Source organism: Aethina tumida, chromosome 2, assembly GCF_024364675.1.
Source record: "Aethina tumida isolate Nest 87 chromosome 2, icAetTumi1.1, whole genome shotgun sequence".
In the NCBI taxonomy this organism is placed as follows: Eukaryota; Metazoa; Arthropoda; class Insecta; order Coleoptera; family Nitidulidae; genus Aethina; species Aethina tumida.
Genome location: NC_065436.1, coordinates 18,029,492 through 18,088,251, shown reverse-complemented (window position 1 = coordinate 18,088,251; position 58,760 = coordinate 18,029,492). Strand labels below are relative to the sequence as shown.

Below are 58,760 nucleotides of genomic sequence, written 5' to 3'. Positions count from 1 at the left end.
CAGTCCTATCAGCATATTATCTAAAGATTTTAAGACAATAGGATTCTTTCCATTCACCATTATCAAATTTCAAATGAAATTGATCAAAAATAAAATTTTCATATATAATTTTTTGAATACAAAACTGGTCATTACTTTAGCAACATTTAAATGTTATACATTATAATGTAAACTATTTAATTTAATGCGATCTGTTAAAATACTGTCGATATTGAAAAAAATTAATGTATATTACAGGGATGGTCCTTGATAATCTGAGCCATTTTTCAAAATTTCAAATTTTTCGTGAGCCGCAACTAAATACATATTTAAAAGGTGTACAAAAAAGATATTAAAAAAATTGTTTCCAGAAATTATATTTATTAAAAACGTTTAAATAAATATACAAAATATGTGTATTGAATTTAAATATTAGAAATTAAACCCATTTATTTCACTTCTCTTGATAATTCTGGAATGAAAAGGGAACTTGGGTACATTTATCGGAAGCCACAAATAATCCTTCAAAGAGCCGCAGTTTGGCCACCTCTGATATATTGTATACTATAAAATGAATATATTCGAGCCTAGCATGTTTTACAATTGAGAAAAAAGTTTGTTAAAATTAGATAAAAAATACAAATTTTATGAGTGTCCCGTTTTCGAATGGGCCACACTGTATAGTGTATCTTTAGTAAATAGAATTTCAATAGAATAACAGAGTGTCTATGACTAGAATAATTTCAACAAGTATAATTATCTTTAGGTAGACTTTCTTGACAATTATATTAATCAGTTATTTATTCTTTTCTTTGCGCTAAAAAAATTTCGTTGGTGCCAGTCCGGCAGAATTCGGGTATTTTTTAATTTTTTTAATAATATTTATAAATCATAAATATTAGCAATCTCTTCTTTCTCAATTATTCATTATATTGACCAACCCACAATGACTAACCTATGGTGACAACATAATAACAGAAAAACAATAAGCATTATATATACTGGCATCCAATTCAGGAAGTACAGCTCACAATTTTAATATATTTTACGAGTTACTACAATTTTGGTCACCATTATATAACAGATGGGCTGAAAAGTATCCACCTTGACCACCAAAATGCGTTGCTATCGCGAAAAAGATTATGATGCCTTATAGCCCATTCATATTTAGGCAGACATGTTAAATTTCAGCGCGATACAGCCCTGAAATCGCTGCGAAACGGCCTCACATGAAGCCAGAAAAAAATTGTTTTTGCAAGACAAGATTTAAGGCTTCAATTGCTTTCCTATCCAGCTTCGTTAGATTTAGCTCCATCGGACTATTATCTTTTCCCAAACCTCAAAAGATGGCTCATCAATAAAAAATGTAGCTCGCGGAGGAGTATTTTACAGACCTTCCGGAAAATTATTTTTTTAATTTTCGGACAGTATCAGAAAGTTGAAAAATCGCTGAAATAAGTGTATCGATCTGAAAGGACGCCCTCGAAGGCAACTATATTTGTATGCCACACTGTATACTGTACAGTGATCTTTAGAATTTCAAAAAAAATAACGTTTCTATGACTAGAATAATTTCAACAAGTATAATTATCTTTAGATAAGTTTTCTTGACATTCATATTAACCAGTTATCAATTTTTTTTGAAATTTTTCGATCTCACTAAAAATTTTTCGTGGTGCCAGTGTGGCAGAATTTGGGTGTTCTTTAATTTTTTTTAATAATGTTTATTCATATACTTTAGCAATCTCCTCTTTCTCAATTATTCATTATATTGACCAACACACAGTAACTAACCCATATTAATAAAATAATAACAGAAAAAACAAGCATTATATATACTGGTATCCAATTCAAGTACTACAGCTCATAATTTTAATATATTTTACGAGTTCCTACAGTTTTGGCCACTATTATATATATGCACAAACTTTATTTAATTTTGTTTATTGGTTCTCCAACCCAAATTGTCTAACCTACAGTGAGAAAATAATAACAGAAAAAATAATAAACATTATATATACTGGCATCCCATTCAAGTAGTACAGCACATAATTTTAATATATTTTAATGAATTGCTACAATTTTGGCCACTATTGTAAATACATGACCTTTTTTTAGTTTATTTATTGGTTCTCAAAACAATTGATTGTTGAGGCAGTTGAATAACATAGATTACAATTTTTATAATATGTATTTATTATAATACAATTACATTAAAAGAGAACAATTACTTTAATATAAGCTTTATTTAGAAATCATCACAAAATATTAAGATTATATTTTCTATGACTAAAGGTTCTTGAAGATTATCTTCATCTTGCGTCAAACACAACCACTGTTAAGAATAGTTAAGGAAACTTGTTTCAAATGTAGAATTAATCTAATATTAAATATATTTTAAATTAAAAATACTCTGATCAACGTAACAAACCTGTAGACTCCGATGTCAAATAATCAAAACAAACAAATTAAAAAGGATACATCTCTTGGTACGTTTCTTGTACATGATACGATATCCACATTCTCTGCATCTGATGGGATCTCTTGGTCTTATTTCGTTTTCGTTGTGGCATTCTAAAAGAAAGCTGCACATGTAAACAAAATTGGAATAAATATTATGAAGACGTACCACCACAAATGTAAACCATAGGTGCTTTAGTTGCTGCACTATCTTTGCTTGAAGGCTCTGACATTTTCTAGTTTTGAAGCAACTTTGTTAAAATTAAATAAGGTCTCAAAACGGAGAAAAATAATTACTGTTTGTAAAATATCGCGCAATTTCAATTTGAGGTTAGGAGTTGTACCAACCGCCCATTGTTGCCAACTATCAGTAATCATTGGTTACATAAATTAATTTTACATTATACTAGTTTCATTTCCTCTTCTATTTTAAACTCGGGCAATTATGTAATTAATTTTCAAAACCTACACTGATACTAGTTAGTGTAATGCTTTTACATTAAACGTTGAACGATTTTTTATGTAAATTTATGTACGATGAATCCTTACATATCTAACATTATTCATCTTATAAAATTATTATTTCAAATTGTACCGTGGTTAATAATGTTCAATTACGCAACATTAAAACAGCTTATTTGGGACATGATCAACATATAATGGGAGAACATAGCATGTATATTGGAGTTTAGCCTCAAGTTCCATATTTGTGACTGTACATATTCAAATAGATGAATCGTCCTAGTCCTGGCTGGAAAGTTTTGTCGTCCTTTGCCACCCTCTCTCTCAATAAGTCCATTTTATGTAAAGTGAACTCTAAAAAAAGCAGTCCATTAAATCATTGAATAGATTAATGTTGAACCTTCTATCTGTAGAAAAGTATTTTGGATTCAGTTATTATTGGCTAAACGGAAACTGAAACGTTTCTAAGAAGAGAATGGAGAAGGATGTGGAAGGTTTGATATTAAAAATGCATAATTTTTAGTACATTTTTAAACAATATAATATCAACATGCATTTTTAAAATATCTCACGAACATAGATTATCCTGTACATTGTGTTTGATTAAAAAATAATATTCTCTTACTAATAAGTTGAAATTATCAACTGGGTTAGTACTATTAAAAATGCCTACAGTTTGTTTAAACTTAATTCTATAAAATAATAATTTAGAAATTGACTACTTAGACTTGATATGTAAAATAAATAAATTTGATAACCCGTAAATTAATTAAAACAAGGCTATAAAATTAATAAATTGACCTAACACAATGACGCAATTTATACTCAAGCTAAAATTAATCTATCGCCAATACTGATCGCGATCATTGCTTTTAGAAAGTGGAATCGCCCGTGCTTTCCTCTATCGTCATGTACATGCCTTCTTCCTGATAAGTGGAGTCATGTTTAGCCAGAATACGCAGCAGCGGTCTCAGTTTTAGCCACCACTCGTCCTTCGGGATACGCCGCCTGAAATAAATCCCATATTTTAGATAATTCAGAATTAATTAGAGGAAATAAACTTACTCGAAGTTGGTTTGCTCTTTAAGCACCGACAGTGGAGTCATTGTATACATTCGTTTTTGGACGCCTAAAAGGCAGGCAGTATTGGGCGACTCGCAGCGCACATTTCCAGCTTCATCCTTATTGTTTTTCATCTGGCATACCATCCACTCAACAGCTTTGGATGCCATCTTGGTCCCCAAGTTACGATCGAAGGGTGTGGGAGCGCCTCCCTGTTGCATGTGTCCAAGCACATTCTGTCTAGCGCTGAACAAACCTTTGCCCTCCTCTGAGTAGAGACGATAGATGAAATCAGTGCTGTAATTCTCATTAGCCTTCTCATTACGAAGGATGAGACCTCTTTGCACGCCCTCAGACATCTTGGTCGCCATGTGGTACACATCTTGTTGAAGGTCTTTGATGGTGAACTTCTCCTCAAAGATGTAGGCGGCGTCTGCGCCTCCAGCCAAACCTAAAACAATAAGAGTTTTCAAAACTGTCACAAACATAACATTAAATTATCTTACCTGCCATTGTAGCCAAATAGCCGCAATAGCCACCCATAGTTTCGATGATAAAGACACGTCTTTTGGTTCCCTGAGCCGATTGACGAATACGGTCACAGATTTCAGTGATCTCGTTAAGGGCAGTGTCACAGCCGAGCGAGAATTCCGTACCGGGTATGTTGTTACTGATAGTCGAGGGAATAATAAGGATTGGGATTTTCAACGAGTCATACTGATTTCTCGCCTCTACCATTTCAATACCTGCTTGGTAGGCTTCGAAACCGCCAATAATAAGTAAACCTTGAATGTTGTACTCCTTGAGCTTGGCAGCCACCTCATTCATGCGCTTGCCTGGCAAGGTACGCTTGGTTCCAAGGTACGCTCCACCCACTGCTACCCAACCAGTTACATCACCCCATTCTAAACAAATATTAATCCAATTAGTTGTTTATTAAAGAATTATTAAAGAGTAAACCAAGATTATTGTCTAAAACTTACTGAGGGGACGAACGTTGCCAGCCAGAAGACCTTCCAATCCGTCGTGAATACCCATAACGGTGTCACCACGGTAGATGCAGTTCCTGACAAAGGAACGAACGGCGGCGTTCATGCCGCAGGCGGGAGCTCCAATATGTACCACACCAAACGTATAGCCCTCCTACAAAGTTAGCAAACCATGATTATACAGTAGAGAATTAAAAATAAGAAGCTAGAAACATCTACATGCCCTCCACTTCATAGCCCTACAAGACATCTGTATTTTTCAATCAACAGTTGTCAAGTGGAGATTTGTATAATATTTGGCGAATATCCAGATCACTCTATACAGCTATTTTTAAATGAAAATGGTAATAAATGTAAGGATTTGGTACAAAAATTTACTAATTCTATCACTACAAATAGCCACTCACATTTAACTATCCTACAAACTAAAAAAAGTCAAAAGTAAGCAAAGGTGTATATAAAAGTTTCTGAAAGGTGCTGGAAGAAACATGTATTTTGCTGGCAAAACTTTAATCAAATCCCACATTAGAATATACGCTATCGCTAATATGTAGAGAAACAAATTAAAACACATAATCATTTTATTAAAAGAACAATTCTTTTTAATTTAAATTAATTTTATAGTTAATAAGTCTAAATTTTTCGTACCTCAATTTACATACGGATATCTTTATTTACATAGTTTTTATACAACATTTTATTTCAGACAGAGTTCATAAGTAAAGCAACCAAACCCGATATTCAATACAATTGATATTATAATTTATTTATGTACCCGACATCGCTCCTTAAAGCTAAAAATGTCTAGAAGTGTCCATTTAACGATACAAATTAAACAACAAATTGTAGAAAAGTTCCGAAGTGGTGAAAAACAGAGTAAAATTGCAGTAGACTTAAATTTAAACAAATCGATCAATTCAAGGTCTATATATTTTTCAAATATTAATAAATAACTAACTAAACCCACTAATAAACAATTATATTGATGTATTGTTTTTATCAAACATACTGCAAAACTGACAATAATATGGATATTTAAACGTACACTTTTTTTCAAGGCAAATGAAAATTTCTAAAGTTATTCTACATATGAGCACGATAGTGTATATCTACTTAATATGAACATAAAATACAGGATATTCGCCGTAACCGACAGAAAAACTGATTCTGAGTTTTCCGTCAGTGTTAAGAGCAACGACACTACATCGAGTACATCTATCATGTGGCAAAAGCAAAGACAAGAAAGGTGCATATACATTTATACTAGTTTACCGTACGGATATCTCTTACCTTGGGCCGCTCTTCTACCTATAAGAAACAATAAGATGAAAATTTGTTAGTAGGGTTAAATAATTTCAATTGTTACTCATTCGACATTCGAGATATGAAATAATACAGAAAAAGCCTTGCAATAATTATGTTAATAAAATTGTTCTTGTTTAATGGTAAAAAATATTTAGATGAGATGAAGTCAGCGATATGGCAAACGCATTTACCAATAAGAAACAATTTACTTAACAGCTAAATAAAAAAGAAGAGAAAATGATATCGCATTTAGAGATCTTGCAAGAACATTCCTGTAATATATAATCTAAACTTAAATACCTGGGAAACCTGATTCGCCTGTCCCTTTGCATTAAAATAAGAATTTTCATAATTAACAAAAAACATATATGTAACAGATTTGACAATTATATAGATATACAATAACATTGTAAATTAAATACCTCTGTGTTATTGGGTTATTCTTAAAATTCTGATATCAATACTATTGAAATATAATAAATGCACTCACTTTGGCATCCTTTGGTGGCTTCAAACGAGTCAACAGTTTATAGGTGAGCAGATTCCTTTCGAATGATTTGCCACGCAAGTCTACGGCTTCGTCCCATTGCTTCTTGCTCATGGCCTAATTATTAACACAAATTGTATAATTCAAGTCACAACATTTTTTACAATGAAAATAATAAAATAGAAGAATTATAGGTACCTCAGCAACGGCCTTTGTTCGTTTGACGCATTCCATAAGTGGAAGCCTAACCGCCTGGTTTCCCTCCAAAGTAACGACGCACGGTTCCGTGTTCTCATCAGCTTCCATCAAGGCCATAACAGCCTCAGCTCCCATACGGCATCCCTAATTAACAAAATCACATGTAAGTACTTATTACAAGGAGAAATTGAATGTTAAACTCACCAGAATACGATCAAAAGCGGAAGGATTGCCACCACGTTGGACGTGACCCAGCACAGTCACTCTGGTGTCTTGCTTCAAGTTGTCAACGATCACCTTTTTAATTTGCTCGGCAGTGATGGGTTGACCATTACGATCAATTGCTCCCTCGGACACGATAATGATGTTTAACCGTTGACCAACTTTACGTTCCTGTAAACCATAGCAGTTTAGTTAGTATTATTAGATAGTAAATTGAGTGTCATTGTTTTAATTAATTTTGTGACTAGTTGATATAATTTCATGGAGTAAAATTACACTGGCAAACCACACACAATTTTTTTTGTTACACAATAAACTTCAATAATACTCCATGATAGATAATAAGCTTATTTGGTTAGACATGCACAAGCTTATCTAAGCACACAAAGCCAAACACCAGAAGATCATAAAAATATTATTAAAAAGACATATATTTGCATATATTCGTTTTAAAATCAGTAATATTTACATGTATACCAATCAGAAACTATTTTCCTATTTTATTAATTACGTAACGTGCAAAGAATTTTGTCGAAAATATTCGTATAATTTTTAATAGATGATTACCAAATAGTAAAGTATGTTGTAACAATTATTACACTGTTGTAACAATCACTGATAATTTCAGGATGGCGCCTTCCATTGCTCTAAAAGCCATACTGTACCTGGGCCAACTTCTGGCACATCTTCTCTCCCCAATTCTCCTTCACCGGGTTCTCCGGTATGAACACGAAATCGGCTTCGCTCGATAGAGCTGCCGCCAGTGCCAAGTAACTGTAAAAAGACGGACAGAGTAGTAAAGAGAAGCGAGAGCTTGTGTAAACCGGTTTCTGAAAGAACCTAATTCTAGTCTGACGCATTTTAAAATTCACACATAATTGCAACTAAACAAAATTATAATTAATTTTAATTGTCACCCAGGATTGTGGAACAAAGATTTTTACACTGTTAAAAGCTTTATAGAAGGACAAATTAACATTCTCGTAATTAACATATTCCATTTTTTTATCTTTAAATGATGTGAATAATTTTATTAATAGAAATTACCATATATGGTATTTACCAAGATAATATTAGAGTTAGTTATTTTGAGTAGGACTAAAACAGCATGCGCAAACGAGCCTAAGTTAGTGGTTGTAACATGCAGGGAAACGTCTACCAAAAGAAGCATGCATTAGGGGCTACGGGAGGGGTTGTTAATCGTAAAAAAATCACCATCGGGGGCGAGGTCGGGTACCTGTTCAAGTTTCTCGCAGAGGCGCTTTTGCCAATTATCGGGCGGGGGACATTCCGGTACAAATACGTAGTCGGCTTCGGATGTGAGGGCGGCTACCACCGCAAGGTACCTATAACACCGGCGCGCCGACTCTTTCATTCGGGTTCACGGTACTATTATGTGCAGACATTTCAACAGTATTTTGTCATGCTTATTGCGTTTAACTTTACAAAAATAATATTTCTGTTTATTTATATACGATGTCTGAGATAAATTTATAAGCCGGCAATAAACTTAACAAACTGATGGTCTACCGTAAATGTCATTAATACGAAAACATTATAAATTATGATATTTACCCACAGTTGCGACCCATAACTTCCATAATAAATGTGCGTTGATGGGAGTACGCTGTACTGATAATGGCATCAATAGCTTCTATAATACTGGAAAAATGACAAAAACGTTTAGACATTTCCTCAAGTGACTAAGTACTCTTAGTCTTACCGATGAAGAGCACTATCTGTACCGATGGTCATGTCAGTACCGCAGAAATCGTTGTCAATTGACCCCACCATGCCAGCAATTTGCAGGGTTTTATATTTCTGACGTTCTTCTGTGGTAATTTCGTTCTTCGACAACAATTCATCCAGTAAAGAGCCCCATTCTTGTCTGAAGAGGTCGGCACCCGTAAGACTACCATCACCACCAATTACCACCAAGTTGGTGATGCCGCGTTTCACCAGATTTTTAGCTGCGCGTAAACGTCCCTGACGCTCTCTGTAAGAAATGTATTTTGCAGATGAACAGACTACTTATTTAACTAACTGACTTGAAATTTTTATAGAATTAATTACTTGACTTGAAATACTTTTTTAATTTATTTTGAACAAAATACAATATCCTGGATATTTTTAATTTTTAAATTCTAAATATAATTACAAATCAAATAGCTATATCACATCCTATACCTACAGTCTGAATTAATTTTTTTCCAATGTTTTCAAATGTCTGTAAAGCCATTGATTTTGATCACAATTATTTCCTATACACAAAATATATACTAACGGATATTTTAATGTCTTAACAGTTATTTTTATAGAAATATGGCTAAAAATATAGTACTATGTATAATCCCTTATTATAAATATGTTATCATTAACCATTTGACATTATTTTCCGTTTTTATTTTACTTTTTTGACTATACACATAATATTTTTATTGTATGTTATATTCACATGTCTATTTGTACCTTATAAACGTGGATTTTCTGGTGATGTGATACACATACATAGATAGATTTATTATCAGTTTGTAATGTATACCACAAGTGTTTCTCAACAATATTTTGTGTATAAACAAAACCACTTATCAAGTAAGTACATTACTCATTCATAGATATTAATTTCCTCCTCACATCTATAAAATCTTCAAATAAAATTATCACAAATATTTTGGTCACTCACCTGAAATCTTGACAACGAGCAGATCCAATAACTGTGCCTCCCAAGTGGATAATGGAACTAACAGATGCCCAATTTGCCTCAACAATGAAGCCCTCTCCATCAACCATACCTTAACAATGAAAACAACAATAATGAGTTTGCTGTCACACGGCAATAAACCACTTGAAAATCAATTATACCTTGATATCCCTCCTTGATGAAATACACTTTACATCCCAGATATATGCCCATACGAACAACAGCCCTTACAGCTGCATTCATGCCCTGCAGATATGTTCAAATTGTGGTAACATGTACAAAAAAATCATAAATAGTCAGTACCTGAGAATCGCCACCGCTGGTGAAGACGGCGAGGCCTTTGCCCTTGTAGGCCCCGCGTTCCACGAATTTTTCACCGCTTTTCTCAGTCATTTTGGGCCTGAAAATTAAGGTAAATTTCACATCGTTCCGCCGTCAAACGTCCCAGTGACAACTGGTGAACGTATTTACACCGACTTACCACCGATAATAATTTTTCAAATGTTTTACACTGGTTTTTACTCGAAAACTTAGGACAGCGGTCGGCGAAGATTCAAAATACAAGTGGATTTGGTGCTCAAGGTGACCCCTGTCCCTACCTTTGGTGGAGGGACGTTCTGATTGGATGCGGCGGGAGGGCACCGGAGCTCCACCCACCGAAACTCATGAGGTGTCGGTAGATTCGAACTACGAACGTCCGAGTTCGAAGTATTGGGACTACAGTGCATGTTACAGAACCGTAATAACCTGTTTTTTTATTCTGTTGAATAATCTCCTGAAGGAGAAGGTTATTTCTACAAATAATAATTAATAAAGTGTTTATCAATACAAAAGAATTTACTTTTCATAAATTAGTTCAAGTCTTAGCATGTAAACTTGTTATTACAATTGATTATGGGACTGGGTGAAATTCTGACCTGGTATAATCACATTCTTAGCATATTAGTAATTATTAATTACATATTATTACATTATATTACATTCATGGATTACGTACACCCAACACTGTCTTGAGACTATTACCAAGTAATATTGCAATATATTAATATTTTTACACAAATAACATTTTCAGAGTTAACACAGAGGTTTACACCATTTTGAGAAAAATTTTGCAATTGAAAATATTTCCAGAAAATGAAATATTTAAGTCATAAAATATTAAATGATTAATATCCTTACAAGAATTTGTTTGCTAGAAAAAGTATTAATTATTAAAACATTCAACAGTATATACAACAATATTAAACCTCAGTGGTACCTCTAAAATTACCCATTATTTTATACTTTCCAAACACCAAATTATACTACTTCATTTTAAAGAGTAATTTGACTGTTAATGACACTAAGACAGTGTTGCCTAATTATTATTAATACCAAATTACAGTGTATGTGTCATAGGCCAAGTTAAATTATTATTTATTTTTTATCATTAAGTTGATGTAATATAAAAAATTAATATGTAAGTTTGTATTAAAAGAAGACAATGAAAAACAAAATACTCTTTTATTTCTCTCATACACCACAGTACCAAAGATAGTACTCATGCCATGTGGCAATGTGTACGCAAACAGGTTTATTTATATCTCTGTGTCCACAATTCAAATCTGTTTCGATAAAATAAGCAAGCTGGTCACTGTTTTATGATTTTATTGACCTTACACAATGATTTTTAAACGATTATTTTCACACAAATGTGCAAAACCTTTTTCACAAGTACCGTCCTTAAAGTCGTACCCATTAATTGGGCACACGTATTTGTTTTTACCAGGGGGTAGGTAAATTACTTTTTTTTAAATAGCTCCTTCACCGCATATTTTAGGCCCTTATAAAACAGAACGACTTACTGAGACAGTGTTGGATATTAGTAAAAAACTGGGCCCCATATTTAAATTAAACCTGGGGGGTATGACTTTAGTGATAACAACTAATGCAGATGACACACAGTTAATGTATAGAAATGAAGGGGTCAGACCTCATAGACCACCATTCCCTGCCTTGGCTCACTGTAGAAAAAAGGAATTCAATAGTTGTGGTAATGAATTGGTTACTTTGTAACAATATTAATGGTTTAAGAAACCTGGTGTATTTTAGGAGTGGTACCTGGAAATGGAGAGGAGTGGTACAAATTCAGAACAGGTGTTGTGAGCTTGTTGAAGCCTGGCGTCGTTTCAAGGTATACTCAGAGGCATGAAATAGTTGCAAAGAATTTTATAAAATATTTAGACATGCAAAAAGATTCCAGCAATGTTGTTGAAGATCTATTTGAACACTTACAGAGATTTACAATTGAAGGTAGTCAATACAAATAAATTATTAATCATAACTTATTTTTTTCAATGTTTTAGCTATATCTGTTGTATGTCCAGGAGTCCAATTTAAATGTATACATAATGAGAACTTACAATTCTCTGATATAATGAATGCCAGCAAAAATTTCATGGATGGTTTATACTCCACTTTGATGGGCCCTCCAATATGGAAGATCATTAAAACTGATGGCTATAAGAAATTGGAATCCTCACATAAAGTCATTTATAATGTAATGAAAGACCACTTAAATAACTTAAAGATTAAGTATGAACAAGATGCAGCACTAGTTGAAGAAGAGAACCCATTCATGTATGCCCTCTTCCAAAATGATAATATGTCATGGGACGACAAAATAATGCTATCCATGGAAGTATTTTTTGGAGGTATTGATACTACTGCAACTACCATAGCTTTGACTTTGCATTATCTAGCGGAAAATGAACGAACTCAGAGTATTGCGCGAAACGATACTAAATCTGAAGATCTTAGGTACTTGAGGGCTTGTGTTAAAGAAACCTTAAGGTTATCGCCGACCGCGGGTGCCAACAGTCGGTTTTTGATACGTGATACCGAAATCGGAGGATATCTGATACCTAAAAATGTAAGGTATTGTAATGCAATTTGCATTAGAAACCTGTCCAATATTTTTATGTGTAAATACTTCATTTCTTCTATTACATATGCGGATATAATATTAGCGAAGCGAATTTTATATTTGATGTAGTTTCAGACAGAGTATTTTATTAAAGTCTTTCTTTTCAGACATTGGTTTCAGCATTTAGTTCTGTGACTTGTTGTGACGAAAAATACTTCAAAAACGCTAAAGAATTCAAGCCGGAAAGATGGCTTCGGGAAAAGAAAGAAAATTACCACAAGTTTGCGTCTTTACCCTTTGGTTATGGACCAAGGATGTGTCCAGGAAAGCGACTCGCTGAAAATGAGATGGTATTGTTAATAAAGGAGGTAAATACCACGTTTCTAATAATAAAGAGACATGAATGATATTTATAATTACATTATTTCCAGATTTTGTTGAATTATAAGTTGGAACTACCGAATGAATCTACAGATATTGGGATGATATACCGTATGAATCGTGTACCAGATCAGCCTGTAAACATAAAATTCGTACCATTATCATAATTATTTATTTTTTATTTTGTTAAAACTTGAATAAGTTAAGTTTATTTTCCATATATTTTATCTTGTAGATCATATATCATATTTTTAACACTCTTGTTATCTGATTTTAATAAAATGTGATTAAGAAAAAAACTCGAAATTAAATACAAATTACTAAATATTTATTATTTCATTGTACAACAATACATATGTTTGTCTCCATTTACATGTTGTATATACAAGTTGTATGAATAGTTTGATTGATATAGTTGTTCAAATATTTGTACAGTAAAATTTGATTATTAAAGCTTATACAACAATATTATGTTCAGGTCACAGATTCTATAAGAAGCGAACAATAAATATTTGACGTTAAAAATAGAACAATAAACACAATTAATAAATTTAAAATTGTAGCTTCCTATAAAATTCTGTGATTACGTCATGTCAATTTTGAATTACTATTGTCGATGCTTTAACTTTTATACATTTAAATAAGGCATACTTTTCTGATATAAAAAGTAATAGTACGTTTCAAAACATTACTGTACACAAAAATTTGTAATGATATAATTTTATCTAATAAAAATCATAAAATTGGGTCTGCATTAATGTAACGTAATATTAAATCTGGCCAATATACATAAAATATATAGTGGTTACTGCAAAAAAGCAATATTAATAATCTATTAAATTTAAAAATATATCACACACAACATATTAATAAATTACTAATTTTCCAGTGCAGTACATTACATTATTGCAGACCATTCTTTAGACGACAAGTACAATTTTCTAAATCTTATTATCTAGCAAGAAGTTACTTCTTGTTTTTTGCACATCCGGAATGTTTGGAAAAAACTAGACCTCATTTAACATAGCGGTAATCAAACATATTCAGGGAATATAATAATATGTAGTAATTGAAGTAAAATATTTAGTCGGTAACGCTTCTTAATCTATATTTACACAAATAATTAAAAATATAGTGAAGTTATAAAAGAATATTGCATATCTGATATGGTTTTTATAAAAAAATACTTTAAAAATAAAATATGTACAGGATGTATACATAACAATTAAAAATTACTAATTAGGTGAATTTTAAGTCTCGAGGTCCGTTTCTTCCTTGAAACAGGGAAACTCATTTAAACATAAACTAACGTAATATAAAACAGGCGCAGTTCATAACATTTGCCAATACATAAAATATATAAATGAGGTAAAAAAGTGGTCGCCACCTTCACGACACAATGCACTATTATATTTTCATCTTAAAAAACGAGACTCTTAAAATATTTCCAATTAAAAAACTAAACAAATAGCAACAGAATAAAGGTGTGAGCAAAATTTACGCACTGGTTGACAAGCGTTCTGGAAGCGCATATCTTTTTCACACACCTACAAAATCACAGAACGTAAAAAAAAACAAACTATGTAAACTTTGCCGCTGGAAACTAAAATCTCGTCTTCATTCCATTCGACTGGTCATCATAGTTAGACGGTTTGGTGCAATCGTAGCAGTGGAAGAAGCATGAGTTCGTCGTCTAGTCGGCAGAAGTAAATTCCAATTTAACCACTAACAAACAAAAATGTAGTTTTATAAAAAAAATCAAAAAACTACAATTCTGGACCCTCATGACAATCAATTTTTGGAGTTCAACTAAGTAAATGATTTGGCTTGTTTCATTTAGTTACAAAACTATGAAGGAAGTTTTCCTTTATTCACTATTAATTGATTTCTGTATGTTCTCCCAGGATGTATTTGTTATCTAACAGTGAATGTCACACGGAAAGACACAGGCAGTCGAATTTGTAACGTCAATATACCCGCGACAAACTTCCGCCGACTTGGCGGCGAACACTTGAACCAGACCCACCGACGTTCATCGTTTGGGGATGAAGGGCGGGGCGGCGCCCCCTTTCACTAGAGCCACGAGGGACGAGTCATTGAGTCGTAGGGCGGCTGACGCATTCCTAGTGCTGCATGATAACCGGGTGGAGGCGGGTAGGCACCCGCGGATGGTCCCAACAGGCCCTGATGCAGATAGTGCTGGTAAATGGGTGACGATGAGTCCATGAGCTGGGCGGCGGCCGCGGCCGCTGTCGGTGGCATGAACGGACCTCCAAGAGGTGGGTAACCAGGCGGCCGTACCTGCGGTGCGCCTAAGAACGGGTATCCGCTTCCTTGTGATGCTGACGACTAAAAAAAAACGGATATTATATTTTCAACCAACGATTCCTCAGTTGTAACAAATTCTAGGTACTGTACTTACTGTGTGGTGCGCCCTTGTTTGCTTATCATTAGCTTCGGGTGTCGATCGATGATGCGCCGCCGCTGCTGCAGCCATGTAGTAGTTCGACTGGGTTCGACTAAATTCATCTAAGAAATTCGAATAAGGCGGATCCTTGTCGGGCGGAGCAGCATAGAGACCAGCGGCGGCCCCCATGCCAAGGCCGGCTGCTGCGGCCGTTGGACCAAAGTTGAAAGCACTGCCTGGTACCACACTAGAAGACTTAAGAGCTATGGCTCCTGGTTCTGAGGCGCTACTCTTCAGACCGGCGTACGACTGGAAGCCCTGCTGTTGACTAAGATGGTGATTTGGATTCGGAGCAGCCACCGGATTTTGTTGCGCAGTCGCTGCCTGCTGCTCACTCACTGTAGGAGTTGCTAAATAAATAAGTTGGTCATTAAAATCAAATCAAATGAACAACCAAAATATCAATAGACACTCACCAGTTTTTCGATATTTTGGCTTTTTGACCTTCTTGGATTGTTGGGCCTGTTGCTGCGCTGCCGGTACGGATTGCGCCAAATTCTGCGCTTTAGAATCATCGACTACACCGACTTGCTGTTGTTGAGCCGCAGCTGCTGCACTCATGATTGCGTTTTGCAGATCGTTTATTTGGCGACTGTACATGGAGGAAGATGTTGACGACGGTTGCATCGCCTGGTGGTGATGGTGGTACTGCGATTGCATTGCGTTTATGTTTGCCTGTGAGAACATGGGTAAGCCAGCCGTTGGTCCTGGGGCATTCGAAGGCATCGGTTTGTTGAACATGTGCGACGAGCTCAGCCCTAATAATATTAAACATTAAACGATATTCAAATGACAAACTCTGCAGTAACTTACCTTTGTCTGCATAATATGGTGATGTCGTGGATTGTAGACCGGAGAGCATCCTTTCATCGCCACCGTACCTGTCCACTATGTGAGACAGATTGGCAATGTTACCACCAATAGTAGGTGGCGCATTGTAAGTTGGCTTGGGTATAGACACTTCAGCAGGTGGCGGCTTATAGGCACTGGGCACTGAGTCCTGTTGTGACAGTGGGAGGCGATTTAATGAAGGGGACGACTCGCTGCCAGGGCGGGAAGGAGCTTGCAACGCGGGTGCGTTCGAGTAATTGACTTGTGATGGAGAATGAGAAACGATGCCACCGCTTCCGCTTGATTCCAGACCTTTGAAGGCCATCTGGGACAACATACTAGCGTTGGCATACCGCAACATGTCGTTAGCCTGTGATGTCTGACTGGGTTGTGTTGTTTGGTGGGCCGACGTAGCTATAGCTGGTCGTGTGTACTCCGGCGGCCTGCTGTACTGTTGCTGAAGGCTGCGCGTAAAATTCACCTCCGGCCCCGTGTAACCCATATTAGTATACTTCGACAAGTCCATTTTCCTCTCAAGTTCCTGTTGCGACGCCATCGGTCCCACGCTTCTGGTCGCTGACGGTATGTTAAGAGGATAGTTGGCAGTTTCGCTGCCGAACCCGTAAGAGTTGTTCGGTGGAGTGCTGCTCACGTACTGTGATTGTTGCGTACTCTGTTGTTGAGACTGTTGGCTCGTCGCTTGTGAAACCATAGCCACTTGCTTTGCGAAGCTATCCATTTGAGACTTTGGGAAAGTGGGTAACTGGTCACCGCCACCAGCCGAGGATTGCAGTGCCAGAGGCTTAGGTTCGGGTATGTTCTGGTGCACATACTTAAGGGTTTCTTTTTCTTGCGGTTGGACACAATTGTTTGGACTTCGAACCGTACCGATTGAGATCTGTTCACCTAATTGTAAATTCCTGTTTATCAGTTCCTCCTGATTGTTTGAGTTGTATCTCAACTTTTGTTCAGCCTCCGTGTACCTCTTCTTTACCGGGAACATTGTCGACTGAATTGTCTTTTCGGGCTGTTTGATTTGTTCCTCCTGTTGTTGCCGTTGTGGATGGAAACCGTCGATGGGCGACTGTACGTTCTGGTTTTGCACCGTTGGGGACTGCACGTTGGCAATTTGGAGATTGGGGGAGTGCATACTGGGCGAATGTACAACGTTCGGAGAGTGAACGACGTTTGGTGAGTGCACTTGTGGTGAATGTTGGGGATGGGAAGCAGGCGAAGACAAATTACTCGCGGGCGAATTGGGGCCATAAGTGGGGGCCGTTTTGGCTTGATATTGATCAGTCAGCGGCTTATTTGTGTCGTAGTAACCTGCGGGGGAGTTGGGTGCGGGGTTTGCAGTGGAATAATTGGGGGCGTGGGCGTTGTAATACGGCGGATTCGTGTACGAGTAAGGAACGCCGGGTGCAGTATTTTGTCCGGTATTCGGTGAGTAAACGTGTTCCGACGAATAATGCGCGTAAGGGCTCTGTGGATTGTCGCAACGTGGGCTACACGATTTATCCGGGCTGCTTTTAGTGGAAACTGTGTCTTGGTAGAAGCCAACGCGCATCTGTCCATTGAATGGTGGGTACGCAGCTGACTTAGGTGAAGCATCAGCTCGTGGTGACGCCATCACTGGAGAAGCCCCTGATGGAGACCTAAAACATCAATTAATATCAATACATAATGGCATCAATTGATTAAGATAACATACCTGTGCATCGGCGAGGGATAAGGAGCGGGATAAGCAAGCCTCTCATCGATGCCCACACGTGGTGAATCCATATCCTGACTAAACGACGACCTTTCGCTGACGCTGCTGCCAGTGCTGATACGTCGTTGTCGCGGCATACCGCCACTGTCTAGACCAGGTGATGGATCTGGGGCTGGCACTTTCTGAACACCTCCAAGAGCTGGTTTCTCTTCGTTTTCTTTGCCGTCGGGTTTTAAGTCCGCTCCGCCGGTTGTTGTCTTCTTCGCGGTCGCCGCCACTGCAGTAGTGGTTGGGGCAGGCATTTTCGGTGCCCCGAATGCTTTGAACCAAGCACTTAGGTTAGGTGTTGCTCCTCCTAAAAACATTTTTAATATAATTTTTAATATTATAAAATAAAAAATTATGATCTACCTATTGCATCGTCAACAGGATCTTCCTTAGGTTCCACAGTCTCCTTAACCTCCTTCTTCTCTTTGTCTTCGATTGTGTTCGAATCCTGTAGTACCGGTGTGACTGTTTCCGCCTTCTTCGGTTCCACTGTCTTTTCCTCCTCCTTTTTCTGGTCATCAACGAAACGGTGTTTGCCAAAATTATCCAGCACTGAGCCTAGGCTCAGCTTGGGCGCGTTCGTATCAGTTTTAACGATCAAGGAGTTCTTCGTGTCCTTAATTTTGGACAGAGGCCCAAGTGGATACAGATCGTCCGTTTTATTTACACTGGGCACGTTGGCAATTAAGTTGCCTTTGCTCTTGCCGGGTTGTAATCTATCGATGGTACGCTGCACTTCTCGTCTCTTCCCAAAAAGTTTACTGGGGTCACGGAACGGACGTTTTTTCGTATCCTTAGAAGGTGGGGCCCCACCTTCCTTTTTCAATGCGCCTGGGACGATTGGTTTGTCCGGCCTCTTTTTCGTAGGGTCCTCCGTGATAATTTTATTATTCAACGCGTCAAAGTCGTCGAGGCCCGTATACGACGGCGAATTGCTGGCGGAACTGAATTCAGAAAATTTCGGCGTGTCGTCCAGCCATTTGTTGATGTCCTTCAGAGTCTGTTCTGTAGCTAAAGTTAAAGCTTCGATCTCGATGGATTTCGCGGTGCTGTTTAGAGTGTTGGGCGGCTGCGACGCCACTGCTGGAGAATTCAAGGGGGGATGACCTGACGACGGATTCTTCTTTTTGTTAGACTTTTTTCCATCTGAAATTACACTGTCCATCGTGCTATTATTACCGTCGTCCAGCTCCAGAGTTTTGTTGTCTTTTTTAGTGGGTTTTCCACTCTTTTCCTTCCCCTTCAACTTCGGTTTGTCGTCTTTCTTAGCTTTATCCTTGCCCTTATAGTCCTTTGTTTCGTCATCATCGACAAATTCGTACTCACTACTTTTCAGCTTGTTTGATATTTCACTCTTAGCTTTTAATTTTTCAATTGTTTCCCTGAGTTTATTATGTTTATCCTTTGGTTTTGGTGAAAAGGGTGGAGGCGAAGGTGAGGAAAGACGATCTTTTTTGAACTTTTTGTCGGAATGTTTCATCGGCTTTTCGTCGTCAAACAGCTCCTTTATTTTGTCCCGCTTTTGCTTCGCTGTGAGCAATAAAAAAGGATTAAATTTATATTCTACTATTAGCAAAATAAATACTTACCATTAAACTTTGGCATTTCGTCATCGCTGTAATCTGGGGGCAATCGCGTTTTATTCTCCTTTGCCTTGTCTTTCCTGGGGGGTGAAAAGTCGAATTTGGTGGAGTCAGGGCTGGATGGAGGCCATGAAGGTGGCGGACTACTGATATCACTTGGAGGAGGGGGGCTCATGGAAAAACTTCTGTCCCTCCGTCGAGGACTCTGACTGCGGTTTCGAGGCGGACTTGTGGCTGGTTTTTTAGACTTTTTTGGCGACTTATCCTTTTCCTTTTTTCCTTTAGAGGTGGGCTTGTTCTCCTTAGGTGGTTTGCCCTTTTCGGACTTAGAGTCTTTAGTGTTTTTCCGATCCGGGGAGCTACTGGTACCCTTCGAGTCTTTGGAACTTTTTTGTTTTTCCTTCGAATGTTTTTCCGTCCTTTTAGTCTCAACTTTTTGTTTTTTGTTTGATTTTTTGGAGGGCTTTTTTTTACTTTCCGTTTTCTTGCCCTTCGGAGACTTGTAGTCATCAATATCATCCAGAGATTCTAGAGACACACTCTTGTGGCTCAGTGAACTTTCAGATACCGACCGCTGTTTCTTTTTGTTGTCTTTGGTATTGGTCTTCTTGGTTTTGTTACTACTTTTCTTACTGTTTTTTTCGGTCTTCTTCTTAGGTGGCGTTTGTTCCTCCTCGGGTTCAGAAGGACACGAATCACTATGCTTACTCACTACACTATCACTGGAAAGCGATCGCTTTCGCTTCTTTTTGTTCGCAGGACCGGTAACCACCGGTTTGGGTTTAGTGTTTTTCGCGTCACCGTCACTGTCCACTTTTTTCTTTTTGTTCGTCTTTGTGTCCTTACCGGGCGCGAGATATTCGACGGCAATCTCCTCATCCGATGACGTTATTTCGTCCAGAAATTTGTCAGTCGCCGCTTCGAAGACTCGCAGCAAATTATCAACCATTCCCGTGTAATCTAAAAAAATGTAAGATCAAGTATTAAGTAAAATATCAAATAAACCAGTCGGGAATGGCAAAATACAGGCATAATTTATGCTTTTAAAAACCAAATTTAGTTTCACATACAAAATATGTGACAAAATTACAAATTTTCAAACAAAGTGGTACTTTTCTAGTTTCATAAATGACATTATTGTCTTGAAATTTATCAGAAATATTTTTATATGTTGACTAAATATAATTTAATAGGATACGTCAGTTTCAATAGATATTTTTGAATCAATCAGATATTAAAATGCTGTTGTGGCACTTTAGTTCAGTTGTTCTGGTCTAGAAGCACTAATAATCAAAAACAATCAATTTGTGGGCACAGTGTACATGTTTAACATGGGTATTTTAAGTTTCATACACTATAAAGTTACAGTATTCTATTTTGTGGTCATTTAACTTTTATTTGAAATTAATGAGTTAAACACAAGATATTTCAGAAAAGGATTGAATTTAAAATTTACCCAAATATATTTCAACAGGAATATTACTTTAAATGCACTTATTAATCTGATTTGGTTGACCAAAGAAATAAAAAAATACAAATATGGCACAGTCTTAATAGTAGGATTTTTATTTACTTTCAGAGGGAATAAAGACACTGAGTACTCTAAAGGAAAGGGATATAATAATTAAAATGAAAAATGAAGGTCTAAATATTGTTGACGTCATAGTATTTTGTTAAAGATATCATTTAAGTTGAAATTATTTAAATTTAGGTACAAAATGAATAATTGTAGAAATAATACAATGTAATATTACATTAAAATATTTTGATTGAAGATTACTTAGTGAGCATTTAAGAAACTTTAAGTGTAGTATTAATTAACTTATTACAAAATATATATTACCATTTTCTGTGCCATTATAGAGCCTACAATTGTTTACTATCAACTGAAAATCAGACTTAAATTGAGAATATGTTCGATAACGGTTAGCATCTAGCCGTTCTTCCATGGTTTCTAGATCCATGGGTTTTTTAATGATTGAGTAATAATTTGGAGCGATGTCCTCGTCGACCGGATACGCAAATGGCCACGCATCCCGATGGTTCTTCACGTGATCCAAAATCTTGTGCATGCCTATTTGCAGATCCTCGTCGGTTTGTCGAAACCTGTAAAGCACAAATTTATACCACATTATGACCAATAGCGGAAAAAATCGATGCTTCTTACACCTGCGACGTCTTCATTTTTTTTTTGGTCGGATGCGTGACGGGTTGGATGACGATCTGACCGGTGGCGGCCGACAGCGAGTTGTTCGTCTGTCGGCCGACCGTGGCCGGCTTCGGCGCCGTTTTCACCGGCATACCTTCGTCCTCCCGTTCACTCTTGCGACTACGTTTCGACGATTTCGTCGCCACCGTGTCTAAAACCCAAACAATACGGAAAATTAATAATTCGCCACACCACTTGCCTCTGTAAAATATTCGAATTTGACACGTTTTTACACGAAAAATGGTCGTTCGTAACACGAACCTTTGCTACTGGTGGAGCCTGCCGAATTACGTCGTTGCCTGGCTGCGGACTTCTTAGTTTTCGCCGCGGCGCCGGCCATCTCATAACGGCCCTCTGCTGACGACGACAGCGGTGCGTCCTGTTCGCCGTGCCGCTCCTGCTTCAGACGGGCCCGTCTCTCGTACGCCTCGTTCCTCCGCTTCCTTTCTAAGTCGCGCTTTCTTTTCTTCTCTTCCTCTTCAGCGACCGCACGCTTGTCACAGCGTGGCTCTTTTCCAGCAGGGGCACTGGTGGCTCCCTTCGCCTCCTTATAGTCGCCCTCGTTTTCCTTAAAAATAAAAAGAACAATAATAAATGTATTTATATTTATTTAGTAGTTGAAGTTACCTTTCGTAAGCGACTGGAAGTCCTTCGTGGTTGATTCTCAAGTAGACGTTTCCTTGCCAAACGCTCCTTTTCCTTGAAAAGTCGCGGTAATTCCGGTAGGAAGTTTTCACTGAGTGTGTGGTGGAGTTGGCGTTCCGCTTTAGAAGTAGACTTCTTAAACTTCTTCGTCAGTTGAAACCAGTCGTCCTCGGTGAAACAGATTACCTGCCACACTGACTTCTTCTTGTTGTTTTTGGTTTTGAAGTCTTCACGGTATAGACGCGTCCCGTAGAAGTACCAATATGCAGAATCGTTGCTGAAAAATAGCAGGTGTCAAAATTTTCTATAATTTTGTTTTAATATGACGTTCTTTATAACAGAAAACCTTCCTATTTTCCACAAAGTAACTTTCTAAATCTGTATACCAAAACTTTCTTCAAAAATTTGCCTTATTTTCTGAAATCTTAACCCTTTGTCTTCTTAATATTAAGCAATATTCTACAAAGAGAACATCTTGAACCTCTTTGCCAGATTTAACTATGAAAAACATTGAAACCAGCGAAAACTGGGAAGCAGCATGAATCACCTGTCGTAGCCAAGCGGCACGACGCGCAAACTGTCCGCCTCCAAGTTCCTCAGTTGATCGAGAACATCTTCGGCGTCGAGCCGGAAGTCGCAGAGGCACTGCAGTATGTCGACCTTGGTGCGCAGCGGCAACAACTGGAAGTCCACGTCCGTGTTGAACGGATTGTACACGTCGTGTTCCTGGCACTTTTGGCGGAACAGCCGCCTCAGGAACATCTGATAGTTGAACGTGGAGATTTCATTGTTGGGCAGGCAGCCGCTCAACAGTCGGACAATCAGCTCCTGCAGCCACGATGTCTCCTCGGTGCCATCGGTCAGCAGGGCCTCTTCCAAGTCCTGCAACAGGCGCCTCGTTCGCTTTTAGGCGCCCGGCCTTCACACCTACCGACGTACGCAGTGCCTCTCTCACACATTTTTATTATATCACTTCCTCAAGCTGTGTAAATGTAACGAACAGTTTTTTTATTTAATTAATTAACATTAAAAGCACTTCAGATAAGAAATATTAGAGAAATACTTCGTATAAATGACAAATTATATTGATTTCCCGTTATATTGTACATATTCCTTTCACATTTTTACATTATGTAGTTTGGTTATTATAATTAAAATTATTTAAAATGGGAATTAATTTTATTTTTTTAATAACTTAGTAATAAGTTTATGCAGAACTGAAAAAGGTAGTGTTTTCGTTTCCGATTTAGCCGGAAGTCTTATCAATTTTTTATATTCAATAGAACACCCTGTATATTTTTGGATTTTTAAATTCTGTATATAACTCTAAATCAAATGACTATACCACATCATATATCTAAACTCAATAGTTTTTGAGTTATTAATTTTTTTCCAAAAATTTTGACACAATGATAGTCTATGAAAAATGTCTATAAAAAGACCAATTTTGACGCTGTAAAGTTTATTCTTGGTATTCATGTTAACCAAGAACCATCCTATAAGGAGCCATTATTAGTATTCCAAAATTGTATACAGCGTGTTCGTTATTTACGTTTAATTTTGGGCACCTTAAAATATCAAGAACTCTATTTTCAATGGAACATGTATGTTTTAACATAATTGAATATTAAAGAACCTTTCATACTCATGTATACTCATACCCTATACATAAAATGAATAACAAATTTAACGGGATTTTACTAAAAATGAATTGTATTGTTATGATATATAAAACCATGGTTTACTACAATCAGAACACAGAAAAAAGAGTCATTTTAAATTTTTGGTAAAATTATTGTTAATATTTTTTAATATTTCCTTCAATGTTAAAAGATACATGGCGTTTCATGGAAAATAACAAAGTTATTTGTATTTGTGTAGTTTTTGATGTTTTAAGATGCACAAAAATAAAGATAAATGAACATCCTATATAAAATTTGGGAGTACTAACAGTGACACCTTATAGAGTGGTCTTTGCTGGACGTGTATGCCATGAATAAACTTTCCACCATCAAAATTGGTGGCTTTACAGACATTTTAATTAGACTAGTAGTCCAAGTTATAATTCCTATAAACATTTCAAATCATATGTCAGTTCCCCATAGACTTTTAATGAATAAGTTAGGTGAATCACACTGCATAAAAATAAAAGGATTATTACATAGTACATATTTTATACCATTAAGAGGTTTCATATATTTTTTGTTAAATGATGTAATTTGAGATATGTAAACATTACGCAATTTTATCAGTTACTATTTTAAAGATTAAAATCATTTTAATTTATTTGAAGAAACTTCATACTTAATTATAGTAAAAATGTTTAGAATAGACCTTTTTATCACTATTAATAATATTTAATTAATTTTTTATAAATATTGTACTCTATAAACTTTTAAATTCACCAAAAATTAACATTTTGTAATAATAAATGATTCAATAACTATAATAACCAACAATCTCATCAAAACTACTTCAACCAATTACTTATCGAATTGTAACTCACCTCATTCAATAGAAATAATGAAAAATAAGAATTTACCAGTTCACTGTTATTGTTACATTGACAACAGCTAACATATACATATACATATGTATTACCATGGAGAGGCACCACCTACGTTTGGCTATGAGTGCATGTTAATCTATTGATACGAAGCAGTAAAAAATTAGTAAAGAAACTGTGACTGCGACTTCCAGCATGAGTTGTGTTACTTGTTACTCTATTGTGGATGATTTATGATAGTGTTGTATATACCAGCATGCGTTAATGATAAAATAACTGTTTGTCTGAGTTATGGCTGTATGGCAAAACAAAACGAAGCGATAAATGCGAGCCAAACAAGTGTATTTTACCTCGATATCGAAATCCAATAGGTTAAATGCTGAACGAAATAAGGAACAAAAGTGAGCAATGCTTGGTACTTCCCACCATGACTGTATATCTTAAATAACAAACAAAAATAATCATTTGAGTGCACCATCCGCCGCGGCGGAATCGCAACGACAAAATTGTAAACAAAACTTATCAACACACCTAGAATGCTTATGAAAGTGGGAAACATAACCTATTCGATGATCAATACGCCAGATCCGCAAGAAATTCCGTCCAAATGGCCAGGGGGCCGCGCGAACCTCCGTCCCGACCGTCGTGTTCCTGTGGCATCGCAGGCACGGGACCGTCTCTGGTCTTCACGCAACGCCCGCGCTCGTAACTGAGGCCATCACCCAAAACAACACATCGAAACGACAGACGATTGGCTTCACCCGTAATCGCGGTACTCACTGATGGACGCAGCGTCTGCCTGACGAAACGGTCTGCCGCACGCTACGACCGATGCAGCGGCGTAATTTCGCGTTCGCCGTTTGTCGTCGACGAGTTTGTCTGGTCGCGGAGCACCCTCGCAACTCCGCCGAGTCCCGTACGAGTCGTTCGAAAACACCGGAAGTTGTGCACGGAACGCTTTTTACCGCTTCGCATTGTCCGAATGCGGGCCAATCACTGAGGCGCATTTCAAAACGGGTGAAAGACCTCACGATTGACGACCGCGCGCGAATATCGACGGGGGCGCGCGATCTTCGGCGATCGACGCGACCTCAACCAAATTTTAAAATTAAAATACCTTTTTAATATTAACATAATTTTTTCGATTTTTTATTTAGCCCCATCAAAGAATACAATTATTGTAAAAATGTAAACTACTTATTATTTATGTATTTATTATTTTATACATTTATTACTAATTAAAATAAATAATACAGGTTTCTTTAAATATTTAATATATATCTTTTATTTACTATATAATGTTTAATAAAATAAAAATAGATATGAATTATAAAAGAAATATCTACAACACTCATATAACAGTGTTAAATTTATTTAAAACAACTTAAACTTCTCATTTAAAATTAATTTCTCTTATTACTCTTAATATCCCTCATCGTAATTATTCGAGAATGATCGTCAAATTTCCGAAGGGGCACAAACAAACACCCATCATTGACACATTGTTTTTCTATGACAATTTGTTGTCTCTAACCATAGCGGTCATAAACTAAAAACAGACCATATTCTCATAGAAATGCAGTGAGGGCTATAATATTCGCCATGTCTTCCTCAAGAAACGAGTTTCCCCTGGAAGCTCTAAAGGTTCATGGACCCAATTACCTAAAACATGCCCTTACCAGTTGCACAGATCCTTTGAAGGCTATTGAGGAATTCCAGGTAAAGTTCAAATTATTTTCCGGTGTGAATAAGGTTATTAAGGGATGCAATTTTAGGTCACAAATGGAATATTACTGCCTTCACTCAGACCTATGTTACCTCTTTTGGATCTTCATGGAGTGAGACGACTAGATTTTCACATGTCAGTTGTGGAGGTATAATATTTAGTTGTGTAATGTAAACTGAGTTTTATGTATTGTAACAATTGCAGGAACTAAGGGAAAAATTAATAAACCACATAAATGAAATAGGAAAGCAAGAAGGGAAGGAACGTGACATGAAACTTAAAGAACTGCTAACCAAAAGCTTCCCTGTGGTCAAAGTCAAAGCCATGAGGCCCATAGTGATGGCAATATTAAAAAATACGCCTCAAATTGAAGATCACTATCTGAAAGTTCTGGTTAGGGACAGGGATTTGTACAATGACACTAATACTGAGGTGAAACGACAAATCTGGAAGGACAATCAGTCATTGTTTGGTGATGAGGTTTCACCTTTGCTGAGTCAGTATATTAGTGAAAAAGAGAATATTTTGTTTGATCATACAAATCTTACTGCACTCTTCTTTGGACCTTCACCCAAGGTAAAGTCAATATTATTAATTGCTAATTTGTAAACTTGACAATGAACAAAAGTGTGCAAACATTTTATTCTAGTTTATTTATTTTGTTTTGCAATGAAAATCACCTAAAATATATTAAAGAATTAAACATCAACAATGAAAATGTGTGAATAATTAGAAAAGTAAGAGGATTATAAGGGTTGGGATTATCTGTGTATTACTATATTAAATATAGGAATTAAAACAAATATTCCATTGCAAATAAAAATTCAATGAAATTGATCTCATATTAAAATTTCAAATTATCTAATCTCAAATAGATTAAATCATAATTAAATGGTTGGAAAATTGTAAAAACGTGATGATTTATTATATAAATAGGACAGAAATAATTTCTACATAAATCTATGGATAAAATAATTACCAGAAAAAATAATTTTTGTTTTTATTTATAATTTATTTGAATAATTTGTCTATTTTAATGTTTTTGTATTAAACTGTGTAAATTATTTGAAACCTTTTCAATGCTAAATATTTTTTACATTGTATTTTTAAGTTATAATATTTTAAAGTTAACCAAACATTGAAAGAATGTTTATAAAGGAAAAATATGAGAGAAAATATATATTTAATCCTTGGTTAAACATCAAAATCAAAAATTACGTTTTTGTTAACTATACATATACATTTATGATAATAGTTTTCCTTTATATACATTCCATTTTTATATACTTTGTGCATATACTCTTTACCAAGATAAGATATATTATTATATATTGCAACTTCCTAAATATACTTTGGTTTTTAGGTTCGTAGACAGGGCGAAGTTGTTCAAAAACTGGCGCACATGATCGGCAATAGCGTTAAATTATACGACATGGTGTTGCAGTTTCTCCGCACTCTGTTCCTACGCACTAGAAATGTGCACTACTGTACCCTACGTGCCGAATTATTGATGGCCCTGCACGATCTTGAAGTGCAAGACATCATCTCAATTGACCCTTGCCACAAATTCACGTGGTGTTTGGATGCGTGCATTAGGGAGAAAAACGTCGATATAAAAAGATCAAGGGAGCTACAGGGATTCTTAGATAATGTTAAGCGTGGCCAGGAACAAGTCCTGGGAGATTTATCGATGACGCTGTGTGATCCATACGCCATCAATTTCCTGGCAACGTCTGCCATTAAAATTCTACACCATCTTATTTATAATGAAGGACTACCCAGAGTATGTTCAACTAGTTCTAACTAAAATTATGGTAAAGGTCGATTATAACGTGCCTAAAAAGACCCTTTATTTCATATTTTATTAGTATTTTGTAATTCATTGAAGTAGGGAATATTTTCCCATTAGGTAGATAATATTCCTGTGCGTTATAAGTGAGTTTTACTGCAGTTTAGAGTTATAGACTGATCATAAATTAAATGTATGTCTTTTGTCCCAGGATAATACAATTCTGATTCTACTATTACGAATGCTGGCTTTGGGACTGAGTGCATGGGTGATGATAGACTCCCAAGACTTCAAGGAACCGAAGCTCGAGAGCCACATTGTAACGAAGTTCTTACCAGCACTTATGTCACTTATGGTCGACGACCAGGTACGACAACTGTCGGCCAAACTGCCGCCAGACGAACGCGAAGCAGCCATTACTGTTATCGAGCATTCAGGCCCACTTCCTGACGCCATCGAAGCTTACATACAAGACAGTGCAGTTGCCAGTATACTAGCAATGTATTATGCCCTGCATGTGGCGAAGGCGCGAGATAGAGTCGGTTTGTTGCGAATACTTAATGTTTTAGCCAACTGTAAGGATGATCGTGCCTTCGAAGATCCATTCCTTCACTCGCTGGTAAGATATTAGCCCGAGTCAAATATAATATATGCATTTATTTAATCTCGCCAAACTAATTCGTTATTTATTTATTGCAGGTAGCGCTGCTTATTCACAACCCGGATGAGTTCCAGGCGGCGGACTTCTGCACAGCCTTGTTCGACGAGCTGTTGTTCCCCGGTTTGTCGCGTGACAACGTGGTTAAACACCTGTTGAAACTGCTTTGGTATGTGCACCACAAACTACCTGCGAACAGGTTGAACACGTTAATGAAGGCTTTACAACCGACCCATCAGCACGCTGAAAAGGTGCACGGTGTTTACAAGATGCTGCAGGATAAGATTACGTCGCAAGAGGAAACTGTACCACCTCCAGAGATGGACGTTGATCTAAATTCGCCACTGATGAGTGTCCCTACTCCCGCTCCGTTTCATCATACGTTGTAATTAATTAATCCATACATTGTAACATCGAACTGTTTTAATATAAAATTTTTTAATTCGTTGTATTTCTTTATATAACGTGCTTTACTACTAGAGAATATATTTTATATTTAAACGTTTCAAATATATATTTTTTGATTTTATAAATTTATAAAATTTCTGTTTTCAAATTATTTTACGAAATGAACAGTTATTTATTTACTGACAGTATCACTTGCCCAACAACTGTCTCATTTACTAAGGTCGATGATTTATTATTTTTTTTTAAATTATAGTTAATTTTAATTATATCATTACTACTGTATTCTAATTTTTAATAATGTTTCTGATTTTGAGTTGGAATTCTGTGGCTATATACCCTGACCTAAGAAATTAACGCACCACCTATTATATAATATATATTATATATTATAATAAAAATTCCATTAAAGTAAATTGTAAAGTGTTTCTATTAATTTTGAGACACCGTGGTACATGACTTTAAAAAGTGTATAATCGTTTTTACAAAGGTCTAGTTTTTTTTGTTTTATGTCGAATAAACCAATTTTCATAAATGAGTTAAAACACGTGGAAGGTGCTTGATTAAGTATGGAATCAATTCGACGTCTTAGGGAAGATAATTCACCTCCTATTCCTGCCCAACACTAACCATGCAAACCATCCCAAGAAATTGAAGAGAGCGCTTTCTTGTTAAAATTAGGATGTAAAGTTGTAATTATATAAAATTAATTAACATACATAATTTTAATTTAAATTAATTTTATAATTAATAAATGTCTAAACATTTCGAACCTCAATTTATATACGGATATCTTTATTTACGTAGTTTTTATGCTACATTTTATTTCAGGCAGTTCCTAAGTAAATCAACCAAACCCTATATTCAATACAATTGATTTTATAATTTATTTCTGTGCCCGACATCGTTCCTTAAAGCTAAAAATGCCTGGAAGTGTCCATTTAACGATACAAATTAAACAACAAATTGTAGTTACGAAATGGTGAAAAACAGAGTAAAATTGCAGTAGATTTAAATTTAAACAAATCGATCATTTTAAGGACGATTTCTAATTTTAATAGAAGGAATACATTGGAAGGAGTTCCCAAAAGAGGTAAAAAACGCAAGACTAACAGAATTGTGGACAAGAAAACAAAAACGCTTGTTCGTGACACTTTTATCTGCGCATCCCGCATAAATCAAAAAATAAACGAACTCACTAAACTAAACTAAAGTATGTTGGTGAGTACTCTACGAAAGAAATTTCGAACGATTATATTGAAAAGCAACCAAAATCAAGGTGTTTAGAAGTTATTAGAAATAATGGATATGCTAATAGATACTAAATAAAAGAAGGCTAAATGTACGTAAAGTTGTTTTATTTTAAAGTTGCTCTACTTTTGACCCTTGAATATTTTTCAAATATTAATAAATACCTAATTAAACCCACTAATATATTATTATATTGATGTATTGTTTTTTCCTTTTATATTTCCCATTTTCAGAGAAAATTAATAATCACTAATGTTGTTCTGTGTTAAAATCTTGAAGTAATTCAAGTTTATTTGTTAAATAAACTTGTTTATTTCGTTAACAGCTCCCACCGACTTAGTTCTATTCAATAACGGTAACCTTAATACTTACATTTAGAACAGTTTTTTACTCTTTTAACCACACACTTGTTATGAGATCCAGAATGGTCTTTATCCAATTGGAATTGGTACTAAGGCTTGGCCAGTCCGTTGTTCTTAACCCCATCGTACATATCTGGAACATGTTTGGAAGGTGATGAGGAGACATCAAACCGTCCTAAGAACTTGGAGGAAGTGGAACGCCTTCTTGTCGAAATTTGGAATAATCTGGGTCAAAATGAAATTCGGTCCCTGACTTTGGGTTAGAACAGACTGTGCGAGGGTATAATTCGACAACATTAAATAAAATTCACTAATACCTATAAAAATCAAGTTTTATTAATTTTCCACTTTTAAAGAAATAAATTATTTTTAAATTTTTTAGGATAATCAGAAAGAATTACATTTTTAAAAGGTTATACCTTTATATTCCCCATTTTCAAAAGCAAATAATAATTATAGTTGTGGTGCGTTAATATCTGGAAGCAGTTTATGTCCAATTTGACAAAAAATAGTAACTGACTGTAAATTCTGTAACCAATTAACAGCTATTTTTAAATATAAAATATATTTACTAAGGAGTTCATTTAATTTTTATTAAATTCAGTTTATTTGTTATATAAACTTGTTTGTTTAACATTTTGATATTTGTTTTTATTAACTGGGACGTAAATTTAATTAATTTAACATATTCCTTCGCCAGGCACAACTAGAATAAGTTTTCACGTATAGCCTACGTGACGTTTGTAACGTGACGTCCTCGAGGTGGGCAAACGACATCGGAGTGGGGGTTAGGGGGAAATGCAAAAACTACGTGCAGTTCATGCGAAGGTGTTTTTGTTATTATTTAGTCCTAGTACGAAAGCGAACGGTGTACTGGGTCAGCGCGTATGAGAGCCAATCTAGTTGAATTTACGTTGCGCGTATAAAAACCGTTGCGACGATGGAGAGTTCACAGCAGTGGGATGCTACGCAATTGAGACGATACGATTTCGCCTTGGAACAGATACCGAGGATTTATTACAAGGATCCCAGGATTGATGAACTCATCGCACAAAACGTAAACTCTTTAACTCATTAACATAACCTAGTTTATTTTTGTTTACCCGGATATTTGTTTTCAGAAACCTGTGGTAATAACTGAATCCAACATAGTGCGCTCAGCTTGCGACAAATGGAACTTAGAATATCTGGAAAACAACTTGGGTAACGGTGGACACATCGTCTACGTGTCCAAAAATCACAAGTTTAAATACTTCGATGACAAGAAGATGCTTAGCAAGACCAACCCCAAAGGTATAGAATTTACACCACCAACCAAGGTTGTCGAAATGAAAGTACAAGACTTCATGAAGAAACTTAAGGAGTTCAAAGAGGGCGACGAACGGTAAATTCACAAAATCATTCCAGCAACAGTCTTATTCAATATGTTCACAGGTTATACTTGCAGCAATCTCTGAACAGCACAATTGGTCCGGCAGTTGCAGAAGACTATATCAGATTTGACTGGCAATATGTGAATGAAAAACAGCACAAGCACAACTGGGGCACATTAACATCTAATTTGTTGTTTGTGGCTATGGAGGGTAATGTAACTCCATGCCACTATGATGAACAACAAAACTTTTTTGCACAAATTTGGGGACACAAAAGGTGCATACTGTTCTCTCCTGATCAGTTCGAATGTCTTTATCCACATCCAGTCCATCATCCACATGACAGACAGAGCATGGTGGACTTTGAAAGGCCTGATTACACAAGATTTCCAAAATTTAAACATGTAAAGGGAGTGGAAACAGTACTGGGACCTGGAGATGTGCTTTATATACCAATATATTGGTGGCATCATATTGAATCTCTAATGAGAGGTGGTCCTACTGTTACTGTTAATTTTTGGTTTAAGGTAAAAATTATTGTTTATAGTAAAATAAATTTAATAATCAAGAAATAAGAAACTTTGATTTTCACATTGGATTTTAAATTGGATTACAGGGCGGTCCCACTAATATTGAGTACCCTCTAAAGGACCACCAGAAAGTTTCTATAATGAGAAACATTGAGAAAATGCTACAGGAAGTACTGCAAGACCCAAAAGAAGTTGGTCCATTACTTAGGGCGATGGTTTTAGGACGGTTTACCGAGGATAACGCCAACTGACAAATGTGATAGATCATAAATTTTTGACTTGCTCATGAAGGGGTGGGTTCGTTGTTGGGCCTTAGCTCTCTCACGGGAGTTCCGCCATTTTAATGAACCTTTTGTTTTGACTGATTATATAGATTTAGATAATGAACTGAGTGCAAGATGATATAACTGTTTTTATTACAATTTTGGTGTTTTTAGTCGTGATATAAAAGATAAATACAATTGTGGAATGTGGTTGTAGAACGCTTCTAAGCAATATCCATTTTTAATGCTTATTTTAAATAATTAATATTGTGCAAAATTTTAAAATTGCATAATTTTTATTTCATATAAGTTGGGTATATGTTGCAACTCTATAATGAAATTTCGAAATGTTATTTATAATGCATTCTACCAGTGGAATTATTATTTTAAGCGTAATATTTGTCCTATTGTTTAATATTTGTAAATAACAAATAAGTTACTCCTATTTATTTTACAGTTATATGTAAATATTTTTTAAAATTGGATCCTAAATATTATATCCAATTTCTATGGTTCAGTATTTTTGTATGTTTAATTTATGACGCATTTGCGTTGCAGAGATTTATGTAAATAAAAATTTATTATTTATTCTATTAGTGTTATTACTAATAATTTTAAGACAACTTAATTAAAAAAGTTTAAAACAATCATTCTGCACAAAAATGTTTAAGGTAAATAATACAATATAAATAGTTGAAATTCATGGTGATTTTAAATAATTCAATGTGTAAATATATAAAACTATTAAATGAGTAATTATTCTGGTAACAGGTCGTCACCCAGTTCCTCATTAGTAAAATCATCAAAATCCAGAGGCTTTCCTGCCCCAGTCCTTGGGCGAAAAGGTTGCGGACCAAGAGGATCGACATAACTTCCATCTAAAACATGTTAAATTAAAATCAACGAGAAAAGCACTTTAAAAAATACTAGTCTCTTAAAATCGCAATAGAACTGATAAACATCTTTCATTACATACCATTCAAACATTAGAAAAATAAATGTTTTGGTGCATTTCCTAATGGGTACTCCAACATATTCAGTGGTGCATTGATTAACATCAAGTATTCAAAAATCTGATAATTGTTTTGAATACATCAAAAATATTACCCATCGCCGAGTGTCCGTAACCGGAATCTGGGCCAGACACAGCGTGTACAGCCCTCGAATCTCGTTGGCGAGCTGCACCTGCGGAGTGCCCAGGACTGATCACTGCGACCTCTTCTTCTCGTACCGGCGTAAATCCTGAGGAGCCAGTTCTCGACGACAAGCCACTGTTAGTGCGTCGTGACGACGCCGGCCGACCGCTGCCAAGGCGATCACGTACCTCTCGAGCTTTCTCCAAACGCTTGAGCTCAAGCACGTAATCCTGCGCCTCCCGCATACCTAGCTCGGTACAAAGGCGCACCAGAAAACGTAAGCATTCCGCGTTGTCGGGATGAAGGGCATGAACGCGTTGGTACATGGTAAGAGCCTTGTGCATATTTCCACCCCTTCTGTGACAGCCCGCCACCATCATGCTCCACTTCGGTTCGTTGGGTTGTAGAAGGGCGGCCCGTTCGAAATATGAAAGTGCCCGTTCTACCACTTGCATTTCTATGTAGTACGAGCCCAGCCACTCGATTACTGGTAAGCTGCCTGGATAGTACCGGTATGACTAAAATATTAATGTTAAATTACCACCATTTACAAAAAGATTGCAAAGGTTACCTCCACGTGATAATGGTGGGCTTGTTGCTTGTCGCCCTCATGATCATACAGCTCAGCAAGGGTACGGAGGGCAGACGCGTCAGCCGGAACCAAACCCAGCAACTGCTGATAGGTATCAGAAGCCGCCTCCACATCTCCAATCAATTCCAACAAATGTCCTACTTGGTAAACAACTGCGGGCAATAAGGCCAAAGACCCAGAAAACCGCTGGAAACACGCCAGTGCTTCGCGGTACCGACCTTGACGCTTTAATGTCAAGCCTGGCAATCATCAATAAATTTTAATCGATTATTTGACTTAATTAGGTAAGTGCACTCACCGAGATTGTAGATCGCTTCGAAATGGGTTGAGTTGAGTTCAAGAGCCTTGCGGAAACATTCGGCGGCTTCATCATGCCGACCTTTCGTCAACAGACAGGCGCCGTAGTTCACATATCCTTCAGGAATATCAGCTCCTGAAGTTTTTATCACTTCGCCATATTTAATCGCGTTTTCAATGTCTCCTTGCTATCAAAAGTATAACAATTATATAACAGTTTTTAAATATATAGTCACCTTACCAGGTAGTAAATGAAAGTAAGATTGATGGCTGCATTAGCCGCAATGTTAGAGTCCTTCTCGAAAGCTTTCAAGGTATCGATGGCATCCTGAAGCTGACGTTGCTTAAGAAACATGACCGCCTTGTTGATCTCGAGGTCTGAGGCAAGTTTTGCATACTCAGAATTCTTGATTGCCGCCACGCACCAGTCGTAACCCTCGCCGAACGTGTCTTCGATGAGGGAGGCTATCAGTTTGGCAGCAGTAAGAATGCAGAAATGAGCGTCGCGTCGTTTCATTGTCTCGAAACGATGGAGGTCGTCGTCACGAATGGCGAGGGCGATCAGTGCGTCTTCCGGGTCGTCCTGATCAGCGACGTAGCGGTCTTCGTCGTCAACATCTAGTGGTACCGCTAGTAACATGGAAAAGGCAGTTTTCATGCGATCTCGATCCTCTAGCGCGCGACAGCACACTATTAGGTGCAATCCGGCTCTGTGACATGCCTATAACATCAAATATTGGATATACAATTTTACTCAGAACATTTGAGGTTTTTAAAAGACCTGTTCACTCATGATATATTCCAACGATGAAACCGCCTCCTCCCATTGTCCCATCTTAATGAAAACTAGTGCGATGTTATGCATGATCTTGATGCGCAGGTTCTTTTGGCTGGATGGTACCTGATCTAAAGCCATGCGATACAATTTCACAGCCATTTGGTACTGACCCTGTCTATAGTACACATTGCCCATATTCACCTTAAGACGGTGTGCATTTGAGAACATTCTGTTCTTTACAATCATTTGATAAGTGTTCAGGGCTTCTGTATAGAGCTCGTTTGCCGCATATTGATTAGCTAACGTGAAGAGCACCTGTAACAATTTTATTTGTGTAGTGAAGTATCAATATTTATGCTCTTTGACAAAGTTAATAATATTTTTGTTTTTTGAAGAGAGAACAACATCCTGTATAATTATAAAAACTTCCGGACTAGTGCTTATCGCAGGATTTAGCACCACCATGTAGGCAACCCCATTACCGCCACCGGTATAACCTCAAATAGCAGGACGGCAGGCAGCAGTAGTTTGACGCCACCGTGCGAGCACGACGGACGAAACGATGTCTCTGCGTGCCATCAAGTACGAGAACAAGACGCTCGAAATCTTGGACCAGCTTTTGTTGCCGGCTCAGTCCAAGTATGTGAAGGTGCGCGGAGTTGAGGATGGTTGGCGGGCTATCAACCGCATGCAAGTGAGTGATTGTAAACATTATGTGACAAGATCGTAGTGATTAAAACATTATTTTCGTAACTAAACTTGCGTCACATATCAAATGTATGAATGAAAGAGGACAATGTTGAAATTAAAATGATTGTTAAACTTCCTTATAAATATAACGAACGTTTTATCAACTAAATGAGTTTGTTATCAACAAGTGACCTCACTATAAAGTTAAGTTTAAACAATTCCCAAAACAAAATGAAATACTTTACATTATTAATACTTTGTTATTAAATATTTACTTACAACTAAATTAATATTATAAATAAACTTTTTAATTTAATAACTTATAATTTCAAATTAGAGACGATAATCTTAAATTATTAATATTTTATCTTCTGTTTCTTATGGAGAAGTTATTTTTACTCAATTTTGAGTGTCTTTTCTACATGTGTGTTATTGTCAGGTTCGTGGAGCACCAGCCATCGCCATCGTGGGATGTCTCAGTCTGGCCGTAGAAATCCAAGACCGGACCTACGCCTCCAAGGAGGAGCTGCGCTGCGATGTCGAGGGCAAGCTTAACTACCTGGTGTCATCGCGACCAACGGCCGTCAACATGAAAATTGCGGCTGAGGAGCTCATAGCTCTCGCAAATAAATTAGCCGCAGATGGGAAGGGTGACGTGAATGATATGAAAGCAACCTTTATCAGTGCCATCGAGGGAATGTTGGTTAAAGATATAGCTGATAATAAGGCCATCGGGGAGCACGGCGCCGCAGAGATACTCAAAGGGCTGTCGGGGGACACTCAAGTCAGGGTACTGACTCACTGCAATACTGGTAAGAATTTAGTGTGATGAAGTCTAGACACATCATATTAAAAATTAACAAAAAACATGAATGAGTGAGTATTGGCGTTGAGAACACAATGGTTGATAGTGATAAATAGTTGCGTAACGGTACTTCACGTGTGAAAAACAAGCGACAGTAATGTCCTGAAAGAGCAATTAAAATTGTTGATCAGTTGCCATTTATTTGACTTACGCGTCGTGAAAAATGATTGTGGTGATTGACAAAATCAAGTTATATTAAATATTAGAGAAACGCATTCGTTATCTAATTAAATAATTTAAATCATTTATATTTATTATACAAGATAAAAAACGAAAGGTCTGATAAGGAGATTAAAACAATTAAATAAAAATTATGAATTACTGCCTTAGCTAGTGAAATATGACTTATATGAATATTATTATTATATTTATTTTTTGATAATTTATAGAATTTTGAATGGTTAATTACTTCTTGTAAAAATTAGATTTAGTATATACAGTTCATCTTTTTCGAAATTTTAAATTTTATAAACTATATATATTCGCAGTGGTGTGACCAAAATTAAAAGATATCGTATAAATGGATAAATAAAAAACAATATTGCAGGATCACTGGCAACAGCGGGCTATGGAACGGCTCTGGGAGTGATTCGAAGCTTGCACGCCCTGGGGCGTCTGGAGCACGTCTACTGCACCGAAACACGGCCGTACAACCAGGGCGCCCGCCTCACCGCTTACGAACTGGTTCACGACAAACTGCCCGCCACCCTCATCGTGGACAGCATGGTGGCAGCACTCATGCGCCAGCGACGCATCTCCGCAGTAGTGGTTGGAGCCGACAGAGTCGCCGCCAACGGCGACACGGCCAACAAGATTGGCACGTACCAAATCGCCGTCCTGGCCCGCTATCACGGAGTACCGTTTTACGTGGCGGCACCTCACACCTCAATCGACATGAGCATATCAGGTGGTGATCGTATCGTGATCGAGGAACGGCCCGACCGGGAAATGACCCACATCGGGGAGCATCGAATTGCGGCGCCCGGCATTGCCTGTTGGAATCCTGCTTTCGACGTCACACCGGCCGAACTTATCGCCGCCATCGTCACCGAAAAGGGTGTTTACAAGCCAGACCGTCTCTCGGATGCCAACACGATTTAATGCAGTTAAAAACATTTAATATTCTAAGTTGAGACCGACGACTGAAAGTACTTGGCAAGTACAAGTTCAATTATGTATGGTACTGGAAATGTCAGCACCAAAAGACTCGTTTTTTAAGGAAAATGTAGCCTATTTATATTGAAGTCAATTAAAATTTATGAATTGAAGTTTCTTATCATTAACACCTCAATCAGATTTGATTAGACAAATAATCTTTTGATCTTATCTTACTGTCATTATTTAATAATTTTCAAGTACTTACAGCATAAGTAAGATCAATATTGTGATGATCACCAAGTCCAGCCTGTTCCTGCATGCGAATAAGAGCGCGTTCTTTGTTTGAAGCTTCTTTAGCTTTGGACAAAGCTTTTCTGTTATCATTTTCAGCATTAGCCAAACATGATTCCTCCACCAACTGCATGATTTTGGCCTCTTGTTGTTTTATTTTCTCCTCTGGTCTGCAAAAACTCAACGTGATCTTTGTTTGTGTGCAATAAAAGGTTTACTTACGTGTCTTCTTTTTGAAGTTCAAGTGGAGGAGTGGGCGCCGCCCCCGCCTGGTTGAGAGGATCAAATGGTTTACCATGAGAGGTATATCCAGCTCCTCGCACTGCCGTCATAGGTCTGTTAACTACATCAATTCCTGTACCTGGCCTGAAACCAGTGCCCGGTTTAGCGGTGGCGCTGGGTTTGAAGTTGGTGGTGGGTTTGAAGCCTGTCCCAGATCTGTAACCAGTGCCTGGCTTATATGGTGTTCTTGGCATTGCAGTTCCTTGCCGTTGAAACTGAAATTCGTCAAGAAATTATTACAACTACAAAGCAGAGTATATTTAATTATTTGTATTTATAAAGACAACATACAATTAAGGGATCAATTTTGTCCATGGATCAATATTAGTGAAACAATTAGTAAATATATTTTGTACATATGTATAGTGATACTTGAATATAGTATACTAACATTACACATAGTTGTACCATTGTATAATTAATTATACATATAAAATAATAAAGTTGATTTTGATTAATACATATAATTTTATGTAAAATAATTAATCGCCTACCTCCGTTGAGGAGCCCAAATGCATAACGGGCTTCGGTGTGTTTAAACGAGACATATCTGCGATTTTCACACTCTTCGTCAACGGTTCTTCCTGCAAACTGGACAGATCAAATTCAGGCGTCTTTAAATCAAATCTTTCAATTTGTGCGGTCGCCATCTCGTGTGTATTTAACTTAATTAACAAATGTGTAACAATTCAAGTGTCAATGTAACAATTCAAAATTTTTCCACAATTTTTGAAAGTGAATCAATGTACACAAATTGTCGATGTAAACAAACTCAATACGCATGCTCCAAATCATTCAATGGAAACAGATTATTTGGACAGCAGGGTCGAACTCGGAATTAAATTGAGTTAATTTTCTTAAATAAACTTCTAACAAATTAATAAATCATGTAATATTCAACAGATATGCAAAACACAAATAAAATAAGGAGTTAAAAAAGTTAAAAAAAAAAATTTTTCGTTAGGTCATTTTAAACTAAGACAATTATATCAAATGGGAAGGAATCCTATATGACAGTTGTTTAAAAGTAAAGTTTTGTTTGTGTTGCCCGTAATATTCTTTTTTGAGCTGTGTCAGTTGAATGAGATTTAACAATATTGTTTTGATATGGAAAAAATTGAAAAAAATATACGGCCCTATATGTCGTGCATTAAGGTGAACGGCACACCCATTTTACCGCCAATTGTAAGTTTCTAGCATATTTTTTTGTTGTTTAATTATAAACGTGCATTTTAGATTACTCCCGCTAGACGTGTGGAGTTACTAAGAGACAAACAGAGAGCTGTGCAAATCGAGAACTCGTTGAAGAAGAAACGGGATGATGTCATCTCAAAATCCGACGTTCCAGTTGTTGACGACGTCTGGGCCAACAAAGAATTTAGTTATGTGCCTTATGAATGTTTGGAGAGACGAACACGACATTTGAGTTTGGATGTTGATGATATTTCTGACTGTCAGGATCACAGTATAGAGTGTTTTGATAAAGATGTGACTCTCAGTGGTATATCACAGGTGACAACACAGGCTGAGAGTCTTCCAGATGATAGCATACAACCACGACTCATTAGAAGCAATTCATATGTAATTGAGAAACCAAGTCCCTGTTTACTTGCTCACTTGGAGCAGACTTCTAATAGGACTACAAGTGAGGCAACTACCGTACAATCAATTGAAAAAGATTGCAGCCCTGATAGTTTTTATGGAACTCCACAATCAGATATGTCAATTGAAAATACTTTATTGGAGAGGTCTTGCCCAATAGAAGTGGTGCAAACTGATGTTATTGTTCAGCAAATAACAGTACATGCAGATCCTAACAATCCTATTTTTGATGAAAATCCTGTAACTGCAATAACAAAACCAGATACAGTTGTTGCTGATAGTGAGACACAGCTACTGAATGTGTTGAAAGACATTCCAGAGGAATATTCAAAGCAGATAATTGATTTAATACATCAGCAAAAGTCAGAACAACAAAAGAGGTTGATGAATTATGAAAATCTTATGAAACAACTTTTTGATTCTAACACGCCATCAAATGGTATAGTCAGTGTTCCAGTTAATAATGTGTCTTCTGTATCATCCACTCAGTTAATATTGCCAGAAAATGAAAAAGAAAAATCTCCTAATTTGATTACTGTGTCTTCCAGAGGATCTGTTGATCTTACACCACAGTTAATAGAAGACAGAGCTGTACAAAAGGCAGCAGAGAATAGTGCTTCCAAAGTTAACAGGCAGCTATTTCCAAATATTGATGTTATTAAAGAAAATAAACGACGGGAGGTATAAACATATGTTACAATTTATTTATACTCTATAATTTATTATAAAACCCAAATAAATATGTGAGCATTTTCTCTGGGTTGAAATAATTTGCACAAACTTTAGCAATATATAGTGTGACACATTTATGATGAAAACACTCCTGTCTTATTCATTTTGGGATGTGGCTATTTCATGTGCTTAATTATTTAAACCAGTCACTCACTCTAATGTAAATTGAACCTTGTGGGTCCTCATGAATTTATAAAAAAGTATTACAATTTGTTTTAATCAGAATCTCAAATTTTGAAAGACACATAATGATCCAATATCAAATATAGAAAACACACTGTGTGTCACACTAATGGGTTGAGAAATTGCACTCATATTTATATTTAAAATCTGAACAAGAATAAAATAATAGAGCGATTTAGTTAATCTTTCTATACGATTCGAATTTAATAGGACTGGGCTGCCAGTGTGATTGGAGCCTACGCACGTGGTTACTTAACCAGAAGATTGTTGAAGACTGACAAAGTGCGTGGTCTGATCGAAACGATTAAGGAAACACTTGTTTGCGCTCTTCAACTGCACGGTAACGAATCCCTTGATGAATACGACATTGAACTTCACAGAAGACTTATTCAACAGGCGAGTTATTAAATTTATTTTCGGAATTGTGTAATTGTCTTTGGTAATTTTATCAGGTTTCCGCAGCGTGTTTCGCCTTTCACGATGTGTTTTTCGCGCTCTCCGTACAAGAACAAATGATGCTGATTGCCGCAGATCGACAGTACAAGAGGGAGAAAGCTCTAAGGCCGCAGTCGGCGAGGTCGGTTTCCAGTCGAAGCTCTTCCGTTGGAAGATCACCGCGACTTCCCAGAAGTGCAAAAGTTTGATGGGAATCTAATCATCTTCAATACTGTGTCCCATCCACTTTTAAACATATTGTAAATATGTACAGATATAATTTCGAATACCAAAGAAAACGGAATGATAATTAACGCATCAGCAGAGCTTTTTACTTAAACATTTGTAGTTTTAGAGCTAAAATATGCTGACGATCAAACTTTAATGACTGATATTCTCTCATATGTATTGTTTAGAGATTATTAATATTTTCATAATTTTATATGACGTAATAATAGTTACAATTAATTAGTTTAAAATTTTTAACAAGCACTGCCTTAATGATTTGCTTAAAAAGCGCTTTTTGTATTAATTTATGTTTCATAATTGTAATGTGTCTTATGAGAGGCCTTAATAAATTGATATTGTTTATATTTTAATCTGTTGTGTACTTGAATTTATACAGTTGATATAAAAACTTATGGAACAACATGAGGCCTTAACTAGATTTATGGCTATTAATTGAAGAGTCTTGTAATTTAATTTCAAAAAATGGTTTCCGATATCCTATCCGTTGAATTATAGAAAGAATACAGTGTAATTGTTTTATATAAATATGTATATAGAAGCGTGCATTTCCTAATTAACAAAAAATAGTAATTTGTGCTAATACTTTGGCCACCACTGTACAGGATTTCAATTAACATTAACTACTTAAAAATACCAATACATAAATTAATCGAATATTTATTAATTATACTATTTAATAAAACATTAATTCAGCTTGTAATATAAACAGTACTGATTGACTAAATAATTTAAAACAATAAACAGAGACGGCTGGTGAAAATTATCGCCTTGGCTCTAATATATACAACACGTTTGTTATAAACAAAAAAAAACAACTTGTAAAACGAACTACCGTGTACCGAATAATTACAGCGAATAAATAATTTCAAAATAACAATATTATTCAAGGCACATAACATATCTTTTGTTTACTTACATCGTTAACTTTAGTTTTTAGTTTTATTTATATCACTTAGTACGGAATGATTAATATATATGGGTCATTATATACAGATACTAAAAAATAGCCTAAATCGGGGTATACACACAATAGTTTAGGCTAAAATTAAAAAATCCAAAACGGGGTAATTATACGAAGATGAAATTAAGTGAAAAAAAACTTCCACCCATTCCAAAATAATTACATCCAACAATTGTAAAAAGAAAAAAAACGAGTTTGTACTTGAATCAGTATAAAATCGTGTAGATGTCCATGTAGGCGTTGAAATCCGTTTGACCACTCAAAGGATTATGTACATAAGCCGGCCACAGCCCGCCACGTCGTACTACGTCGCCGTGATATGAAACACGGGTCCGATTCGGAGGAAGACTCTGCGCAGGATCGAGCGAAGCTCCGCCTTAAGGTCGAAGCATACGATCTCGCATAACATCGGGTAATATCTGGACACGTGTACTGCGAACTGCAACGAGAAACAAAATACTTAAAAGTTTTTGTTGTGTAAAAGGTAAAGACGCTTACCCTGTTGTCGGGCATCTTCAGCAGTCTGGTGAGGACGAGCAAAAGCAGCGACGTCCACGCCTCGCGGTGCGATTCGCTCTGCAATTTCAAGAAATATTCCAACGCCTCCTGACAGACGGCGATCAACTTGCTCTCAATCAGTGCCCAATGTTGCTGGCGACCATCGTCGCAATACATTTTGAACAAGATACGAAGCAGGCAAGCCAAACTCTGAGTCTCTTGTTTCAGCAGATTTGGTTTCACCGAGCCTCGATAACCCGCCTTCCATAATAGGTTGCGTTGTTCGTGATTAAGGTTAAACGCTTTGGCAAACCTAAGAAAGAGAAATGTTTAATAATTTGGTTTTATTGAAACAAACTTCCAACTAACCGATGGGACTGTAGTAGGCAGTCCGTGAGCTGTAGAAGATGGGGTGCTGTGAGAAGACGATACATGCCCTGTTCTTCCCGTTGACACTCGGTGAGTGCACCGTTTCCGGTCATGTCGGCTGCTGCGAGGGCCAGTGTCTCGGCGTCCTCTTTGCGGGACGTTGCCGGATAAAACACAATGTTGTCGATCGTTTGGATCAGCTCCAGCTGAACGGCGCTTTTGATCATTAGTCCGTTGAATAGGTTTGCGTCCGGATTGCCTGCAATTTATTATTAAGTACTTAATTAGTTTAATAAAGATATAATACATACCGGTGTTGTCTTGCAGACTAGGTCGTTTGAGAATCCCTCTGTTTGGACCCAAATCTCCGTTCTGTTCGATGACGGCCACAGTTTTTATTGAATCCGGCTTCCACGTGAGCAAGGCATTCGGTATCGTCGAATTAAAAATGTCTAGCATGCATTGGCACGTTTTGTTCCATGTGTCGTCATCAAACTTGTGCCCGTTGGAATTAACCAGATTTTCTAAACAGTTGGTGCCAGAACGGGCCAATTGTTCGTTATCCTGCTGCACGCACCAGTGCAATTGAGAGTAAAGCTCCTCAAGCAACAGCGGCCCCAAAACGTCGAAGTACTGCGTGAAAACATCCACGATGGCATAGAGGGCATGGTTGCAAGTGGTGGTCATCCATTCAGCCTTTTCGGTGTGCTTCTCGGGCAGCTTCATGTTGTCAAATATGCGGAACAACACCTTGAACAGGTCCCGCCACCAGTTCGGCTGGAAGCTATCGCCGTGCGTCTTGATTATTTCGAAGAGTACGGTGAGGGCGCGCGTGCGGACGTCCAGTTTGCAGCGATTCACCACGCAGCTGAGAGAGAAGAGCAGTGGGAACCAGCCGCGCACCCACACGCGGTCCGCTTCCGCGACCGCCACGTCGTTCTCCATGCCCGCGTGGTCGGCGAAGAGATGCGGCGCCGCACTCACGCTCTGCGCGCACACCCTCACCAGTCTGATGGCTTCCATGCTGGTGTCGGGGAAGCGGGCGTTGCAGGCGAACTCCGACAGGCACTTGACCGCGTCCTGGAACGAGTCAATCATGGACGGAAACTGTCTGGCGTACAGGTCGGTGATGATTTTGCCGGTCGTCTGGAAGGCCAGCTCGACGATGGCCTCTTCCTGGTCACCTGCACAAGAATTACAATTAAAATTATTAATCTAGTTCAAAATGCATACTTTCTTTTATATTCTATTGTGGTAATTTTGGTAGTAACAAGAGGTGAAAGATGAATTTTGTATAGCAACTATGAAATGTCATTCTAAGAAGACAGTAACATATTTTTATACTAACCAGCAGCCAGATGGAATACTGAAAAGATGTTCTTCCAACCAGATTTTATGTTGTTGGCCTGGGAATTAACCATTTGAGCTACACAACGTACCACCATGTCTCTTATCGTCGGTGATACATTCTTCTTCATAATATGTTCAAATGGCCTTAGAAAATCTTTCTGGAAACGGAAATTGGAGAACTCGCCCTTTTCAATGAATTTCATTGATAATTGACGTAGACTATCCACCGCAAAAAAGCAAATATCTTCATTAGGATTGCAACCGACTGTGTTGAAGTGTTCACCGAGAACTTGCCAGATACGTGACCATTGTAGACGGATACGCCCCATGTTGTAGTAAGATATTTCCACAATTTTTTGAAGTGAGAACATCCGGGGATGACCGGGATGAGCAAGTTCATCCAAAGAAACCTGTTAACAATTGATAACCATTAAGTGTCATAGTAATTCGAACGATATCGATGTTTAGAGTAAAATGACTTCATAAGAAGAAAATGAATTAAATTTAAATTAGTGGAATAGTATTTTTCCAATTTTGTTCTATCTGTCTGCTTTAGAGTGTCACACACTCCAAACTTACCTGACAAAGGGCCTTAACAAAATCGACAATGGCATCACCATCGAGTCGTGTTGACCCTGTGAAGATGCGGTCAACAGCCACCACAACGCTCTGCGAACTCGTCTGTCCGATGTGTTCCTTGGAACTGGGATCTGGAGGCTTATGACCCGGCCCGGATAGAAACTCCGGTCGCACACCGGTTCCAATAAACTGGGCGAGCTCCAGCTGGGAGATGCACTTGAGAATGTCCAACCAGCTTGAGCCTAAGTAATTGCCGTCAGTGTGGGCCACCATGATCAACGTTTTGATCGTATCAATGTTTTTGGCCTTCATGTCCATGATGGGCGAATTGGCTGTCAGCAGAGTGAAACGGGCTAACGCCTGCACATAAGCATCACGTTCCAATGACATGTGGAAGATGCAAGCGATACGAACGGCGCATCGGATGCCATCCAGACATAGAGCGGCCACCTCAGAATCATCGCAGTCTTGCAAACCGACGCTAAAGGCGGCGAGGAAGGACGTCCAAGCCATTTTGAACATCGGTCGAACGTGTTCGAGGTGTTTGGCCAAAGTAAACGGTGCTTGTACATGAGATACCTATAACCAAAATGTTAATTTAATTTGTAGAATATTTTTATGCGCATCAACAATACAATTAATGGGTAAATCTGTATTAACGCACCGATTCCATAAGGTTTTTAGCTGCAGTCGATATCGCTTCCATCTCCATGTTAAATAAGATTTTTCGACGTTTTTCACTATTGTTCTGTGGCTGTTGTTTGCCTGGTTTGTTCACAGTACCTTTCATCTTAATTTCGTGACCCGCTATTTCGTCGTACACCTGACTGAGATAGTCTTCGGGTACATCCTTGCTCTCGGTGTTTCCCCGATTCAACCTAATATACTGTTCTTTGGTCATTTTGTTCTTGACCTGTGGTGAATGCAGGTCTGTTGTCAACATGATAATTGAGAAACCAAGCACATAAGCGGTGTCTGCACTGCCAAACAAACCGTTATTCGGATTGCATTCGCAATATCGACTTGCGAACTTCTCCATCAGTCTGAAACATCATCAATTTGTTATAGACGTTGGCAATAATTATTGTGCAACTTTCAGTATTTGAAATTACAATTAATTATTTATTATTTACTATTTGATTCTTATTTGATATGTGAATGAATTTATGCCAACCTGTCGATTTTCTGTGCCTCACCAGGCAACCGGAACCCGTCGAGGAAGTGCCTCAGAGCAGCTACGAAATCCATGTTGACGAAGTCCATTTGATCCACGTACGTGTACATGATTTCCTTGCAGAAGTCGTCGTTTTCCCCAAGAAAATCGCCTATGTTAGTCTTGTCGAGTCGATCTTCGTTGTGAAGGAAACGTGCGATTTCATCTTGTCCATGCCCCAGTAATCCATGCTCCTGTAGGTACGCAATCCCCTTGCGAGGCTTACGGTTGAATGTGTCGATGCCGGCCTCCCATACCTGCGATTTCACACTGTGAAAACATCGTTAAATAATTGTATAATTGTATAAGTACCTCTTTCTGCTGCTTGACAACCTCCAGCTGCTCAGGTGAGTCGAATACCTCCCGATTACCGAGACTGTCGCCCGAATGTAAACTATTGGAGGAACCGCCGTGCGATTTCAACGAGGACGTATCGTTATTACTGTCTCTGGCAGCTTGCTGCGTCTGACTACCGGAGGTAGCACCTGGCTCACCCACCGTCGATTGTAAGTTGGGATTGACATACAAATCTTTGCTCCACTCCACCATGCACTTAAGTATAGACACGAGACACTCAAGGCCTCGCATTCGCATCGCCTTTTCTTGATTGGGCGAGGCTCCCAGTTCTTGGGCGTGGCGTGCTTGCGCCACTCGGAACAAGTCGTTAACCAATCGTTCGAACAGGTTGGCTGCGGCCAAGTCGCAGTCGTAGTTAACGTAAATGTCCACGACGCTTTGGGCATCGCCGCAGATTCGGGTAAGAGCCTGGATAACCTATAAATTAATAAGTTAAGGTTTATACAATGTTTGATAGAGATACTAAGATGAACTGATTTAAGTACCACTTACCATCCATTTATGCTCAAAAGATGAATTCGACGTTTCAAGTATGTTCAGAAATATCTCCTTAAAGAAGACCTCTATTTGCATCTTAAGGTGCAACTTGAAATTGGACAGCAAAGCGAGGAAAATGGCCAGGGACAATTCAAAGATCTTGGGCACTGAGCTCACGCCATTCTTAGAGAGCGCAACACACAGGTATTGTTTGATGGCGGTAACGAACATCTCGTTGGAGCGGAACACCGGCCCTGCATTCTGCAGAATGGAGAGAAGCAACTGCAACGATAAAATTTTGGAACGGAGCTCATGCGATTTGGGATCGGGTGTGCCTTCCGGCAACGGTTTCATTGATAGTTTGCACAGTGCACGAAACACTAGGAATGCATCTTTTTGCAGGACGTGGGTGAATTTTGCTGTTACAGCCGAGTCATTCTCGCTGTGAGTGTCCATACTTTCTTGGGATGGTATCCTGCAAGTTAAAAACAACTAAAACGTATAATAATAGAAAAAGAGCATGTTATAGACCTGGTAATTGAAGAGTGAACACTGCCTTCGTTCGTATCGTTTGTTTCCGTTCGACTGTCGGCCTCGGCGTAAACGTTTTCAAGCACAGTGTCTAGTATGTCTTTGACAACGACGTCAGCAGAGTCAAGGGGCGTTGTAACTTGTGTTTCCCTGTCCTGTGGTTCAGACGCATCGACTTTTAACGAGCGAACAGAACGCGAGTCGTTTATCTCCGCCTGCACTTCAGCTTCGATAGCCTGGTTCTCCATGCGTACGAAAATCACGTTTAACATCTGAGTAAGGGTGGCCCGAGCCGTTGTCTGGTTGACAAGGTTGCGACTAGCTAGAAAGATGTTGTAGCAGGTGCGTACCGCCAGTAATACCGTTCCTTCGTGCACTTCCACGTGCTGGCTGGTAACCACAGTGAGTAAGGCTTTGATAATTTGCAGTTGGACTCCTATAATCATACAATATTTCAATATTTTCAGTTGTTTTTGGTTTTGCGGGGAACTTACCCTCATCAGTCTGAGGTCCTGCAAAACACGAACAAATCGTCTCAACTATGCGATCAATGAGGAGCTTCCCAGGAGCTGTGGTATCTGGCACATCTGCCGTCAGGTGTCCGTAGGCTATAAGCTTCTGCAAGCAATCAAGGGCGGTGACAACTATCCGCGACGACTTGCTCTGACACGCCAGTTCGAATGGCAGGAAATACTTTGAGGCGGCGGCTCCTCCAGATCCAGGTCCTCCGTCGCCACCGCCTGCTGGTTGGGGCAACGCGTCCGATGGTCGGCCGTTGCCACCTCCCACAGTGCCTGCACCATCCTCCTGCTGCGCAGTGGAACCTCCTCCCTCGTCCGAGATCTCTTTTTTCAGTTCCTCTGAAATTCATATTAAAAGTATAAAAAAATCATTCAAAGTTTATTATTTTTACTTATGAATATATTCTTCAGTTATTAAAACTAGAAACTTTATTATTTATTTTATATTATATAAAAAATTACTTATTACAAATCTGTGGATGATTCAAAACTGAAGCCATTCTCAAGTGTTTAATTTAATGTTTTGATAAGATAATAATTTAGAACAACCATAGCCTAAACAGAAATGTTCATATTTGAAATTCTGTGTTTTGTTCATTTTTATTAATAATTTAACAAAACTGCTGACATTATTTCAACAGTACTATTAATGTTTATTTATAATATTATATTTCTAGTTCCTGTAAAATTGTATTTCAAATTACATGGTGTTGCAATATATTGTTATGCTCTATTGTATTATCACAAATAACTTGTGGTTTTTGTGGTTTTATTATAATATATTCAAATTTTATTACTAAATATTGATTTATATATTTTTAATAACTGTAGCTGTACATAGAAACTAAGTACTATTATATTATTTTTTAAGTTTTTAAGCTATTTTAACCAAAATTAATTTTATTTATTTATAATTAAAACATTAATAATTTTAACTTATTAATTTCTTTAATTATTACATTAGGTATTGATCCATATTGATTCATTAAAACACTTTTGTAATATAATTTATTTATAATCAGATTATTGAAATTAATATGTTATATAAAATAAAATACTTGTATATTGTTATAACTAATAAACATAATTTTGTAATTAGTGAAAGCAATTCCTGTAATCCGTAACACGTGGATAATTTATGCGTGCCTTGATATTTTCAACAAATCAAAAACGTATATAAAATAAATAAATTTACCCAAAGCAACTTCACATGCCCTTTTCAGTTGTGAGTGGTGTGATCGTTTAATTTCCTTATCATTTAGGATTTTCTCTAAAGCCCTCAAAATGAACATCTCCTTTGTTTTTATGTTTGATTGCATCTTCAAATAGGATGATAATATTGTTAGTTACAGAAGCCCCTCGAGCTTTTTCGACGATGCATTTTGTTGTGACGTGTAGGAATACTAAATATCGAGCGAAATAACGCTCATTTTCCCCGAACACGGATGAGTTGGCGATTGTTATGGCACACACACTTAGCACTAGATGAATAATTGTTTTTATCACCGCCTTTATTGGTTTAATGCATTTCTTCGTTCGCAAATTAAAAGATGTTTATTACTGACGTTACAAACTGTCAAGTTGTCAAATCATATGTAATTCTGACAGAACTGGCAAGTGTGTTGCAGTAGTGCCATCTGGCAGCTAAATTTATGGGGAAATAAAATTAATGACTAAGATACATACAGATATTTTAATTTTGTTTTAATATTTTTAAAATTTGGCGTGTCACAACAATAAATCTTTAATAGAAATGTAAATTGTTGGAAAACGTTTAAATGTTTTTCTATGGTTTGAACCTGTGCTTATGCAACCGAACCTGCAGCAGAATATTTGAAACAAATACATTTATGTATTTTCAGTTTTTAAAATAAAAGTATTGTTTTGATCTATTGAGTGTTGTAATAAAATTATTGTTGATTAAATATATAAATTGTAATATGTAAAATATACAATTAACAAAAAATAAATGTGTTTACTGTTTTTATGGTGCCTGACTGGAATTTTCAACAAGATTTTGTGCCATGAATAGAAATAAAAGGAAAGGAGTATATTATGATAAAAGGAAATCAATAAATACACAAGAATCGAGTAATCCTTTAGCAAAGTTAACATACCGTGAATTACAAATAGAAGCAGTCAAAATAAATTTACCAGCAAATTTATCGGTAAATACTTATTCATGTTTCGTTATTTTAGATGTTAATCATTTAAACAATTTTTCACCAAACTGATTAAATAACATATAATAAATAAAAATTTCTAATTACAAATAAATCAAATTAAATAATATACAGTGTGGCCCATTTGAAAGCGGGAAACCCCCATAAAATTTATATATCTTGACGAACTTTTGCTTATATACAAATTTTTACGTTTTTTGTACCAAAAACAAAGCCTAGAGGTATTTTTTGAAAAAATTATACTAGCAAATATTTTATAGAAAATCTAACTGCTTCAGTATAAGTGTTATAATATAATATATCATATTTTAGCACAAAATGTTATTGTCATTGATAATTGCTAAAAATACTGGACGTGAAGATGTGGTGCGTTTAATTATGGATGATAGAAGGGTCAGGAAAAGAATCAAGTCCATGAATGAAGAGAATATAGGTAAAATATTTTTATTTTATTGTAAACAATGTTAACATTAATATTTACAGTGGCCAGACAAATAGCACACATTATTATTTATTGTTAATGTAGACCTCTAATTAATCTCTCCAAATTATTATCTGCCAAAATAATTAATATATTTTTATACAGACTTTAGTATTGTTCGAATATTTTTTTCTTTTTTCCCACTGAAAGTAAGTTATTCAATAAAATATTACAAATATTCCTACTATTAAGAGTGCCACAACAGATATTTGAATTGGCCAATTATATCAGATTAATATGTACGCATAAAACATATAGAATACTGAAAAATATTTTAAATCTTACAAAAAAGTTTAATTTAAAATTTTGTACTATTTTTGTGGACTACTATTACAATACTATTTAATTTATTTAATAATATTTTTATAATTAATCAATAAATTTAATTTAGAAATGAATATTAGTTTTAAATCTATCACAACACTTTTCAGAAGCCAAACGCCGAAAGGAATCAAATGAGACAACAAAATCCATCAAGAAAAACCGACAACCACTCAAAATTCTCAACTTAAATACGACCAATGTAGATCATTCTCGTGATTCCGACTCAGGCTTTGGTTCTTTTTCCAGTACTTCCTCAGATAGTGTGGGTATAGGTGACATAACACCCTTACCATTTGTCGAGTCTCAGGACGATATCGAAAGGTGCATTTCTTCCAATTTAACAAACACGGATACTCCGTCCCCAGACGCATTAATGCGAATTGTTGATCTGTTCAAGAATTTTCAAGATGGCATTTAATATATTTATTTAAGCTTTCTATAATATATTTGTCATTTATTCGTCATGAATTTATCGTATACGTTAAATTATATAGTTGGCAAACCGTTGTTAAAAAGTTGTATTTATGTTTATGTTAATAAGTATGTATATTTATGTATTGTTATTATTGTTATAAGTAACGAAAGAAGTTTATACATCTTAAAAGCTACCAATAAAATATTTTTGACATATTTTTTATTTTATTTCTGTATGGCAGAAACGGCCGCCGGAAAGTGCCGCATATAAAGAGCCAAGGTGCGCGTCACGTTCGGTCGGTGACGTAACCGCAGGAGTCTGTCCCCCAGGTCCCCCCCGGTCCCCACGTATCCGTGGAACGCGGCCTCGTTGCAGCCTCACGGAACTGAGGCGGCATCGCAGTCGTCGCAGTGGACGGTGTGCGGTAACGGCCATCGTTTCGAAGTACTTTTCGGTTGCTGCGTTGTTAAAAAGTGAGAGTGTTTTTTTTCTTGTTGTTGTTGGTGTTGTTGGTTTGATTGTTGGTTGTTGCGTCGGCAATGGGCGTTTCCGGGTAGTGCGCCGTCATCGACCGAAGAGGCCCTTTGTCCGATGTGGTGAGTGGGGTCGGACACTCCGACCGATTTTCATCCTGTTGCTCCGGACGTTCTTGTCCCGCAGGTTCGCCTCCACTTGTTGACTTGTCTAACGACTGTATTCACCCTCAATTTTTGTGTTTTGTGTTAACTATAACAATATCATGAAAAGTACAAGATAGATAAGAATTTCTGCAAGGGCAAGGACTCGTACTCTTAACATTTTTATAAACAATGATGTTGCCTTAATAGCAAACTTAATAAATTTTGAAGCAACTAATAAAATTTGTCGTATTTAATTTGTTTTACTAAGTGCAGATGTTATAACATTGTATCAATTTTATATAAATGTTATTTTGTTATGCATTTTGCATAATGAAGGTTAAAAGTCAACATTTAAATAATTTAGCAGTTACGAAAAAACTAAAATGAGTGGGTTTATAAAAGGAACCAATATTTTAGTATAATGCATAATAATAACTGTATTTAAAATAATATTCTCCATTTACTTTTACACTCATTTTTAAATTATTAACAATTGTATAAGGAGGAACTGTAAATATTAAATTAAAAAATTTGAATCCTTTAATTTATAATTATTATTATTTCATAATTTTCAAGGTAGTTCATGGATCTTTAACTTAAATATTGTAATAGATTTAGGTAGTATTAGGGTAAAACTTTTATTAAAATGATCATTTTAAAAATTTTTATACATAATTTTTACCAAAATATCAATGAATTACAATTAATACTAATTATTTTCTCTGTTATTCTAATAATTTCATAAATATGAAAAAAAAAGAAGAAATGAAAAGAGCAACCACGAGTCAAGATCATTAATTATTATTAATTACTAAAATTAATCATAATATCAATTACTATTTAAAATATTTATTAAAGCTGCGTTATCATTGAATATCTACAGTGATGGCAAAAGAATAACTCAAAATTTAAAATAAAACATTTTGTAAGATTTCCTCAGTTGTTTTGAAAATAATTTAATAAATATGAAAAAACAAAGAAATGAAATGAATAAACACGAGTCATGAAGCAGAAATTAATTGTTGTGAAACCGATGAACAATTTTGTCACCTTTTGTTATGTAAAAAATGGCGTAGGTTTTATAAATCTTCTCTGGGTTCTCACTTGCTGCTAAATTAAGTAACATCCAACTAGGTGATTGTTGCATTACAGCATTTGTAACATTTCAGCATGTGTAGCAGTGTGGAAACTTATGGATCAGAACTCGGTGACATTATTTTATTTGAAATTCGCATGAAAGTCGTAATACGACTGGTAAAAACACATAAAAAATGTCATATTAGTTGTACGGTGTTGTATTGTGCGAATTAGAAAGTGCCCGAAAATCAAGAAACAGACCAAATGGGTTTGAGTTGATTACGTAATCGCCACAATGTTGCCATGTTCTCACACATTATATATGTAATTTGGAAAATAATTGCCAACGTTAGTGTCAAACGAGGAAATGAAGATGATATATCAGTTGAACCATGAATATCACTTATAAATAGACAGTATTAACATTTATTTCAACTGTTTCTTAATGATATTTTTAGGAAAAACATCATTTACATTTTCAATAACTTAAAAATGTTGCGTACGTTTTGAAAACTGCTTTCATTAGACTCTTATTGTCTGCATTTCTAATAGTTTTGTATCTTCAGTTATTTTGAAGCTAATGAAAACTAAAGACACTGACATAAAGTTACAAACCTTGTCCAGAAATTTCAATCAAATGATTATATATTTTTAGTTCAGATGTAATTGAATTGCTTTCAACATTAAAAATATCAAAAAATAGTATAATATACTGCCAAACTTGTATCTCAAACCAGTTCATGGTTTAAATACGAATAACCCTATGAGTTTCATTGGTGATATCAACAGTCGATGAGACGACGAACCTCCATGAACGAACATTTGTTATAGACCATCTCGATGTGTATTGCAAAATTTATCCATTGTAACAAGGAATAAAATGCAAACCAAGTAGGTGAATAACTGTTCCATAGACTCGAGAACCGCACCGATACAACTGAAGAAAGAAAGAAAGAAAGAGATGGTAATGTCGTAATGAATGGCGATTATTCGTCGACGCAGCTTTGTGGGTTACCAAATTTAGCGGCCGGGAAGGTTAGAAAGCCTAAACGGTCGAGTCACGCTGAACGACTACCATAAACACTCTTTCCGCACGCCCACGTCCTGCCACGGTTTGTCGCGGAGGGGAAACAATACTTTTTATGCACATATTCAGTGTCTTCTTTATTTCTCGTGTATTCGATAGTAATTGATTACTCTAATGTAAATTATAATGCAGGACTTAATTTATTTTATTGTGCCTCAGCTCCGTTCTGTAAATTTGGGACTTGGTAATTGGGCCTGGAAAAAGGCCTTTCCACAGCGCTTCAACTGTAACTGGCTCACATTATTGCCGGTTAACAAATGCAATTTAGTGTCTCAGTAAATACATTATAAATTCTTAGACATGAACTAAAAAAATGCCTCACAAATTGATTCATTAATTCCGTCCAATTTGTGGGCCCCGATTCGTGACTGACGTTCAAAAAATATTATAAAAGCAACAATGACAATTTAAATTAATATGCCTGAAAAGTATCTACATTTTTATTGTCATTGTTGGTCCCGTAATACTTTTCGTCAAAGTCTTTCAAGACATGTCAGTGTTACATATAATTTAGTCATTTATCAGAAGCCAGCTGAAGCATACGTAAGTGTAATTGCTGTCCTCGATTAAACCAGTGCTCAAAATGGTCACTACATATTCTATAGACATTTTTTCCAACTCTCTCATCGTTTATTTAAATCAATTAACACAAAATTATGAATGTTCCAAGGAGTTTTATAAATAATCCTCCTAATCGCCTCTAGCATTCTTCTCAGGTCAGACAGGTTCTAAGCTGCACACACTTTTTGATAAGTACATACATAATGCCTTAGGTATATTCGTTCACTATAACTGATTTAGAATTTTTATTAAATTTGCCTCTCCGGAAGGAAAAAGTAAAATATTTCATTACATTAGAAAGTAGGAAAATGAACATGAATAAATTGCTACAATTAAATTATTAAAATCAATTACAAAATCAACTAATATTTAAAACGTTCATTAAAGTCACGTTACCTTATAATATCTACAGTGGTGGTCAGAGAATAGCACAAAATTTAAGATTAAATTTAAATTTTTTAAAAAGTAGGATAAGAGTTTGACCCGTCTGAATTTAGAGAGAGACATTATACCTGACAGAGACAGTAGAAGTCTGCCCCATAGTGGGAGACTTACTGTCTCTGTTGTATATGATGCCTCGGTCAGGATTCAGATGTATTAAACTCTTTTTACACTGTATATGTATTACCCGTTCAAATATATTTTTTATATTCTTTTTAGCAATATTTAATAATACTCTAGTAATGGTAATAATTTATTCTTTTATATTATTTTTTGAATAACTCATTCCGAAGAAAAGGAAATAATAATTAAGTTTTAAATAACGACTCTCTTGTTTAAAAATACAGAAAAAAACCTTTTAACAAAAAACTAGATAAATAAAAAAATGAACTGAGGCGTGCAGAATCAGTGATTTTTGTAGAGTATAGTCTGCAGAGTATTTATTCCATGTAACATTTACTTTAGAAGGAATGTAGTGTAATTATTTTTAACAATAATAATAATTAGAGTTGTACATTAACATAACATATTTGTCATAAAAATAATTTACGTCCCATTTGACTATTGTACAAATTGAAAATTATAAAAATTCTTGTTGTAGATGACGCCTCTTAGACTCAAGAGGCCCATTTAAAACCGAAAGACCAAAAACATTAAAGGAAAAAATGGCTAGAAGGGTAGCTAAGAACCACTACGTGGCATCGCCAAGACACAACGATTCACCGACACCGGTCCACGTGACAAGGAGTGCTGCCTATTCCGACGGCGAGGACAGCCAAAGGACGCTGTCTGAATATACATCAGTGGTTAGTGTTATTGTTTATTTTTTGTTTGGTTCGAACTATTAAACTAATATAATAATTAGGGTTTGAAATTTTTAATTTAATTATTATTCAACAAAAATATACTTGTTGAATGAAATTATTTATTTAGTAGTAGCATATTCTATAGCAAATAATCAGAGAATCAAAATATATATGAATATTTAAAGATTCGATGAGTCAATACTCAAATATGAAAATGTTAAATTTAATTCCGAGCTTTAATAATGACATTGTAAAGAGAAATTTGATGTGTGTACCTATATATTCACCTAAATTAAAACCATGGCATGTATTAAAGTGTTTGTTTAAATAAACAGAATAATATTTACTATAGAGATAGATTTGTTGGAACTTTTCCTTGAATATTGATTAACAAACTGACTACTCACGATCATTTATTTTACATGCATTGAACAGTTGTTGCGTCCACGGGACTGGGCCAAGGATTTTGCGTGACTTCGTCATGTTCATTTGGATATTTATTTGGCTTGAAGTCTTATCGCCAATATGTCCATCTGTTTTCTCTCAGACACTATAAATATTTAATTGTTTATAGTACATTGATAACACTTTCAAAATTAAAATATTAAAATGTAAATAGTTCATAGGACCCCAAGAAATATATAAAAGTTTTCCAATTACTTTGTTTTATAATAAAATTCTTTAAAGAATTTAATTGATAAGTATCCAAATTCGTAGAAACTAAAGTCTCACTTAGTCTCTTGACTCACGAGTGATGATGATTTCATTAGATGAACTACAATGAAGTTTTTTCTAGTTACTTGCCAATAAATATATTCTACATACTTTTGAATATAAAAAACAAGTAGTTTGGAACACTTATTACATGTTCGTTTTATTTTTTAGATAAAAATATTTACTATTGCTTTTTAGCCATACACAGTAGTGAACGAACGCAATGGCCGCACCAGATACCACAATCCACCTAGGGCAGCTTCAGTCCTTAGCCGAGGAAGCGGCTATGACAACGGATCTGACATCTATGTCACCAGCGGCGCCTACAAAGCCCCTTCAGAAATCAGGTTAGCAGTTACAACCATAGTTATAGTCATAAAAATTCTTTTCCCTGACAGGATGCATAAATTCATTAAGGGTGACACAGAAAGGAAATTGAATTGCAAAAAACTAGTTG

The 58,760-nt window shown here is 36.4% G+C and overlaps 12 protein-coding genes across 22 annotated transcripts in view; 7 read left to right on the top strand and 5 right to left on the bottom strand.

Moving 5' to 3' along the window:
- Window positions 1-2,206: 2,206 nt before the first annotated feature.
- Window positions 2,207-2,796, bottom strand: LOC109600054 (DNA-directed RNA polymerases I, II, and III subunit RPABC4). Its single transcript, XM_020016123.2, has 3 exons — window positions 2,609-2,796; window positions 2,461-2,553; window positions 2,207-2,314 (listed from the first exon to the last, which is right to left on the bottom strand). The coding sequence occupies exons 1-3, from the start codon at window positions 2,670-2,672 to the stop codon at window positions 2,292-2,294; spliced, it is 180 nt and encodes a 59-aa protein (XP_019871682.1). The 5' UTR covers window positions 2,673-2,796; the 3' UTR covers window positions 2,207-2,291.
- Window positions 2,797-3,073: 277 nt separating this feature from the next.
- Window positions 3,074-10,478, bottom strand: LOC109600060 (ATP-dependent 6-phosphofructokinase). Of its 8 annotated transcripts, none has more exons than XM_020016132.2 (17): window positions 10,347-10,478; window positions 10,169-10,265; window positions 10,027-10,111; window positions 9,848-9,956; window positions 8,888-9,160; window positions 8,740-8,826; window positions 8,402-8,510; window positions 7,147-7,335; window positions 6,943-7,086; window positions 6,748-6,861; window positions 6,558-6,581; window positions 6,243-6,260; window positions 4,947-5,106; window positions 4,470-4,868; window positions 3,967-4,414; window positions 3,821-3,909; window positions 3,074-3,255 (listed from the first exon to the last, which is right to left on the bottom strand). In XM_020016132.2, the coding sequence occupies exons 2-17, from the start codon at window positions 10,256-10,258 to the stop codon at window positions 3,134-3,136; spliced, it is 2,460 nt and encodes an 819-aa protein (XP_019871691.1). In that variant the 5' UTR covers window positions 10,259-10,265; window positions 10,347-10,478; the 3' UTR covers window positions 3,074-3,133. The 8 variants fall into 8 exon arrangements, with proteins under 8 accessions (XP_019871691.1, XP_019871692.1, XP_019871693.1 ...); XM_020016133.2 differs by lacking the exon at window positions 8,402-8,510 and adding an exon at window positions 7,830-7,938; XM_020016134.2 differs by lacking the exon at window positions 6,243-6,260.
- Window positions 10,479-11,433: 955 nt separating this feature from the next.
- On the top strand, window positions 11,434-13,897 carry LOC109600046 (cytochrome P450 CYP12A2-like). The gene is made up of 6 exons (XM_020016114.2): window positions 11,434-11,636; window positions 11,685-11,897; window positions 11,957-12,157; window positions 12,211-12,776; window positions 12,938-13,138; window positions 13,202-13,897. The coding sequence occupies exons 1-6, from the start codon at window positions 11,528-11,530 to the stop codon at window positions 13,316-13,318; spliced, it is 1,407 nt and encodes a 468-aa protein (XP_019871673.2). The 5' UTR covers window positions 11,434-11,527; the 3' UTR covers window positions 13,319-13,897.
- On the bottom strand, window positions 13,458-26,292 carry LOC109600042 (uncharacterized). Of its 2 annotated transcripts, XM_049963878.1 has the most exons (14): window positions 25,683-26,292; window positions 25,502-25,590; window positions 23,193-23,527; window positions 22,628-22,922; window positions 22,262-22,568; window positions 21,959-22,151; window positions 21,635-21,897; window positions 19,798-20,751; window positions 18,572-19,738; window positions 18,161-18,515; window positions 16,432-18,104; window positions 16,035-16,376; window positions 15,574-15,968; window positions 13,458-15,500 (listed from the first exon to the last, which is right to left on the bottom strand). In XM_049963878.1, exons 1-14 carry the CDS (start codon window positions 25,708-25,710, stop codon window positions 15,225-15,227), a joined length of 6,672 nt encoding a protein of 2,223 aa, XP_049819835.1. In that variant the 5' UTR covers window positions 25,711-26,292; the 3' UTR covers window positions 13,458-15,224. The 2 variants fall into 2 exon arrangements, with proteins under 2 accessions (XP_049819835.1, XP_049819836.1); XM_049963879.1 differs by lacking the exon at window positions 25,502-25,590 and having other exon boundaries at window positions 25,683-26,291.
- Window positions 26,293-26,652: 360 nt separating this feature from the next.
- LOC109600048 (negative elongation factor B) lies at window positions 26,653-29,771 on the top strand. Its single transcript, XM_020016116.2, has 6 exons — window positions 26,653-26,870; window positions 26,927-27,025; window positions 27,082-27,453; window positions 28,241-28,660; window positions 28,878-29,285; window positions 29,366-29,771. Exons 1-6 carry the CDS (start codon window positions 26,754-26,756, stop codon window positions 29,711-29,713), a joined length of 1,764 nt encoding a protein of 587 aa, XP_019871675.1. The 5' UTR covers window positions 26,653-26,753; the 3' UTR covers window positions 29,714-29,771.
- Window positions 29,772-32,120: 2,349 nt separating this feature from the next.
- On the top strand, window positions 32,121-34,096 carry LOC109600047 (hypoxia-inducible factor 1-alpha inhibitor). The gene is made up of 4 exons (XM_020016115.2): window positions 32,121-32,399; window positions 32,464-32,726; window positions 32,777-33,242; window positions 33,332-34,096. Exons 1-4 carry the CDS (start codon window positions 32,283-32,285, stop codon window positions 33,494-33,496), a joined length of 1,011 nt encoding a protein of 336 aa, XP_019871674.1. The 5' UTR covers window positions 32,121-32,282; the 3' UTR covers window positions 33,497-34,096.
- Window positions 34,097-34,198: 102 nt separating this feature from the next.
- LOC109600041 (intraflagellar transport protein 88 homolog) lies at window positions 34,199-40,548 on the bottom strand. 2 transcript variants are annotated; one of them, XR_007547379.1, is made up of 9 exons: window positions 40,032-40,548; window positions 39,478-39,752; window positions 39,230-39,425; window positions 36,315-36,626; window positions 35,775-36,254; window positions 35,535-35,721; window positions 35,216-35,475; window positions 34,485-35,162; window positions 34,199-34,386 (listed from the first exon to the last, which is right to left on the bottom strand). XR_007547379.1 is itself a non-coding variant. In XM_020016107.2 (9 exons), exons 1-9 carry the CDS (start codon window positions 40,185-40,187, stop codon window positions 34,265-34,267), a joined length of 2,535 nt encoding a protein of 844 aa, XP_019871666.1. In that variant the 5' UTR covers window positions 40,188-40,548; the 3' UTR covers window positions 34,199-34,264. The 2 variants fall into 2 exon arrangements, 1 of the variants encoding a protein (XP_019871666.1); XM_020016107.2 differs by having other exon boundaries at window positions 34,616-35,162.
- Window positions 36,818-39,134, top strand: LOC109600057 (methylthioribose-1-phosphate isomerase). Its single transcript, XM_020016128.2, has 3 exons — window positions 36,818-37,005; window positions 37,441-37,813; window positions 38,414-39,134. The coding sequence occupies exons 1-3, from the start codon at window positions 36,874-36,876 to the stop codon at window positions 38,965-38,967; spliced, it is 1,059 nt and encodes a 352-aa protein (XP_019871687.1). The 5' UTR covers window positions 36,818-36,873; the 3' UTR covers window positions 38,968-39,134.
- A 9-nt stretch (window positions 40,549-40,557) lies between the features above and the next one.
- On the top strand, window positions 40,558-43,553 carry LOC109600058 (centriolar coiled-coil protein of 110 kDa). The gene is made up of 4 exons (XM_020016129.2): window positions 40,558-40,722; window positions 40,774-41,820; window positions 42,265-42,450; window positions 42,507-43,553. Exons 1-4 carry the CDS (start codon window positions 40,645-40,647, stop codon window positions 42,696-42,698), a joined length of 1,503 nt encoding a protein of 500 aa, XP_019871688.2. The 5' UTR covers window positions 40,558-40,644; the 3' UTR covers window positions 42,699-43,553.
- Window positions 43,380-51,160, bottom strand: LOC109600056 (brefeldin A-inhibited guanine nucleotide-exchange protein 2). Its single transcript, XM_020016127.2, has 13 exons — window positions 50,790-51,160; window positions 49,568-49,933; window positions 49,074-49,509; window positions 48,558-49,017; window positions 48,021-48,482; window positions 47,670-47,965; window positions 47,160-47,538; window positions 46,496-47,074; window positions 45,915-46,326; window positions 44,878-45,750; window positions 44,567-44,825; window positions 44,198-44,510; window positions 43,380-44,138 (listed from the first exon to the last, which is right to left on the bottom strand). Exons 1-13 carry the CDS (start codon window positions 50,911-50,913, stop codon window positions 44,004-44,006), a joined length of 5,094 nt encoding a protein of 1,697 aa, XP_019871686.2. The 5' UTR covers window positions 50,914-51,160; the 3' UTR covers window positions 43,380-44,003.
- A 402-nt stretch (window positions 51,161-51,562) lies between these two features.
- Window positions 51,563-53,185, top strand: LOC109600053 (uncharacterized). Its single transcript, XM_020016122.2, has 3 exons — window positions 51,563-51,762; window positions 52,090-52,210; window positions 52,690-53,185. The coding sequence occupies exons 1-3, from the start codon at window positions 51,619-51,621 to the stop codon at window positions 52,998-53,000; spliced, it is 576 nt and encodes a 191-aa protein (XP_019871681.2). The 5' UTR covers window positions 51,563-51,618; the 3' UTR covers window positions 53,001-53,185.
- Window positions 53,186-53,375: 190 nt separating this feature from the next.
- Window positions 53,376-58,760, top strand: part of LOC109600049 (uncharacterized) — a 10,317-nt gene continuing 4,932 nt past the window's right edge. Inside the window, exons 1-3 of one of the 2 annotated variants that reach the window (XM_020016117.2) lie at window positions 53,376-53,657; window positions 57,385-57,589; window positions 58,502-58,650. In XM_020016117.2, coding sequence (XP_019871676.1) covers window positions 57,449-57,589; window positions 58,502-58,650 — 290 coding nt within the window. In that variant the 5' untranslated portion in view covers window positions 53,376-53,657; window positions 57,385-57,448. The remainder of the gene's footprint in view (window positions 53,658-57,384; window positions 57,590-58,501; window positions 58,651-58,760) is intronic. The other variant, XM_020016118.2, reaches the window with a different exon arrangement.

Coding starts and splice junctions, on each gene's coding strand:
- LOC109600054 (XM_020016123.2), bottom strand. CDS start 2,672: ATGTCAGAGCCTTCAAGCAAAGATAGTGCAGCAACTAAAGCACCTATG. Junction 2,554..2,608: donor TATGGTTTACATTTGTGGTG/GTACGTCTTCAT, acceptor GCTTTCTTTTAG/AATGCCACAACGAAAACGAA. Junction 2,315..2,460: donor CAAGAAACGTACCAAGAGAT/GTATCCTTTTTA, acceptor TATTCTTAACAG/TGGTTGTGTTTGACGCAAGA.
- LOC109600046 (XM_020016114.2), top strand. CDS start 11,528: ATGATTTTTAAACGATTATTTTCACACAAATGTGCAAAACCTTTTTCA. Junction 11,637..11,684: donor GTATTTGTTTTTACCAGGGG/GTAGGTAAATTA, acceptor CGCATATTTTAG/GCCCTTATAAAACAGAACGA. Junction 13,139..13,201: donor TGGTATTGTTAATAAAGGAG/GTAAATACCACG, acceptor CATTATTTCCAG/ATTTTGTTGAATTATAAGTT.
- LOC109600042 (XM_049963878.1), bottom strand. CDS start 25,710: ATGTTTCCCACTTTCATAAGCATTCTAG. Junction 19,739..19,797: donor CGAAATGCCAAAGTTTAATG/GTAAGTATTTAT, acceptor TATTGCTCACAG/CGAAGCAAAAGCGGGACAAA. Junction 16,377..16,431: donor ACCATATTATGCAGACAAAG/GTAAGTTACTGC, acceptor TAATATTATTAG/GGCTGAGCTCGTCGCACATG.
- LOC109600047 (XM_020016115.2), top strand. CDS start 32,283: ATGGAGAGTTCACAGCAGTGGGATGCTACGCAATTGAGACGATACGAT. Junction 32,400..32,463: donor ATGAACTCATCGCACAAAAC/GTAAACTCTTTA, acceptor ATTTGTTTTCAG/AAACCTGTGGTAATAACTGA. Junction 33,243..33,331: donor CTGTTAATTTTTGGTTTAAG/GTAAAAATTATT, acceptor ATTGGATTACAG/GGCGGTCCCACTAATATTGA.
- LOC109600056 (XM_020016127.2), bottom strand. CDS start 50,913: ATGCAATCAAACATAAAAACAAAGGAGATGTTCATTTTGAGGGCTTTA. Junction 49,934..50,789: donor GGCATGTGAAGTTGCTTTGG/GTAAATTTATTT, acceptor TATGAATTTCAG/AGGAACTGAAAAAAGAGATC. Junction 46,327..46,495: donor TTGTTAAGGCCCTTTGTCAG/GTAAGTTTGGAG, acceptor AATTGTTAACAG/GTTTCTTTGGATGAACTTGC.
- LOC109600058 (XM_020016129.2), top strand. CDS start 40,645: ATGGAAAAAATTGAAAAAAATATACGGCCCTATATGTCGTGCATTAAG. Junction 41,821..42,264: donor AAGAAAATAAACGACGGGAG/GTATAAACATAT, acceptor CGAATTTAATAG/GACTGGGCTGCCAGTGTGAT. Junction 42,451..42,506: donor ACAGAAGACTTATTCAACAG/GCGAGTTATTAA, acceptor TAATTTTATCAG/GTTTCCGCAGCGTGTTTCGC.
- LOC109600060 (XM_020016132.2), bottom strand. CDS start 10,258: ATGACTGAGAAAAGCGGTGAAAAATTCGTGGAACGCGGGGCCTACAAG. Junction 8,511..8,739: donor GTTATGGGTCGCAACTGTGG/GTAAATATCATA, acceptor CCGGTGTTATAG/GTACCTTGCGGTGGTAGCCG. Junction 6,862..6,942: donor GAACAAAGGCCGTTGCTGAG/GTACCTATAATT, acceptor GTTAATAATTAG/GCCATGAGCAAGAAGCAATG.
- LOC109600041 (XM_020016107.2), bottom strand. CDS start 40,187: ATGGCGACCGCACAAATTGAAAGATTTGATTTAAAGACGCCTGAATTT. Junction 35,163..35,215: donor CCCACCATTATCACGTGGAG/GTAACCTTTGCA, acceptor TTAATATTTTAG/TCATACCGGTACTATCCAGG. Junction 34,387..34,615: donor TTACGGACACTCGGCGATGG/GTAATATTTTTG, acceptor AACATGTTTTAG/ATGGAAGTTATGTCGATCCT.
- LOC109600057 (XM_020016128.2), top strand. CDS start 36,874: ATGTCTCTGCGTGCCATCAAGTACGAGAACAAGACGCTCGAAATCTTG. Junction 37,006..37,440: donor GGGCTATCAACCGCATGCAA/GTGAGTGATTGT, acceptor TGTTATTGTCAG/GTTCGTGGAGCACCAGCCAT. Junction 37,814..38,413: donor ACTGACTCACTGCAATACTG/GTAAGAATTTAG, acceptor ACAATATTGCAG/GATCACTGGCAACAGCGGGC.
- LOC109600048 (XM_020016116.2), top strand. CDS start 26,754: ATGTCTTCCTCAAGAAACGAGTTTCCCCTGGAAGCTCTAAAGGTTCAT. Junction 26,871..26,926: donor AGGCTATTGAGGAATTCCAG/GTAAAGTTCAAA, acceptor ATGCAATTTTAG/GTCACAAATGGAATATTACT. Junction 27,454..28,240: donor TCTTTGGACCTTCACCCAAG/GTAAAGTCAATA, acceptor TTTGGTTTTTAG/GTTCGTAGACAGGGCGAAGT.
- LOC109600053 (XM_020016122.2), top strand. CDS start 51,619: ATGAATAGAAATAAAAGGAAAGGAGTATATTATGATAAAAGGAAATCA. Junction 51,763..52,089: donor ATTTACCAGCAAATTTATCG/GTAAATACTTAT, acceptor ATCATATTTTAG/CACAAAATGTTATTGTCATT. Junction 52,211..52,689: donor CATGAATGAAGAGAATATAG/GTAAAATATTTT, acceptor AACACTTTTCAG/AAGCCAAACGCCGAAAGGAA.